Source organism: Lycorma delicatula, chromosome 9, assembly GCF_047948215.1.
Source record: "Lycorma delicatula isolate Av1 chromosome 9, ASM4794821v1, whole genome shotgun sequence".
In the NCBI taxonomy this organism is placed as follows: Eukaryota; Metazoa; Arthropoda; class Insecta; order Hemiptera; family Fulgoridae; genus Lycorma; species Lycorma delicatula.
Genome location: NC_134463.1, coordinates 100155506 through 100227594, shown reverse-complemented (window position 1 = coordinate 100227594; position 72089 = coordinate 100155506). Strand labels below are relative to the sequence as shown.

At 29.0% G+C, this 72089-nt stretch overlaps 1 long non-coding RNA gene across 1 annotated transcript; it reads left to right on the top strand.

The window, feature by feature from the left end:
• Positions 1-46163: 46163 nt before the first annotated feature.
• Positions 46164-68319, top strand: LOC142330287 (uncharacterized). The gene is made up of 2 exons (XR_012757751.1): positions 46164-46279; positions 67772-68319. It is a non-coding gene; the product is annotated as an uncharacterized LOC142330287 (long non-coding RNA).
• The last annotated feature ends 3770 nt before the right edge of the window (positions 68320-72089 follow it).

The following is a 72089-nucleotide window of genomic DNA, read 5'->3' as shown; positions in this document are numbered from 1 at the left end:
CAACGAGTGACAGTTTTACGAATGTTTTGTAGGTTTGCAATACCTGAAAGTCTGTTTGGAAAGTTTTTAAACGGGTTCAATGTCATGAAAGCAGCATGAAAGGGTCAGTTACTTACTGTATTTTGTGCAACGAACAGTTAGTTGAAAGCAGTGAAAGTATCAGAAAATGGACTAATCTTTTTTTGTTATATTACGAGTATGTCACAAACCAGACTTCAAAAAAAAAATTAATTTAATAAAGGGTACAGTGAAAAAATTAACCTTTGTTACTTTATTAAAAGATATTTGATTAATTTATAAGACTAACTTTAAAAAAAAAAAAAAAAAACTAACTTAACCTTCTTAAGTAAATACCGAGTATTTAATTAATAGTTGCGTATCATTAAAATTAAATTTTTAATAAATGTAAAAAAATTAGTTTATGTGATGAACATGTAGAAGTTAAAACAGATCTTTTATAAATTTAAAACAGGAAATGTATTCTCAGAATATTCAAATCCATCAATGAAAATTTCTCCAGTTGATTACCAATGCCCTGCAGTACGTAACGAACATCAAACTCCATTGGGTATATAGTCTTTACATTCCAGTATTCCAGTTCTACACAGAAACTTTCATAAAAAATTAATATATTACATAAGTCATTCATCAAATTTTCAATCGACTAGCTCGGGAACGCCATCTGCAATAAATTTTCAGTGTTTAAAGCCCTCTTTAATCTTCTATTTTATCGTTTAATTCTATATCGGTAAATATCAATATTTTAATTTAAATAGAGTGTTTATTTTTATTTTGAATATTAATTACCAGTTAACTTCTTGTAAAAATTTGTTCAAGTTATAATTTCTTTTTATTAAATAGTATGGCATTGATAGACGCAGATGATTAGCGCTAGCCTTTCGAAGCGGTCGGTTGATAATTCGAAGTCGGACCAAAAACTTACTCTTTAATTGCAACAGATTCAGAAGATATACGAAATTATAAAACTTAAATATACAGATTTATATAAATACGGATAAAACTTTAATTGCACCTGAAGTTATTTTGTTCTAAATAAAGTTCCATCTAACTTTAGTTTCTCCTATTTCTTTTAGTTTTAAAAGAAATTCCTAAACTAATTTTTTATGATTATTTTTGGAGTAACTTTCCATATCTTTCGTTTTCAGCAGCCTTTTCAAACCCTTTTTAATTTAACATTAAAGGATTGTTCAACAAAATAATTTTGTTTACTTTTCTCATAACCAAACATTTTTCTAAAGAGAATTTCACGCGTTGTTTCAGAAATGATAGTGATTTTGTGAACTAAATCCGGAAATTATAAGGAAACACCTTTTTAATTAATTAATCTAGACGAATACAAAAGTTACTAATTTTCCATAATAAGCACCCATCAATGATTTTCAAAAATTCTAACTTAATTTTTCAATAATGTTTCACGATTCTGGCAAAAAAAAGAAAAAAGAATTTGAATAGTACATTTATTTATACGTAAAATAATATACTTACGCACACATTCTTAGCATCTGCAAGTAATTTTCACAAACCTATTGGATATTCAAAAATTCAAACTTAATTTTTCAATAATGTTTCACGATTCTGGCAAAAAAAAAGAAAAAAGAATTTGAATAGTACATTTATTTTTATACGTAAAATAATATACTTACCATCTGCAAGTAATTTTCACAAACCTATTGAAAAATAATTTTTTTACGTTAAATAAAAAAAATAATTTTAAAAACTGAATTCTTTAGCAACGTTGAATTGTGTTCCTTAGTAACGTAAAATTAAACAAAGGTTTTTTTTTTTCAATAATGTTGTGATGTTCTTACAATAAAGATTTATAAAAAAAGTAAATATTTGCGATCGATCAAAAGAATTTACATAATCAACGGGTAGTTAAGTACGCGTCAAAATTTAGACACGGTTGACGCAAAGGGTGAAGATCGAATGCTAGACTTGCGACTAGATCAACCAACCTCCGACTTCTTACCGTGATACATTTTCCCCTGTATTATCGGCGCGAAAACTACTTCACTCACCTGTGGTAGAAGTAACTATTGCGCATCAATGTGCTTACCTTTTCCACTTTCTGACGAGTAATACAGTTACTAACTGACAACTGGAGGCATAAAAAAGAGATTAAGACGAGAATCTTAACGACATAGGAAGCCTTTTTTAGAAAGATAAACCTTTTTACGTTTTTTCATTACTATATCCCCTTCCCTTAGTCGGACCCACAGTTAAGTATAACGCAGCCCAGGGGAGTGTCCTTTAACCCTCCGGGTTAGTTTAGTGGTGAACATGTCTTCCCAAATCAGCTGATTTGGAAGTCAATTGTTCCAGCGTACAAGTCCTAGTAAAGTCAGTTGTTTTTACACAGATTCGAATGCTAGATCGTGGATACCGGTATTCTTTGGTGGTCGGGTTTCAATTAACCACACATATCAGGATCGGTCGAACTGAGACTGTACAAGACTACACTTCATTTACACTCACACATATCATCCTCATTCATCCTCTGAAGTATTATCTGAACGGTAATTACCGGAGGCTAAATAGGAAAAAGAAAGGAAGGGGAGTGTCCTTTAACTTTTTTCTTTCATTTTAGAAAGAAAAACCTACTCTAGGGCAGCAACATGGATCTATGCCTGAGGAAGAAAATGATAAAATGCTATATTTGGGGTGTCCTTTTATACGGCAGTGAAATATGCCCACCGGGGAAAAGGGAAAAAACATAAGATTGGGGCTTTTGAGATGCGAGTTGGGGATGATGGAGAGGATAAAGTGGGCCGACAGAGTAAGTAACGTGAAAGTATTAAGAGGAATAAACAAAGATAGAACAATATTAGCGACTATTAGGAGGGGGAAAGGAATTTAAGTCGGGTATATAATTTAGGTAAAAAGAATAATAAATACAAGTACGCTCCGATGAAGTTGGAAAAAAAGAGGAAGGAAGAGGCTGAAATTAATAAATGACATAAAGGAAATGAAGGTGATGAGACGAAAAGAAAAGTATAGAATAGAAATAGACGGAGAAAACAGTAGTGCCGGGGACCTGCTTAGAAATAGATGGAGACAACAGTGGTTCCGGGGACCTGCCAACAAGCAGGTTCCCGGCACCACTGTTGTCTCCATCTATTTTTAAATGAAACTTTGTATTTCTTTGTATACATCATCATCTATTAGTTACTGATGATGAATACAAAGAAATGGAACTCAAGGGTTGTTACGGATCGCCCAACAATTTTTTTAAATAGATCATTTAAGAGAATATTTCCTTGTTAGTACTTAAAAAAAAAAAGAAATTTATATGTTATTAATAAGTTAAATCTTAGAAGAGAGTTTTCAACCCACAAATGGTTTGCATACCCCATAATCGACGAATTCTTGAAATTAAAATTTTATAATAAAAGATGATTGGTAATTAAATGTTTAGATTACAATATTCTTACTTGGTTCCGCATTCTTCGATAATTGAATCTCAGAACTCTTCAATATAAATAAATAGATTTGTTTTGTCCTTACGTCACTTTTGCTATTAATTTTCAAGGCAAATGTAGTTAAAATGCTATAAATAATTCAAGCTGATAGTGTCAAAGCCTAATTTAATATATCAACTATTTAATTACGTCGTTAATAAATAGTTTAGCATTAAATTGCATTATAGCAGCACAGTATGATCATGCATACTGCATGATCTTTACTATCATACATGCAAAAAAAAGTTTTTATTTATGGATTGGTTATTATTATTATTTCTCGTTTTTGCCTTCGTTGAGCGCTTCCGTAGAGGTGTTAGCTTCGTCGGAAAATATGAGTACGGAAATTTCGGATTAAAAACACATTTATACATATATATATATATATACATACAGCTTTTATAGCTGTCTATATATTTTTTAAATATGTCTTTAATACTAATTCGATATTTATACATTATGATAAAATAGAGGTATCTGCCAAGATCAGTCAAAAAAGAGAAAAAAAATTTCCAAATTATTAAAAACTTGCTTTATATTTTTACTCATACTTTAATCAAATTATTAATCATAACTGTATCAGCTTAAGAAGGTGTTTAATTTTTATTTCAAAAGATAACATCATTTATTGAAATTTCCAATATATTTATAAAATATCGAACAAATTTTAAATCAGACATTTACTACATTTACTTAATTAAATTATTAATTAAGAAGCTGTGTCACAACATACTGCCCGCCAAAACTCACGTGTATATATATATATATATGTGGGATTACGAAATGTCAAATTCGGAACCAAAAAAACTCCCGAACCAAGTTTTTGTCATTTTTTTTATGTCAAACGGCTATCGGATTTGTCATCTCCGATCCCAAAACGCATACCCGTTTTGCAGATTTTGCAATTTTTACACCCGTACCCTTAATTTACCCACGTATGGGAGGATGTTTTCAAAAGTAATAGCGGAATATTGTACTGTCACCCGATCTTAGTAGCTGTGCAAAATTTCATAAATTGGCAATGTCAAGATATATATTAAATTAAGGATGCAAGATTTGAGAACAAACATGAAATAAACATTGTGATTTGAAGAAAAGCAAGTAAAATGATAATTATAAGCGAAAAGTACAGATTATTTATTTATTTTTTTTTATTTTTATAAAGAATTAATTATTCCACACCTGAGGGTAGAACAATTAACTATCATACTACGTTTGATTACCATCTTGAGCCGTGAATTATCTCTTTTGACCTAACCGCAACTCTATTGAAATCATCAAACATTAATGAATAAAGTGGTACCAAGTCTATACTTGCAATCCGCACAGACAAACATCATTTGATACAATATATTTTTTCTAATATGAATGGTGTTTATTATACGTTTCTAATATAAGATTAATAACTCAATCGATGGATGACGTATATGGCAAGACATAATCTATGACGTGTGATAAAATTCTAGAAAAGAAGTTAACTAGAATCAGTAGTACGCCAACAAATACACAAATACTTCTCTATTTGATTAATGATTCTTTTTTCTATTTTGGTTGACAATAGACTAAGTTACTAGTTATAATTTATATTCAAGTTTTCCTGCAGCTTGCTAATGGTTTTGCGACGTAACACGCTATTTTTACCATTTGTGGTTTTCTTTCATTATTATTGTAAATATCATATGACTCAGAAATAGTTAGGTCGAGATCAGAATATTAAATACATATGCATTTATATCAATAGAAAAAAAATACATGTTTATAATGGAGAAATAGAGAGCAAGCCCTGGAATACATGCCAGCTGATAAAGAGATTTTGGAGAGGGAATTTAATGGATATTTTCCGTGTGGTTCTCTTAGATTTGCAGACCAACCCCCGAGTGGGGTTGACGTATACACGATGAGGGTGAAAATGCAAAAGCACGCGTTCCAAAATTCTTTGTTATACACAAACACACACGCACACACCAACAAAACTTATATTTAGTGTGAAGATGTGTGTATAGTATACGGGCTGAACTTGTCACGGGGAAGTAGTCATAAGCTCTATGATTATGTAAGAAACCCTCGTGCAAACCCCAAATACGTAAGACCACAAACAATAATATCGATTTGTTAAAACAATTTTTATTATATTTCGTTTATAATAAATAAGTAAATGGCGCTTATTTTATATTAAATTAAAAAACGAGTATTTTTAAGACGAACTGAAGCAATATTTTATCATTTACATAAAAGGGTTTTCACGCTACGTTAAACAACTTTTATCATTTAAAAACCTATTGTTTTCGTTATTAAAAAACATCTGATGTAGACACTACATGACTCCCCTGTACATCTATTAAATTACATGTACAGATTTTTTAAAGCAAATAAAATGTTGTTTCACTAATAACTTCAGATTTGTTTTTCATTATTATGGAATTATTACTTATTGTATTTATTTTTACAAACAGAGAGCAATAATTATTAATAAATCAATATATTTAAATTAAAAAAAAACAAAAAAAAAATTGAAAAAAGAAAATGAAAAAAGGGAGAAAATGATGCAAACCACAAAAAAATAAACATGAAGAAAATGTTGCTAAGAAAGAAAGAATAAAATGATTAAGAGAACAAGTCGTTGTCAGATAAAACTTTAAAAATAAACCTATCAGGTGAAAGGTTTTAATAATATAAAAGAAATATAAATTAACACAATTAGAAACTAAATATTTACTACCTTTTCCGCTTTTAAAAGAGAATAAACAAACTAAAAAAAAAAATCTTAACTATTCAGAAAAAAAAGTTGTGGGAGGAATTTGAAGAGGAAGAAAAAATAAAAATAAATAATTAAAAATAAGTAAAATAACATTATAAGAAATAGAAAATTACGTAATTATATCAATGGAAAACTTATAACTTATAAGGAAGGAAAAAATGGAAGAAAATCACGTTTATTAAAATCACATGACAAATTATAACTAATATTAATTAATATTTATTGACTGGTTGCTTCTTCTTCTTTTATTTGTTAATAGGTATAGAAAATTGTTCTCATCCTGTTATAAGTTCTTTTAGTGAAAAAAGCAAGTTTTATGTTGAAACAATCAGAGGTTATAAACACATTTAAAAATGGGAACTTAATTTTAAAATAAAAATCAGTGGTGTTAATTACTACCACTCTTTTTTCTTACACAAAAAAAAAATTCTTACTTATAGTCAAAATTTTCAACCCCTTCACGATGTACCATCAACTTAAAAATAACGAATAACGAATAACCATCAAATTAAAAAAAAAAAATTAATAGAATTTATCATTTTAATTCATAAGTTTAACGATTTTAAGTTCCTCAAATATAAATCCAAAGGAATTCAATGTATAGATAAAAAATTATTTATCTCTCATTTAAGCATTTTTGTATTTGACGAACTCAAGACTTAAGACATCCATTTTTTGACCAATAAAAATAGTTCCCTTCTCCATAATATACGCTAATAATAGGGGCAAAACAAAGAAGTAGAAAAGTAGACTAAAAATACACAAAACGAGTTGTGCTGAACGGTTATTAAATTGAAAAACAAGATTACTCTGTAAAAATGTTTATAAGTAAACTTACTATAAAACTAAACTTAAACAACTCGTTTCTACTGTTAAACAGTCAACTTCAGAAAACACCACCGAAAAAGTATATACAGATAAACTATTAAAAGCTTAAATTAGAAAAAAATAAATAAATAAAAACTACCCCAAAAAGAAAATTAAAACAGAATATAGAAATCTTAAATCGGTATCTAGTTTCAAATATCTAAAGAAAACAATAAAATACTACGGTACAGATAGAGTGGCAATAGAAGACAGAATAAGCAAACGGATAAATTTCGTTTTCTAACCAAAATATCAATATAAAGAACCTCACGAAAAGGGACAAACATAGACATTATGCCACATGATGAAAGCAGTGGTACTATACGGAAGTGAAACATTACGCCTTACCGACTGGAACCGTTAAAGAAAACAAAGAGAAGAACACCGAGAACAATTCTAGACCCCGTGAAAATAGCAGAAGGATACAGTCTGAAATACAACCAAGAACGGAATGGAACGCAAGAGTGGCGGGAGTATCACCATTCCTCCCTACGAATCGCAGAGCCTGGATAATGTCCCTTACTGCTGTATGATTCTGTAATCGGGCGTGTTTCAAGGGTTTTTTAATGTCGGTTATAGGTTTTAAGTTTTATTTATGGACGGATTTGGTGATTTGCGTTCTCATCCGTTTGGACAAGCGTTTTCAATTGATTACTGGTCTGACCGTGGGAGATTAAGCATTTTGAGCCTGATGCTCCCGGCCTTTTTCCCCTTCATACCGTCTGCTGAGTTCTTTCGGTACTAGCACCTTATGGGCTAGCAGGAATACGCCAAAACGGGGCCCTATTTGTTTGGAGGGAGCAATGTGCCCCCTTCTCCGGAGGGAGTCGCATGCGCTGATTGAATTAAATTGTAAGTTGTAGGGATTGTGGATAAAAGGGTTGCAGATCTTCATATACGTCTTCTTTGGCTGCCCTCCACGTTGCTACTCTGATGTTCTCTTCTACTAGACACCAATCCGTTACGGCGGGTCACGTCGTGGGTCTTCTTTCTTCTTTTAATGACCTTTTAATTCTTCTTTGGCCGACAACCAAGAACTGTACGAAGAAGTAGTTGGTATCCAAAAAGCGATTAAAAGAAGACGATATAAATTCTTGGACCGTATATACAGAATGGATGAACAGAGCTTCATCCATTCTTTATATATAGTCATTCAGTTCTAGTAAATGAACAAATATTCAGAAAGCTGTACCTGTACGAAAAATGTAGAGACAATTTCAAAACCTAGGGATACAACAACAGGAAATGAAAGATAAAAAAGCTATTCAAACAAACAAATACACGAAGTTGTGTTTAAACGGTGAGGAAGAAAAATATTTACACCAGAGTTAAACAGTCTGAAGAAAGAAAGACCAAATACGCCAAAAAATGAAACAATATTGGGAAAAAGGAAACCAGAAGTGACATTTCCGTAGTCCATAGTCGATATAATCGCAAAAAAAAAATAAACAACATTAATTGATAAACAAACAATAAGAGATACTATGAAACGATTATTTTTAGCTCGGATTTTAGAATAAAAATACTTGTCATTCTAGGGAATCCCAATAGAAGCGTAAATTTTCCTTAAAAATCTCCTTTATTATTTAATCCTTCTTCGATATACATTTAATAAAATTCACAGATCAAGTGGTATGCGTTTTGTTCTGTAAACCAACCATTGTATTACAAACAACCATTTTATGTTGTATAGGATAAAAAAACCGTTAGTAATAGATTTATTTATCTATAATATATATTTTTTATCCATATAAGTAGTATATATGGATCCACTTATCCATACATCCGTTCATAAAAATCGTTAACAAATAAAAAATAGTTTCCTTTATTGTATATAAACCTGTTAACCTTATTGAATCTCTTATTTTACAAGAAGCTATAAACTGAGCGATCAACAAATAAATTAAAATAATAATTTTATCCTGGATTAAGAATACAGTTTCAAAATGTAGCAGTAAAATTTAAGTTCGCTACAATTTAGGTGATCATACATATACCATAGTGCAGAGTAAAATAAAAATACGATAATATATTTATGCAGAGCTGAATTACAAAAAATAAAAAATAAAATAAAATAAAAAAATTCTGTCCTACCAACTGAAGGAATCGTATAAAATTCGTTTTATATCTTAAAGAGGTGTGTATTAATCTGTTGTATTTCACTACTGTTCCACTCTTTCTTATGTGTATGACGCATGAAAGGCAGTTGAGGTATAGGAGAAACCACATTTTCTTTCTTTCTTTGAAAGTTCGCGATGCACCCAGTCCTTGTGTCTTGATCAGAAGGAAGATATTACATGTAAGGATGTATATCACCTGCATTTCGGTTGGCATGGCTTGCTGATAAGTAACCTTATATACGGTGGAAGACAACGGGAAATCACTTCACTCCGTACTTTCGTTGGTAAGCTAGATACGGATCTCGCTATTCTTTAAAATGACTGTCATTTTCGGGAGTGACTTGTGATTCATATCAAATCGCCTATAACCATTACCACCCGTACGTTACAATTTCAGTATACGGAATTAAAATTCCATCGAGGTGGACCCGTGGGCAATCTTCTCTACTCATTTCGAATGTAGCATGTCACGACTTAGCTTGATTAACCCTTAAGTTCCATGTACCCAGCCACCTACTTATTAGATTTAATTTAGATTATAGGTCAGTTGAGCGCACAGTTGGGTTGTCATTAACAGCCAGAATAGCCGGAGTTCTGCAAAAGAAGCGATGTTGACTCCGTTCTCAACCGAAAGGTCTGCGGTGAAGATACAGTATAAGACAGATCCCAAAACTGAACCTTGCAGAAACCCCGAATTAGTTTTAAAGAATGCAGATAATGCTTGATTATATCTTACACGAGAGAAACGCCCACCCAGTTAGCTATGAAGAACAAGGTAATTAGTTTGAGTAAGGTTCTTTTTCAAATTGTATGAAAGTCCAGGCAGCCAGACCTTGTCAAGGGGCTGCTGAACATCTTAGAAAACTGTCGAACACTATCTCTCTTCCTCTAAGCTCCTTACTTACTTGCTTTTTCCTGTTTAACCTCCAGTAACTACCGTTTAGATAATACCGTTTAGATAATACCGTTTAGATAATAATAGGATGAATGAGGATGATATGTATGAGTGTAAATGAAGTGTAGTCTTGTACATTCTCAGTTCGACCAATCCTGAGGTGTGTGGTTAATTGAAACCCAACCACCAAAGAACACCGGTATCCACGATCTAGCATTCAAATCCATGTAAAAATAACTGGCTTTACTAGGACTTGAACACTGGAACTCTTGACGCGTTAACCTCTAAGCTCCTGAAAGAAAAAAACATAACGATTATTATTTCTCTTCTTTATAATCAGACTAATTAAAAAAAAAACTGCTTGTAGTAACTTACTTTATACATATATATTAATCAATGGTAATAACTGATATTTACCTCGACTTTGTATTCATGTATGTTTATTTTGCTAATCCAATACAGCCTACTTGATTAATTGTTTTTAAAATATTATCGAAAAATCAACTGCTCTACGCGAAATCATCTGAAAAAGAAAAACCGCATTATAAAATAAGTACTAAATATATTAAAGAGAAATTTATGCATAACTTAAAATGAATAGAAAACATTTTTTTTGGGGGTTTTTTTTGTACCTTGAAGCACACTTGACAACGTTTTATAAAGTTTGCGCTACGAAAATAATCGCAATTCTTTAATATTTCTACTATTTTGTTGATTTTTTTAAGTTACACAATCAGATTTTATTTTAATTAAGCGAATATTGAAAAGAAAAAACATCTTAAATATCTAATATTAAATAATACAATAACAGGAAAAATATTTTCACACAGTAGCTCATATTTTAAAGTATGAATAATACCGTAAAAAGCGATTTTATTCTTTTGTCTTATTTTTCACTGACGGTAAAGTAAAGGATGATCAGTGCTAAAAATTGAACTACGTAATAACAGTAATTATCTAAAATTTAAGTAATTGATTTAATTAATTTAAGCAAAGTAACTATAGTTTACTAGGGAGCTGTCCCCCATGGCCTCTTCGCGGCCAGCATTTCAGCATTTTTCTTACCATGTTATTATATAGGGTTCAATATTCGCTCATTTCTTGACTCAGAGTTGAAGAAAGGTTTTGGGTAAGCCCTCATTAGGTGTGACCTTCTCCGAGTGTTTTAAGCTATTACCCATCCGATTAAATCAATTAGCACTCTAGTTATTGCAATTTTCTTGTTTTCAGCATTTTTCTTACCATTTTATAATATTGGGAGGATTTCGTTAAAAAAATTGTTAAATTTGGGACTAAAAACAAGTATTTTCCAAAACGTATTCAACAAGGTGAGAAAATATAGAAACGAGAAATATTTTATGGAATATTATTTTATTATTTATTTTTAAAAAAGCTACTGAAAAAAATAACTTTTCTGAACGTTCAACGTTCTTTTCTAGCAAGAAGATTATCATAATGGGCATTAATAATTGCTCATTAATAGATAATTCAAACATCCGGAAGTTTTTTTTTAGACTGTGAAATCTACCCACCGGGTTGGTCTAGTGGTGAACGCATCTTCCCAAATCACCAAATCAATCGAGAGTTCCAGCGTTCAAATCCTAGTAAAGTCAGTTATTTTTATACGGATTTGAATACTAGATCGTGGATACCGGTGTTCTTTGGTGGTAGGGTTTCAATTAATCACACATCTCATGAATGGTCGAACTGAGACTACACTTAACTTACACTCATACATATAATCCTCATTCATCCTCTGAAGTAATATCTGAACCGTAATTCCCGGAGGCTAAACAGGGAAAAGAAAGAAGGTTGTGAAATCTATTAAATTTGAATATACCAATGACTTCTTTTATACCTACATTTAGATTATACCTACTTTTAGATATTGAACCAGTATACGTGAGTTAACCATTAATTCTAGGATTGTTTTTTTTTTTTTATAGTTTTACATTACAATTAGGTTAGTAGATCAATAAAATTTTATTTGATTGATAAAAGGATATTTTAAAAATTAATTGTTAGTAGGAATTTTTTGTAATCTAAATAAAAAAATAACGAAATGCAACAATTAAAAATACGAAATCACATTCTGAAATTTCTAAGAATTTATAAAAACTTAAATTTAACCTAGATTCAAATAACAAAGTCTAAATTTATTGTTACAACGTTTTCTTAATAACAAATTTATTCATTTTTTTTTTTAAGTTAAGAAAAAATTAAATAAAAAATGTTATAATTCAATCCTAAATAATTAAAATAAAGAAAATACTTTTAGAACATTTACTTTTATAAGATGAAGGTTTATTACTACTTAAATCTCTTATAAGATTTGAAAACCTCTCCATTTCACACAAGGTTTGATTTAAAAAAAAAAACAGAATTGAAGATGTAAAGCATAAATTAAAAAATTTATTTCGTTTAATACCTCATTAAAATCAGCCGTTTTTTTTTTTCTTTAATAAACTTCGAAATTCTTAGATTTGTATTTAGTTTCTGTTGACTTTATATTCATACGATTTTACTGTAAATCAAATTTTTTACAAGTTTTATTTTACTCATTTAAGAGAGTTATTTTACTCCAAACATAAAACAGTGTGTTTTTCGACCCCAATATTTTATTTTTTATCCTAGATGTGTTATAAACTACTAAAATTACGGTTCGAGGAGCTACTTTTTTTTACAAATTTTCAGTCCAAATTTTAAACACAAACTCTCAAAGTACCCCTTAATTTGGTCCCAACAATTCACTCTGGCTTAAGTTTATCGAAAGAGCCGAAATAAGGGAATAATCTTTTGCCAGCCGATACTCGTTAACGAAGCGTTTCCAAACCTATGTCCGTATGAACTTTCTTTTTTTTTATTGAAATACTGTTATATTCTTCGTGAATCCCCCGTACAAATATAAATAAACATATATATATGAATCAGTATACATAAAGTCAGCTTTGTAAAACTGACTTTAGTATTTTATAACTTGAGGGATCTCAAAAAGTTAAAAACAAATTAATACATATATTCTTTTGGGTCAATTAATGCAACAGTAATACTTTCCCTCTGATTCGTGAAATTATCAAAGTTTAATCAACGATACAGTGAAAGAAGGTCGGTAATTCTAAATAATTAAATAAGATAAAATATACGTCTTGCATTCTCATCATAAGAATTAGTTAATGTGTGAAATCATTAAGGCTTTCACTATGACATAGTGATTTGTTGCAAAGGCTATTTCCAAATACGGCTCTCTCATTTCTCATAAAATCTCATCAATTTACCACATAACAAAAGAAATATTATTACTGTTAATATTATAGAGACGTTACCGTGCACACGTATCGGCCTATTTATATTAAAATAATAATAATAACAGCAATTTAATTAAAAATTGATTACATTTATTGTCATTAAAACTAAAAAAAGTTTATTTTACGTTACGACCGTAATGAATCCACTTCGTAACATCTCAGAATAAATTTTATCTTTGCAATCTCTTTTCAATTGCTAAAGATAAATTAATATCGAAAAGAACGATTTTAAAAATAAACGAATAACTTATTGATGACGACTCGATTTCTTAAAATTAAAAAGTAATAATAAAGGATATATGTGGAATCGGTAGAATAAATATATATATTTCCTATCTATCATTTTTATAACGAGTCAATTGTCTCAATGTAAATAAAGTATAGAAGATAAATTTTAAAACGAAAGAAGTTTAAGCAATGACAGAATACACGTCATTCGTATTTTTTATATAATTTAATTATTCTGCTAAATAACTAAAAATTACAACTTTTTTTAAAAATTTATCTACTATTGCGATAACGATTGAATTTCTCTAAGCAAAAAAAAAAAGAAGAAAAAGAAAAAAATGTTATAATTAATTACACCTAAACTGTGGAATGATGTTTGTGCCATATTACAGCAATCCGGAAAACCGGTTACAAAACTGTGGATCGTTAACAACTGACGTGGAGAAAAACATAGTAGGTTAAACGTTTGAATTAATACGCAAATGAACATTTTTATTAAATAAAAATAAAAATTTACTTTTAGAATTTTCATAATTATCCAACCTAGAAAAGAATTATTTAACAACTTACCGGTGTAAGCGAGCGTTTTTTCAATTTGTTTTTATTAAATAATAGAATTTTTCGATTAAAATCACTACGTACACTGTATCCAATAAAAAATATGGAGAGAATTAAAGACAATCAAATTGTTACACGTTTACGAATTGAAGATTACATCTTTTATTTAACCTACTCACCGGGCTGGTCTAATGATAGATTCGTCATCGCGAAATCAGTTGCTTAACAACCGATTTTGGAAGACGAGGGCTGGAATACTAATAAGGTTTATTCCTTTTATACGGAATTAAATAATACGCAGAGGAAACAGATGTAATATGGTGGTTGGGGTTCAATTAACCATACATCTCAGGAACGGTCGGCCTGAAGCTATACAAAACTACACCGTATTTACAAATCGTACATATCATCCTAATCTCATTGGACCAAGGAGTGTTTGCTCATTGTTCATAGTTGAAAAGATTTCAACGCATATATTAAGAATAAATAAATATTTAACCTAGAACTTATGAGTGTAGGAAACAATACTGCCAATTATTAGGAGGCATGAATTTCAAAAATAACACATTTCATTACACGTTTTCATCTTCTACCATTTTCTCTGAAAATAAAATAATTGTATTATAAAAATGGAATAATAATTTTAAACTGTCTTGATATTTAAAAATAGATATTTTTTTAATCGAGTGACGAAATGCTTATTATTTAATAATAAAATAAACGGATTGTGGGTTTTTTTGAAGGTGGTATAGAATGTAACACGAGACGTAACAAATGAGGTTGTAATTTATTGCTTCATAGTTTTAAAACCGTGTTATAACTTTCACCCTTCTGTTTACCGAAGACTATAAAAGATAGAACGAGAATAAATTTCACAGTTAAGTTAAGCAAAACGTAATCGATTAAATTGTTAGTTATTTATTTAAGTGCGTGTAGTATAGGCCTATCAGTAGTACGAATAGTAAAAGGAAATAAAGAGTGAAAAATACTATAAAGAGGGATAGAGAACGTCGCGTTAGGACCACGTATCGGTTGAGTTGAGTCGGGGAGATTTTAACAGCAGTGTTGCTGTACGGAAGGGTGTCGTTCTTTCTGTTCACCATGCGATAGGGGGATGGCAGATGGACAATGCGAAACCACCCCCGATCCCCTCCTATTCCTCATACTATTGAGTCAAAACGAAGCCGGGTCAGTTGAAAGCCGTGCTAAGGGTTTTTGAATGGAAGACCGCCCCCTCCAAACAACCCTGCAGGGGGTACGGGTGACATGGCTCAGTCAAACGGGGTGACACAGCTACAGTAGAGTATAGTAAAAGTAGTGGGGGGAGATTTTATAGACATTTTTCTGCGATAGATACACAAATCATTTTCTCACCGCGTAGTGGCCTAGTAACTATGTGATTGTGATATCGTGTGTTTATATTGACATTTAAAAGCGTTTCGATTTGAAAAGTGTGTTTATATGTACGCGTTTTAATTTTATTTCATCATCACGTCAATTCGACTTCATCCCTTCTGTAAGATAAATAATTACCAATTTATGCGGTATATAAACCGGTCTTACAAGATGTCATCCTAAACCGATTAATGACTGTCTTCAGTATTATTATAATATACATCGTTGCCAAATTTAACGTAACATAGCAACTTGTGTTATTTTCTTTAGTTATCTATCAATTAATTACGGCGTATTTTTCAATAAAATTGTGTGTAGTTATAAAATTAATCTTAATTAATAATTAGAAAATATTAAGAACTAAACGGATTCTAAATATAATTCAAAGTATTTTGTTTATTTATTATTAACGATTATATTTTGATTAAATCTCATTAACCGTATGAAAAGATACGCTTATTTAGAGTTTGAATTAAACATTTTTTTATTAATTTATTATTATTGTATTTTTACGCTATAAACGTACTTTAATAAAAATAATTATTTACATTTTAAATAACATTGCCAACGATAAAATATTTCATTTTCAAAACTTATTAAAGATAAATCTTTATAAAATTTAGGTTATATTTTATCTATAAATAATTACTTTATTAGTGTTTAATTAGCAAAAAGTGTATTATTTTCACGTACATTGAGGTAATAATCAAATTAGAAGAATTATTTTTACAATTTTAAAGCAAATAGATTAATTAATTATTACGATTATATCCTGTTATAAATACAAACAAAACAATATAAACAACAAATGACAATCTTTTTTTTTTGTGATCGATAAACGATTTGAACAATAATTAGAATGTGAATTATTTATTTAATTAACTATACGTAGACTATACACAAATAAGTGAACCTTTGTTTTAATAAATAAATATGACAAGTTCAACACATATTCGAGACTATTTTAATCCAAGTACGAATCAAATGAATTTTAATAGTAATAACAATCCATCGACAACAAATGCTTACTGGAATAATCATATTTACGATGAATTATCGTCACAATTTCAGTATAATCAACAACATCAAGATAATACTTATCAAAATATAATAAAACCAACTTCACCGTCTTCTTCGTTATGTAATACATCACATAATTTGATTGATAACAAACAATTACGCGACGATTACAATAATATAATTACGCAAAATAATTACGTACATAATGCGACCTTATTACAACACTATTTAATTAATAAAGCAGATAATTATAATTTTTCTTATAGAAATTTTACCGTGAATAATTTTCATAACAATCACAGTCATAATATTGAAAATAAAATTGACGAAATAAAAAGAGAAGAAGGTGAAGAAGATGAATATAAAATACCGTTACCGATAAAAAAATTATCAAAAGAAAACAACGATAAAGATAACGATGAAAAAGAGGAAAAATTAAAATTATGTTATCCGAATAAAAAATTTCATTTCAAAACCAATAACAATGAAGACGATAATAAAAACGATTATTATCAACAATATATAAATAATTACAACGCTACAACGAATACGAATATTAATAATTCAGATAAAATTACATCACCGTCTAATATACCGTTGAATAATTTACAAACAAGAAAAAGAATTTACGAACAGACACAAGAAACCAGTAATTACATAAATTCAGAATATCAAAATCATCTGTTAATTAATAATAATAATAACGATAACAGTAATAATTTCGTATCAAATTCACCTCATACACCGATTAAAAATAGTTCTTGTCAGTACCAAACCAATTATACAGAGGAAAAAAATAATGATATGCCTACGAGTGATAATTCACAAGATTTATTAGATAGGAAATCGTGTGCTATATCAAATACCAGTGTTAAACGACCAAAATTAGATAGTATAACTACAAATGCTGTAAAACAAGAAGAAAATATCAATTTTTATCCTTGGATGAAGTCAACATTTACTGGTAAGTAATCAATAATAATAATAATAATAATATATATATTTTATTTATTTATTTATTTGTTTTCATAAGTTCTATAATATTGAGTCCCGCTAAGATATATCTTGTCAACAGGTTTCAGCATTAACAAAATTTGAATACAAGATAGCCAAAGGTGCAATCGTAAATTTTCCAGTACCGAAACATTTGTTTCTGTATTATCGCAGATCGCAAGAATATGGTCCACAACCACTGGCGGCAAGCTAAATGACAATGTTATGAAACATACACATCCATTTTTGCGTTTACATTGATAAGAAACAAAACAACTTTTTCTTGTCAAATGTTTTTTTCTTTCGTGAATTAGATTTTTATTTAGTTATTTGGATATCCGTTTGCCTAGGGATATGTAAAAGGAAGAACCATTTTTTTGAGGTTTGATTTTTATAATTTAATTTATATTTTTTATCGGTTCAAAATTTGTTAATAAGAAAACAATAAAAATAGAATTAAAGTGAGGATTAGGCATCAAACGAGACAATTTTTTACTCCCACAAAAACATTTAATACATAGTAGAAGATGGATAGAGAACATCATAAATATTCGTCAACACCATTTAAGGAAGTGATAATATCTTTCATTAGAAAATATGATAACACTGAATACTTAAATTTAAAATAAAACCTAGGTCAGACTTTATGTTAAAGTAGATTTTATGTGAAAATACAATTTTTTATTTCTCCCAAATGTATCACCGAACCATTGACATTCCAGCAGCAGTGCACTTTTGAAGTCAGCCAAAAACTTCAGTACAAAAAATGCAGTGAAAGATAGACTTACACTCTAGGTAATACTAAAAATTTGATCAAATACTTAATTAAGCTGGCGTCAAAAAGTAAGGGAGAAGTAAATACATATTAATATAAAAAGTTAAATTATTCCAGTAAACGATTAGAATAAATGTAAATAAAGGTAATTTTTAATAAATGCATGCATCTAAATTAGGCTGCACTTGCATATTACGAATTACAAAATGCATATAATATACAAAATACAAATAATAATTAATAAATAATACATTTTACAATAAAGGAAAATAATGATTAAAAAATTCCCGCTAGTAAATATTTAAAAACTTCTTTATAAAGGATTTTCTTTTTATCTATTTCTAAATTATTTGAAGGCAATTTAATAAAAATGTTTGCAATTTTCGTTTTAGAAGTCTTCTCTTACCACACAAATTAAAATAATTTAGTACCGTGTAAATTTTCTTCTGTCGTAAATAAAGAGGTAAATTCCGTTTTAATGGGTATTTATTTCTTTGGAGGTGATATTGATTACTTTTCCTAGGAGGGCAACATATTACGATACTTATAAAGAATTAAATTTGGATCGTTTGACGAAGAGCCTGAAACCAATTTAGTAGTTCTTTTTTGAAATTTAGTTTTAATTTTTAAATACGAATCAGCTGGTGAACCCTATACTTACGTAATAAATCTTATTAAAGACTTCGATGTAAAGGAATTTTATGTTGGAGAACATTCTTCAGGTAATAAAATCTATTCAAACAAAGACTTAAATTTCATGAGAGGTTTTTTAAGTTGCAATCCATTTTAATTTATTGTCAACTGTGACAACCAGGTATTTAATCTCGTAGGTTACAATCAGTCGATTACAAGTACACGGGACATTATCGATACTATTGGCACTAATTGATTCTATTGATACCAATATAGACAAATTATTGATATCAAATTGATACTGAGTCTGAAGAGACAATTACAATTTTGAGCGCTTAATATCGGCAAGGAATCAGATTTTGTACGACCGGTTTTGTAATGTACTAGCATAGTTTTGTTTTTGATTATAAGGAGTTGGTTACTGTGAGATTATAAAAAAAATATATCTAAGCCGACCAACAATATGGTTTAAACTTACGTAAACCGACTATACCTCAGTATATTTTCACAAGCGTTTTCGAATTAATCCGTGATTATCAACAGCTCATGAAATAATTATTGTAAAGAAAAATAATAAATAAATAAATAATAGATAAAATGATTTTTATTGATGTATTAAAAATTGTAGTATTTATTTTACAAATAATTCTTTTCTAAATAATATATTTGGTATTTAATTTTCCAAATAGTCGCGTTATACTTTGCCGATTGTTTTTTTATGAAAGTTTTCATAAACATTAGTTGCAATGTCCTGAAATAATTATCAATTTTTTTTAATCTTTTAAAATTACTCCATCCGCTGTATAAAAATTATTTCACAGTCTGCTACAAAAATAATATTTTCCGCTAGTTTATGAGAAAGTAATTACTTTGGAAACTGATCGTTTAAAAAAGACGTAATAAAAATAAAAACTATAACGAAATAGAATTTTCTTGAAATCTAATACAAATATTACTTAAAAATGTTTTTCCCCGTCGACTCAAAAAAACTGGAAAATTTTATTAGTTAAAAATTTAGACATTTTACTTTTAATATTTATTGTTAAAAGACCCAACACCGATTCAATCTTTAAATATAAAGACATACACAAGACTATATTTTAACATGACCGCATAATTAGCTCCATAGAGCGGTGTTAAAAATCGATACGGACGAGATAGCATCCTTTAAAGGACCCCGTGGAGTTAACATCTACAAACCATAAAAATACCTTAAGTTTAACAAAAATGAGAGAGTTTTTGTCGTTCGTTGACACAAAGGTTTATGAGCGTTAGGGCTGTAAAAGAATTGTTTGCGCGTCCCTTCTTTCAACAATATAAAAAGCGTTATCCCCCACACTAAAAACACCCTCTAGCTCCTGTCCTTCTTAGAGAACTATGTACAAAATATATTCCAGATATTATTCCTCAATTACAAAAATATATATATATATATATATATATATATATATTTTTTTTTTTTTTTATACACAATTTTAAGTATAATAGAAGGTATAATCATTTTTGTATGTATTTTGGAGTAGATAGATCAATCTTGTTTTACGATACCTTGTAAAATGCATGAACACATTATGGCAGTTAGTAAAAAAAAAAAATTATTTGTTAAAAGAAGATAGCATGATAAATTAAGTATTCATGTATAAATGTCAATTATTAGCGGGCGCAAAAGCTCATCTGATTTCTATTAAAATTATGTAAAATCCGAGAAGTTAGAAATAGATAAATCTCAAGTCTAGAGTTGTTTTATATGATCTTTCTAGTTCCCTCATCAAAACCTAATATGCTATACAAAATAAATAAAAAAAGAACAATGATTCTGTGCTATTATGAAAAAATGAGAAAACCCGACTACCCTCATTAAGGATGTCAGTCCTCGGTTCAGCATTCTGCACAGTCACCAAATGTGAAACGAGTCTCATATAGTCTATTCGCAGAGCTGTCCCCATCAATCCACAAAAACACACGGACACAACGATTCAAAGGGATCACAAATTATTAATTCGGATCCAAGTGTCATCTACTAGCAAAACCCCACAGAAAAATACCAGGGGAGGAAAGGATTAGTAATACGGACGATGAATGGATGACGGTAAAGGAGATACAAGCCACTGCCAGAGGAAAAAAACTTCATATGCCAGCCTCCTTTAAAATAATAGACACCTAATTCGTTTACAACTTTTTACTGTGGAACATTTTACCATTAAAGTATCTTTTGGTTAAAAAAATCCCGTGCTTTAAGATCAGCACTGACCAACGACTCTGTGTAAAAAGGTGTGTAGAAGTTTAAAGTTATCTAGTAAAAACTTTTTCCTCAAGGTAGCTACTGAAGAAGAACCACCTAGAAGATAGTGAGAAAACCTTAGATATTTCCAAAACTAAGTGCCTCATTTTCATATAACCGTTCAAGCACACGATTGACAATAGAGTATCAATGAGTTGTTACTCTATTACATCAGTATCATAATAATATCAATTTAGTTATCGGAGGATACTAGACTTTTACGAAATTAATATGTTTCTTCTTCTTTCTAGTCGGGATAAAATGCTTTATTTCATTACAAGAAAGAAAAATTTTGATCTTTTTCTTTAAATTCTATATCGCAATGGTTGTAATTGTGACAAAACTTTTATAGTATAAGAAGCATTCAAAGAAAAAACAATCTAGTGCTTTAAATGAGAGTAATGATGTTTATCCAGCAGTGAATACAAAATAATGGGTGCGTTTTGCAATATGAGTTCTATCTGTCTTTTTGATGAAACGAAAAATTGAGTCCTTAATCTTCCAAGTACATTGGGCATCGGATACTTGTTCTTCCTGAACTCCTGATAATAGATAGCTTATATGTTTGGTTATAATATTAATAGTTAAACAGCTGTGCAAGTAAACGATGTTACTGTAACCTTGTATCATTCACTGTCCTTACACTCTCCATATAAAGAAGAAAACAATGTTTCGATAATCAATGAGTTGAATTTTGAAATCCTTTAACGTAAATAGCTGCAGAAACTTCAAAAAACTGTATCATTTTTTTATTGAAACCAAAAATTCATGGATTACAAAAAAAAAAAATATATTTATATAACATCAGACGGTTAAAAATATTGCTGTCCGTTATATTTTTTTTCTTTCCATAAGTAAGTAATAACCTTCTTGAGAAAAATTACGGGTCTTTAAGGTTAGTAAACAAGAAATTATATTTACACTATATCTTACTACTACATAAAGAGAAAATGTCTTTGTGTTTGTTCATGATATCCGCGAAAACTACTAAACCAGACATTAGGAAATTGTTTACTGTAGCTTTATTTAAAATCTCGGAATGTTTACTACAGTTCAAACCTCACCAAACTTACTATTACTATTACATAATAAACACCAAACTTATTATTATATAAATCATAAATAAGAAAAACTTATTCAAGAACTTCTAGACCTTTTTACGTTCTTTCGTCTAACATATTTTGCGAAGGTTGTACTCGATTTTCAGAAAAGCGAGTACCTTTATCTTTAAGTCTTTGACAACGTTCTAGCGTAAATTTGTCTGCTATCGTAAATCGTAGTAATCCTAGAAGTTCTTATTCCGATCTGTGATCTCGGTGACTTAGGTATTAAGAAAATATTAATATCAAATTAATAGTTGAATCTACGGTACTTAAATGTATGGCTTGCTCTGATGCAACTTCTTAGTTCAGGATACAAAAATTTACATAGTTCTATTTTACTCGCGTGAGAATGACTTCTCGTGAACTAAAGCTTAAACTTAAATTTCTAGAACTTTAAGTTCTTGAACTTCTTTAAATAAATTTAATGTCCTTGTGTAGATCGATTTCATTGTCTACATCGATCGTTGACGATGAAATATCAATTTCTTCAGTCGATTATAATGTGATTTACTGAAGTTAATGTCATTGTTTTTACAACATAAATTGGTATTATTATCATAATATACATAAAAACAGATTAGTTTAATAAAAAATTAAAGGGAAATATTACTAAATATTTAACAAAGTTTCGACGGTTTATGTTCTATTGAATTTCAATATCGATTTCTTCAGGAAGTTATTACGTGTTTTATTAAATTTAATGTCATTTCTAATCTGGCAGCGATCCACTAGAACTCATCCTCATGCGAATAAAGTTACGCTCTATAGATTTATATATTCCGAACTAAGAAGTTCCATTAGGGTAACCCATATACATAATTGTCATAGATTTGTCTTTCAATTTGGTATTGATATTTTCATGCCGATTAGGTCGGCGAGATCACAGTTAGGAAGTAGGACTTCTATGATTACTACGATTTACGATCGTAGTCAATGTGAATCTACGTTAGAAAGATACTCGCTTGGCTCAAAATCGAGTTCAATCTGCAAAAAGTATGTTAGGTCTCAAATCAGCGTTTGATTATCATTCTGAAATAAACTATCTGAATTTGAAAGATATCAAATCGGTATCCTGATTAAAACATGAAGGCATTATATATGCAAAAAATGGAATGATGATACCCTGGACTTTGATGTATAGGGAACAAAGTAGTTTATAAAAAATTTTAATATCATCCTGATTTCATTAAAAATTCTTTTTTGGGAATTTGTCTTTTATCTAAACGTTCTATTTAATATTGTAAGTTGTGAATAGAGAGCAACAGTCCACACATTATTTCTAAAAAACTCTTTACAATTTTTGAAGTTCTATACGCATGTAGAGCGGGTGAAACCGCGTTTTTTTAAAGCGTAATTAAAATAATTTGATCGAACGCGTTTCCATTCAATCTCGAACTTGCTACAATTTTTAAGATTATTCTTTAAGGTTTGCCCTGATTTAGTCCATGCGTTGGACATACGTTAAATTTTTTTAATTAGATTATTTACGAATAATTAAACATCAAAATTTTCGTTTATTAATTTTTATTTTGTTGATTTTTTATTACTTGAATTTTTTACACAAATATTCAAAAGATTATTTGACAGGATATGAATTTATCTTTTAAGTGAAGAAAATATTTATTTTATTTACTAAGAACAGTTACATCATAACAGTTATTAAACAATTAAGAATATAAAAAACATCAATCTTTTATTACGTAACATAGACTAAACTATTATTATAAAATAATTAAAACAGATTATCATGTAAAATAATCAATTTTAAATTTAAAACGAAATGGATTATTTTTGTTATTTAAAATGTAATAAAACAATTTCCTACTATTAAACATAACAATAAATTAATTACGTATGATGTTAATTTACAAAAATTTGAAGAAACTATTAACACATTCTCAGTATACTTCAAATAATTCGTTTTTTCCACATAATGTAATGTGAGGGTTGGTGGGCGCGAATGGTTGTATAAGCTTCTTAATTTTAATTTATCTGATAGCAAAATACTTATTATTGAAGTAACGACATTGTCTAGGGACTGGGCTTTCCCGGAATTTGCAGACAGCTTAAAATTTAACCCTTTACTTTGTAATGAGATACTAATAATGAGTAATATTATGACTAGAGACCGGATTATATGCATTTGCATATTAAGCCCATTCTCACCGATTATTGCATATTTTACTTAAAATCTAATAATGATGCATATTTTCGCTATTTACATTATTTTTCGGTAGGGTACCTAGTTAATAAATGAAATCTTACGTTGTAAACGGCCAAACCTATTAGCCGCACGGCTCTTAGAGTGCACTTACCAGCGGTGCGTCTATGGTTTTGGTAGGATAATATTATGAACCCAAATAAAACACAGACTCACGCGAGACAGACGGACGATACCGTTCTCCGTCGCGCACGTCTACTCCAGCTCTCCTCCCACTAGGCAATTAAATTACGCAAGTTATTGTTGACGCGCTTACTGCATTAGTTTAGTTTTTTATTTATTTGAGTAAAGTTAAATATGTACTATGCTTCCCGAAAAAAGTGCCTCTTCGTAGATAGTTGACTATCTTGGAACATTTACATACGACGGAAATATTTTATATTGTTGAGTTTGCGAAAAAAATATTCGTGTTCGAAAAAGTTTCAAATAGACCAACATGTCAAGAAAGTCTTCATATCCCATGATTGCAAAAGAAAGGCCCACGAGAATAACTTATTACAGCGGCAAAAAAATTACAAGTAATATTTTTTTTGACAAACTTACAAATCCTACCTTCAAAGATTTTCTGCAAAAATATTGCTTGAATCAAAATACACCAGGACGCCAAATTTGGAAAGCTTAAAGTTTAAAGCTTTCAGAAAAAAAACTTTAATCAGTGCACGAATTTCTAGTTTTATCATTTTTCAAAAAACGCCCTAATTCTTCACTTTGCCGGACTGTAAATATTATACCAAGTGACGCAGCGATTTGAAAAACTTATTGTAAACTAATAAAGAATGGTCTCGTGCAACGGCTTACTAAAGTATCATTTCTATGTGAGGCCAAGATCTTTTCACTTAATTATTGTATAATTACAGTAATAATTGACAGCAGTATCCGGGGCTCAAATATAAACTATAAATAAAAAAAAATAATGAAATTAAAAAATACATATACGAGGGGTATTTTTTTTCAAGGTCCGATCGGTCAAGAAATTAAAACCACAGTGAAAATAAAAAAATTTTTATTTGTAACAAGTACTTACATAATTATGCTATTTCTCTACATAGTCGTCATTCCGATGTAGACATTTGCCGTAGCTTGGTACCAACTATCCAATACCCTCGTCATAGAACGGAGCCCCCTGTGTTTACAGCCATGTTTCTACGCTGGTTGGCAACTCCTATGTTTGTGACAAAAAGTTTTCCTCATAGCCTGCAATTTCATGTGATCAAAGAGGTGAAAATCGGATGGAGTCGGATTTGTCACAGACATCGGAGTTGCAGACCAGCGTAGAAACATGGCTGAAAGCGCAGGCGGCTCCGTTCTATGACGAGGGTATTGCAAAGTTGGTACCACGCTACGGCAAATGTCTGCATCGGAATGGCGACTATGTAGAGAAATAGCGTAACTATGTAAGTACATGTTACAAATAAAAAATTTATTATTTTCACTGTGGTTTTAATTTCGTGACCGATCGGACCTTGAAAAAAATAACCCTTGTACTCTCACCTTATGATTGGTTAAAAAACAAAGTATTCTATTGGTTGAAATTTCGGGCCAGATAATGATAAGAATTACTCTCACCTTATGATTGGTTAAAAACAAAGAATAGAATTGGTTGGAATTTTGTGCCCGATAATGATAAGAATTATGAGGGTTATTTTTTTTAAGGTCCGATCGGCCACGAAATTAAAACCACAGGGAAAATAAAAAGTTTTTTATTTGTAACAAGTACTTACATAGTTACGCTATTTCTCAACATAGTTGCCAATCCGGTTTAGACATTTGTCGTAGCGTGGTACCAACTTTGCAATACCCTCGTCATAGAACGGAGCCGCCTGTGTTTTCAGCGATGTTTGTACGCTATTCTGCAGCTCCATGTCTGTGCCAAGATGTTGTCCTCCTAGCCAGCGTTTCATGTGAGTTAAGAGGTGAAAATCGGATGGAGCCAATTCCGGGCTGTGTGGTAGTGAATAAGAATAGGAGGAGAGGAATGTAGTCATCAGGCATTATCTTTCTCCATGACAATCGTCGGCCGCACACTCAACTGCAACAAAGAAGCTCCTGCAGCGTTTTCGTTGGTAAGTGTTTGATCACCCACCATACAGCCGGGACTTGGCTCCATCCGATTTTCTCCTCTTTAATCACATGAAATACAGGCTACGAGGACAACATTTTGTCACAGACATCAAGTTGCAGACCAGCGTAGAAACATGCTGAAAACACAGGCGGCTCCGTTCTATGACGAGGGTATTGGAAAGTTGGTACCACGCTAAGACAAAAGTCTAAATTGGAGTGGCGACTATGTAGAGGAAGTGTAACTTAAGTACTTGTTACAAATAAAATTTTTTTATTTTCACTGTGTTTTTAATTTCGTGATCTTGAAAAAAAATAACGCTCTTATCTTGTCCGATTCAATTAAATAAAAGTTGAAATTATTAAAATAAGATATTTACAAAACGGCCAATATATTTTAACTTCTGCTCATTATCTAGAGTTATGGTGTTTTTATAGAATTGCTTTAATGATAAAAGGAAAATTAAATTATTTTAATATTAACTATAGTGATTTACATCATTGAAAATTTAGTTCTCTGTTAATCCTTCCTCTCAGAATTATCAGTAGACTTGAAAAAAATAATGAAAAAACAAAAAATTAGAACTCCCAATTTTTTAAATATTTTTTCCTTACATGCTCGATTGTATTTACTAAAAAAAAACGTCATTTACCGATTAACATTTAATATAATCTTTCTGGGAAGGTTTTTTTTATTCTATTTCAAAATAAATTGAGAGTTACACTTTTTTTTTGACAAAATTGCTTTCTATGATTTAACTGCTGACAATTCACTTATGCGAAAAATGTCCAACAATGAGAATTAAATAAAATAGAAATTTGCACTATTTTCGAAAATAACTTTTTCTCCATCCTGCGGGAAACGTTATTTGTTATATTTTGTTGGTATATTTTATCGTAAACGATTTCTGGGGCAAGGGTAGAAATAATTTGAAGAGAGTTTTCTTATGGAAGGTTTTTTTTATTTAAGGATTTCTTTTTATGTTATAGATAATACAAGATATTAGAAGGACACCGGGATTTTTATTAATTAGATTAATGAATTAAGAACCGTAAGAGAATAACCTATAAATTATGTTAAGCTTTAGTTACTTTGATTTTAATTAATTTATATGATATTAAACGACCAAAAATTATAACTAAATTTAAATTTTAGATACATTTGGAAATTTAAAACAAAAAAAAAAAATAATTTGTACATAAACTGATTATCACTGATTTTTTTTTTAACTCATATATTTCGAATTAATATTAAATTTTTCCCTTTATTTTTTTTTTTTATTTTTCTCAGATTCAACGTCAACTGGAGGAAGCAAAAGAACAAGACAAACATATTCAAGATATCAGACGCTTGAACTGGAAAAAGAATTCCACTTTAATAAATATCTATCGAGAAAAAGAAGAATTGAAATAGCTCATGCGTTATGTTTAACCGAAAGACAAATTAAAATATGGTTTCAAAACAGAAGGATGAAATTAAAAAAGGAAATAATAAAACCTATCGATATTCATAATAATATCGATAATCAAATAAATGTAACAAGTACTACAGCACCGTTACCTGTCACCATTAAATCTATTGATCCTTGGATCGATAACAAAAGTAATTCTTCGATATCAACTGGTGTATAATCTTTAAGAAAAATTATTATTTATTCTTACCGATGAAAGAAGGTAAATATATTTAATTATTTAGTTAAATTAATGAAAATTTCACATTTATATCCTAAGTTGGTAGAGAATTTATGAAATAACTCATTACCTTCTACCGATAATGTTTGAAAAAATAAAAATATTTTTTTTTTAATTTAAAAGAAAAAGGGGAAGGGTTAATCTTTATCTTCATTTTAGAAAGAATTTTTGAATTGTAATTTAATTCGCAGAAACTTTTACGATTTCGAAAATAACAACAATCAATTTTATAAGATTTGTATAATTATCAGCTCGAAAGTTGTTTGACTGCCTAAAGGTACATCATAAGATATATAAACCCAAGACAACGTGGAACAGGTGTTTTTGGCCAATATTTATAAAGCAGTGACCACCTCCTTTCCCGCTCAAAAACATATGTTCCAAGTAGTAATCATTATTCACCTAGGATTACAATTGGAAAGAGATCTCATATTATATAATTGCTCATTTTATAGAAGAAATATACAAAAATAATTATAACAAAATTTTTTTTTGGTTATGAATGAAATTAAAAAAATGTCAGGTAACAAATTATGGATAGAATTTATAGTTAAAAATTTAGTATTTACCATTAAAATTTAATTGATCAAATTAAGTAAATTGTAAAATACGTCACATAAAGCATGATTTTTTTAGTTGTGCAATACAAAAGAGCCTATTCAAGTTAACTGTAGTACTTGAATAGGGCCATCCTACCTCGAGTTATGATCTAATAACATTGAAACGAAATTCTAGTAAATTTATTCACGGGTAAAAATGGATTTTAAATTAAAATAAACGATCCATACCAATTTTCTGTATAAATTTATGTAAAAAATTACAAAAATAAACAAAAACTTGTGTTTTTAGTTAATTATCGCTACACATGCAGTGTATCGAGGTATTGTTTGACACTTTGTCGGTACTAGAAGATCGGACCTATATCCACACATACAAAAAAGGAGAGGAGGAATCACGGAAAGAGAAAATGGCCAATCGTTTGAATCGACGATCTACCTACCAGTGGAAGAAACACAATGAGACAATCAAGGTCACTTTGAAGATATCTCAAGGTCGTCTCCTAGTAGGTGCCTTTTTCTTCTACAATCCTTCGTGTGTGTTCAGAACGGTTTTTCATTGATCGGTCCAGCATATGACTTATCAGTGATTTTGCATTATCCAGCAGCATATATATATATATATATATATATATATATATGAGAGAGAGAGAGAGAGAGAGAGAGAGAAGTAATAACCTAATCCTAAAGAAAAATCACACATCCTCGCTGAGCTGATGTGAGCCGTTAAATTTAAATAAACTACACATGCTTATTTTCATCTCCTTAGAAATTCTAGTTTTTCAAACCCAGGGTAAAATAATAAACTATTACTTTACAAATACAGATTAAAAGTACCTAAGGAACTCGAAAAAAAAAGTTGAATAACCTATTCCGGACACTTTAATATTATAATAGATTTCACTCGGTAACAGTACAAAGATAACCAAGTGTAAAATTAAAAATCGATGCAAACTCCGAAGGGTGACACATTATATAGTTCATATTATAACACTAACCGATCGGTCCATCCGCATAATTATAGAAACTTTAATTTGAACTCAAGCGGACCTGAGTTTGATTTCATTAAATAACCTGATATTTTTTTCATCGTTTCATCTTCATCATCAAAAAAAAAAAATTATAATTATGTGTAAGACTATTCTTGAAAGTATTTATAACAAATGTTGTAATGCATTTAATAATATAATATTTAATTATGTACGAGTCATTGCGCATAGCATATGTATATATATATATATAGTGTGTGTGTGTGTGTGTGTGTGTGTGTGTGTGTGTGTGTGTGTGTGTGTGTGTGTGTGTGTGTGTGTGTGTGTGTGTGTGTATGTGTGTGTTAAAAACTAAATTGATGTCTTTTGTATCTCATAGCTTAATAAAAAAAACAAACAAATTATAATCAAAATGTATAGAAGAGTTTGTTTTAAGATATATTTATTTTGTTTTACATGTTTATTTATCATTTAATATAATATATTAATTATTAAAATGTATATTATTATTTGCTTAGATTATAACTTTAAAATAGATTTATTAATTTACATTTATTTAGAAGCAACAATAAATACAATGTAAATTAAATGATTAGTGATGTAAGCAGACAGATTATTATTATAAATCCATTAGCCATGATTTGAATGCGAACGCCTGCCTAAATTTTTATTATTAGCATGTATATACACTATTTAAAAAAAAATCAAAGCTGTATCTTTTAATATCAATTCATATGATGTAGAAAAAACTTATCTTTTATACTTGTGCAGAATATTAAAATTAAACATTTTTTTAAGCAATTACAGAAAAATGTAATTTGACGTTTTATGATATAAAACGTCAAATTACTTCCTGAAAAATTTCTTCAAATTACTTTCCTCGTAATTACTTTCCTGGCTTTGTATATGACAGATTTTTATTTCAAATAACCCAAAGGGTTTTTAAATATAAATAAATAAATAATTTAATATTTAGAATACAATTTCAAATAATATCAAAATGATCAATAAAAGAATTTGGACTCAATCTGTCCTCATTGATGAAATGTCAATTTCATTTTAGTAATTATGCAGTATTAAAAGTATAATTTAGAAAAAAAGCAAAATTCTTAGTAAAAAAGTAGGATCCCAGTTGACCTTCCTTAATCCAAAAATGCCGTTTTATCGTCAAAACTACACTGTATTTAGATACGAAATTATTTAGATAAAAAAACAACCGTAACTAGAAAAACAGATAAAGGTACAATAAATTGTAAACATTGAAAAAGTTTTTTTGAATTCTTAAGTTGGGTCTAATAGTGTCGTGAGTGGTTGCGTCTCGACCTTTCATCCGGAGGTCCCGGGTTCGAATCCCGATCTGACACGACATTTTCACACGCTACAAAAAATTGTCATTCATCTCATCCTCTGAAGCAATACCTAACGTTGGTCGCGGAGATAAAAAAAAAATCGGGTCCCATAGGATCCCTTTTTTGATAGACAAGTTTCCATATTGTCTACCTCAATACCTAATGTTTAGAAAAATTAAATTTTCACGTTCGAGTCCCATTCGGCACCCTTATTTATTTGAGATTTAAAATTTATTTATTGTATTAATTATTTACTCACAACTACGTATACATAACTGTAAATAAATGAACCAAATTTAAAATATTTTCGTCAAAAATATCTCCTTATCTAAATCCGATCGATTGACTTTGGAATTTTAAATAAGTTATTAAGCACGTTCATTACATTAAAGTTCTTTTTTTACGACCTCTACAAAATGTGAAAAATAAAAAAATATCTAAAAGCTAACCTTCACTTTTTTTAATTTGGCCTAAAATTCAGTGCTATTAATGCCCAGTGTATAGCGATTCATTGAGTCATTTTCGAAGCATCTATGATGAACCGGTACAAAGATATTAATAAATACGGGCAACACTCTTCCTATGTACATACACCATTCAGAAATTTCGATAACTTTTTTTTTTCACTAGAGGAACCTTGAAACTATGGCATTTTCAATAAAACCTCAATAGGCAAATTTTTGGTTCATTCTTACACTTTCTCTCTACAGCTTTGTAGCTTCTTCCCTTCATAGCCTGGTTCTACAGGTCTATTGGTAATACATCAGCAACAGAGCGATAGCTGGGAAAATTAAAATATATTTTTGGTTCTACCTCGTTCACCAATCGTTATTTAAAAAAAAAAAAAAAAAACAAATATGATTGAAAGGCTTTTACATAGATTAAATTTTATTTTACTACCAAAAATCCTACATATATAAATATATACATATATATTCTTTTTTCTCTTAAATATTTGTTACTACGATTGATTGCAAATAATAATAACTTATCGCAGATGGAAAATTTATTTGTGAAAATTCCACATTGTTGTAAAATAAATTATTCTCAAAATATTCCGTTTTGTAATTCCAACGTTCTGTAGCCAATATTTATAATAATGTATAACATAATACTCTTCTTACTGACAATGATCACGCCAAAAAAGCGGTAGAATTTATCTATCATTTGTACTCGCTTAAGTTCAAGTCATTTATATTACATTAACCGTATTTGATACCTCCCTTTTTTACGACATGCATAGAAATCAGACAATAATAAAACCTTTAATTGATTTTACTGCAGATAACTAATAAATTGAAATAATAATAGCAGAATTAACTTTAAATCGGTACGATTCAAGTAAAAAATTTGACCGTGTTTTCAAGTAAAAATTTGAATATAATTGGAAGCGTTTTAGATCGTTCAAAAAAATAAAAAATCCAAAATAATTTTAGAAAAGAGATAAAAAAGTACTATTAAATAATTTCCTTTAAAAACCTTTTTACAGTCAAGTACTTGAATAACTTGTTATATGATATCGTTAAATAGTGAAATCAGTTATTTTATTAAACTACAGAAACAGTTTCAGAAAGTTAAATATGTTCGTTTTTTAGCTTGGTTGAATATACATTAGTGAAAACGTAACTGAGTTTGCTGATGAATAGATTTTAAAGAAATTATTTCAGGCTATAAAGAATACGATTACTTACTTTAGGGAATGCTTGCTTTATTCTATGAAATAATAGAATATACATTTTAAGAGTAGTTGATAAGTTAAGTATAAGTAAAACATTAATATTAGTATTTAGACTTGATTAGATTTTTCTGTATTTACTTATAATAACTGTCTAGCGGTATTAATTTTTATTAAAATATTTTGATTTTATAGTTAAGTATTTAGTTACGTAAATAAATACTTTCTTTTTGTTGTACATAAAAAGAAATATTACATATTATAAGCGAATAGTATGATTTTTAATTTATTAATAAAACAAGTTGCAAAAAACAAAGTTACAATTAAAAATAAAGTCTAATATCTTTATAAAGTTTGAAACTTTATAAGAGTCGTTTACAAACATTCCAATACCAAAATAAAGAATTAATTTTCAATGTCATTGACGTAATGTAAACTACTTATATCTTATAATAATCATAATTAAAACATATGTATGAAAACAGCTGTTAAAAATTTTTTTAACGTTAAAGTTTAATGCTAATGATACCCTACAAACAATTTGGTATCATATTAATAGAATTATTAAAAAGAATTACTCTAAAATTTATAAATATTTTTTTCTAAAATCAGACTTATGTCACATGGGACGAAATTAATTAAAATAAACGATTTGAATACATTTTTTCAATTTTTTTAATAAAAAGAATACTTTTTATTCTTTAGATCAATTTCTTAGATTTTTTTTGTCTTCAGTCATTTGACTGGTTTGATGCAGCTCTCCAAGATTCCCTATCTAGTGCTAGTCGTTTCATTTCAGTATACCCTCTACATCCTACATCCCTAACAATTTGTTCTACATATTCCAAACGTGGCCTGCCTACACAATGTTTTCCTTCTACCTGTCCTTCCAATATTAAAGCGACTATTCCAGGATGTCTTAGTATGTGGCATATAAGTCTGTCTCTTCTTTTAACTATATTTTTCCAAATGCTTCTTTCTTCATCTATTTGCCGCCATACCTCTTCATTTGTCACTTAGATACAATTTCTTAGATACAATAATAAATAATAAATAATTTCTTAGAATAATTTATTAAAATTATTTTCTTAGAATAATGAATAATTTCTTTTATGCTTCAATAAGAAATCACTTGATTCTACCTTAAAAGAAAATACGTTTTTCGTTTGACTTCTAATTTAACTTATCGCTTTAAAAAGCAAAAACACTTTTTCCTTTTATCTCTGGTCTAGGCGTTAGGCTTCATTCTGTATTTATTAGTTGTGATATGGACCAAACTGATAACAATTAACTGACCAAACTATAGACAATTAAAGACAATCTTCAAAATTTTCAAAATAATAATGATTTTTCAGAATATAAAAAAAAATATATGACTGTTTTACTTTACCTGTTAAGATTAAATGACTGGACAAAGACAGTTTTCGGTAAAGGTTCATCGGTCATTCTAGCACCTACTAGAACTGCTAAGCTTAGCGTTGCAAACATTATTACCGTATGTCAGGTCGATATAAAAAAATGTGCAACTTTCTCACTGTTAAAACAAACATGTAGTCCTAGTTTTATGAACTATTCATACTTTCATACCGTCATGGCAGGTCTTCATATTCGTAATTTTTAAACTGTAATCTTTCTATTATCTTTGATTTTCATTTACATGTTTTTTTTTTTTTTATACGAGCAGCGATTTAGAACCTCTCTATACTTTAATTAAAACCAAAATTAGTAAAATATAGGATTTCAAAAACGTAAGTGACAATAAATATTAAAGACGATAAATATTAAAGACGTTTTCAATACACCTTTAAATCTTGACTTTTTAAAGTCAGCACGAAGTTTAGTGTTAGGAAGTTATTAGTAGTAACTTTATTTTACGCTGACTTTAAAAGGTCAAAATATAGAAAAGATATAAGAAAATATAATTAATTTACAAAATAATAAATGTGGTACTTTTTCAACAAAAAAAAACCACCAAAAAAATCCACAGTAAACGAGTGACAAGAACATTCATTTCTTTCGCCACGGGTAAGCAAAATTTATTATTTAATCATTTTTAGGGTTGCCATCAAATGTATATTGTTATTATTTGTAAACGACTCTTACTTAAAAAATTATCGGTAGCCATTCCTAAGGTACAAGTAAAAAATTGACTGAAAATTTATCAGTATTAAATGAAAATGTTTTCTTGATCTCATATATAAGATTAGAAATTTAAATCGTATATAAAATTAGAAAATATATTTATCACTGAATTTTACATGGTGAAAATTAAATTTTATATATATTTTATTGTAATTTTTTAATATATAAATAAATATGTAAGAAAAGTAAACAGATTTTTTTTTTTATTAAACCAAATCTACTTAATTTTTTTTGCACTAAAATTAATTATTTTTTGTAAATATAGTTATATAGTAATAATATTCATCGACAAAAATATTAAAGTATAAAATAACCAAAGAAAAATGTTAACAAAAATTTAGTAATATTTTCAAAACATGGCAAAAATTAACAAGGAATGTGATTTATAATACTCTAAGAATGAAAGTGAGAATAAATAACAATATTTACTCAAGGATGTCCGACACTATTTATAGTTAAAAGTATTATATTGAACGAAGGGGTTTATGCCTGGATGAGTTTTTGACGTCGGAATGGTTTATAACCTATTTGTCATCCACACTTTCTACACATACATTTTATATATTCGATAGGTCTGTTTTGTTGTGACAACCAAGTCATATTTACTGAATTTACTTCTTCATTTCAGGTATATGTTTTTTCACTTGAAAATGAAAGCAGTACATGGTTCGAGAGAACTTTTTACACCTACTTAAAGAAAAAAGGAAATGTTTGAAAAATATATACAGTTATTTTTTATATTTATGAAAAAATAAACAACCGTCTTTTGCTAAAATTCTTTCATAATCGAAAGGGCTACGTAATAACATTTAAACACGTGCAAACGTAAAATTACAATTACCACGAAAGTACAAAAATCTCTAGTTCATACAACAAAGAAAAATCTTTTAAATTATGATTTTCTCAATAAAATGGAAGAATTATACGATGCTAATATCAAAAAAGTTTAATTTTTAATTTGTACAATTTATAGGAACACATAAAGTAGGTCGTAATAAGATTATTTGTTCTAAGACAGTCCATTGTACTATGCGTCTTCATTATTTACAGCTATATTTCTGAGATTTTTATAGCTCCGGTTTCCATTTGATCGTCTATAAAATTTAAATATTCCATCATCCCTTCTTTGGACTGTCTAGCACTGTTTTAATCAATCCTTATCTTCATACGTCAAAGCCATTAACTTTGTTATTCTGAATTGTTATAATTAAATTTCTATTTCGTTTTATTCTCCTCGCTACTTCACTTCTTTATAATTCAATATTGCCTGTCATTTTAACTTCCTCCAATCCATGCCGGCATATCACATACCTCCAGTCTTAAAAAATGTTTAGACCTCCAAAATTAAAAAAATTCTGTAATTAGGTGAATTAATTTGAATATGATACACACTCGTTTCCCTTTGCGGCAATTTATTGTAAAATCATCAATAATTACACATTTTTACAGTATGGTACTAGATCTTGCATCCCAGTCATGATTTGATGCTGGCTTCCAGTTAACAACATATCTTGCATAGGTGAATCTGGGATGTAACACAATAACAAAAATTCTATCGCTTCATGTTGACAGAACATGTATACAATCAAGTTCCTAATAAATTAATTTGTACCAGATATAATGAAGTAACTGGAAAATTAATTTTTTCATTTGATACTTCTGTTAACTATTAACCGATTTAGATTTTCTCTGGTTATTTTAGCAGAATGTAAAGACAGTATTTCTATCAGTAAAAAAAACAATTTTTACTTCTTTGTGCCAACTAAAAGAAGTATTGTGATCGCAAAAAAATTTCGGTTTTCAGATTTCAACGGAAATATCCATTTTGACCATCTCTGAATTCATTTTGACTAGTTTCGGCGTGATGTCTGTACGTATGTATGTATCTCCCATAACTCAAAAAGGATTAGCCGTAGGATGTTGAAATTTTGGATTTAGAACTGTTGTTGTAACATCTAGTTTTGCACCTTCCCTTTTGATTGCAATCGATTGGACCCCAAAAGTGTTCAAAAGAGCCCAAAATCAAAAAACAAAAATTGGATTTTGGACTTTTTCTTAACTGCAGTAATAATCTCTCATTGAGATCTTTTCAACGTAATATCATAAGTGTTACTTATTGAGTACTTCTAGAGTTAGAGCCAAATAAAATTTTAATAAATGATATATTTGAATCTTACAAGGGGAAGGCACAGCGGTTCGAATCAGACTTCAACTCCTTTTTTATTTTTGTTTTTTTAATTTAGATATATTGATTTATTAATAATTTTTAACCTCTGATTGTAAAAAAAACTTTTACAATAAACAATAATTCAATAATAATAAAAAAAAATGAAAAAATATCAGCAGCTATTAATGAAATAAAAGTTTATGTACTTTTCATTTGAAAAATAAATGTGTATATGTAATTTAATAGGCATACAAGGAAATCCACATCAGATTTAAAAAAAAATATAAAATATTAATTATTTTATAAACCCCCAATCAAAAATTCTAAAATCTGGTTAAAAAATTGTGTGACTGCGTGTTCTAGCCATTTAGAATTTAAAGTTATACCGGTTAAATACAAAATTGTTTTATTTTGTGTGGTAGTTTGAGTGTTAGGGATTTAAATATAGAGGTAAAAATAATGAAGTGGTTCTTCATTTTGTAACACCAGAACTTGATAAAAATTTTACTGGTATTTCTTTTTTTATTTAAAAAAAATTTCGGAATACAATTAAAAGTAATACTATTGAAGAATAATTCATAAATGTACCAACTTTAATATTTATCAATGTTACAGAATCTTACAGGTTCTGTCGAAGTACGCCTCCTCACTCTATTAGCATTTTTAAACCACTTCATACTTATCAGGTAGAATTTCTACGCATTAAATGCATACCTTCCAAACTTTACCGAGTAATAATTTGTTTTTCTGTTTAACTTATCGAATTATTAGGTAGAGACCAGTTTTAAAATCTGTTTAGGGTTAATAAACCCCGTTTTAATTGTCATTAAAATTGTTTTAAATGTTGAATTTATATAAATTTTCAAATTTTAGTACTTCAATATTTTTTTTGTTGTTGTGGAATTCGTTTATTTAAATCAGTTTCCATATTAAGCTAGTCGTATAACAGACTATCACTTTGACTATTTCCTATTTAATAGGATCATCCAATGATATTATTCGATAAATACAAAAATAATTAATATGAATAAATACAAGAAAAGTACGAAATAATTTGATAGTATCTGAGGGCTCCAGCAGAGTTTTACACGCGCACAGACACTATTCATCGTAGGATTCACCTTTCAAAACAGAATTAATACATCTCGCCACACCAGACTACAGGAATATTAATAAAAATCTGATACGCGAGTAGAATAATATAAAATGACAATGATACATGCATTAGAAGTTAATTATCGATAATATATAGTTAAGAGCAGAATTAAAACACATTTTCACACCGTTAATCAAGTCTTAAATGATACATCAACTTTAAGATAACCGTGGATAAATAATAAACATAAGCAACCGTAAATTTGAATAACCGAAAATCAAATAAAAACAATTATAAGAAGTGGTATCTCCAACAAACCCGATCATCGTTAGGGTCCGTCAAGTACATGGAGCACACGCTTTAAGTAAATTCAAAGCTAGATGATTAATATGATTTTCTAACCTGGAAACATATCTTGAAACTAGGAGTTCAACTTCTTCTCGAACGTATGCAATTCATATTGAATCGTGAATCTCAGTATTCTTCGCGAACCATGGTCTTTTTTTTATGTCCCGTAGTACTTTATTCTGGAATCGTTGAGTGATCACATTGTTGTTACTGGTTGTGCCCCGGAGTTCGATCCCGTAAGTCCATACCGGCTTCAAATACCCTTGTAAAACAAAACCTTGTTAGAAAAAGAAATTTGAAATTCCTTACAAAATATACAGTACATCTTTTTAAATTTAACGTCAAGCAACTTCCTTTTCTCCCTTACATGATCTCTGCAAGTTAAACAGCGGTGAAAGTATAAGCCTAGATACCTTATCTTACTGGGATAAGGTATTCTGACTCCGTTGAAATGAACTTCAGAGCGATCTTCTCTTCTCATCGTGAACTTTTCGTAGCTAGACTTTGCAGGATTTACCTGTATTCTCCATTTAGGCAAACGCTGATGACCTCCAGTACAGATTATAATTTCTCCGAGGCTATCGTCAACCGCGAAGAGATTGGAGTGTCATCTGCATTTGACGTTATAACAATTTGGATTATATAGGTCAGCAGTGTAGACCAGGAATGTAACCGGCCCCGTGGCACTACTGAGTTGTCGAAAAACTTAGACATTTCTTCATTGTTAGTAGTTAACTCGTGAGAAGTGATCATCCAGGTAGCTGCGTTAGATTAAATAATCAGATTGTGGCAGGTACGATTTTAATTTGAAATGAAGACCAGACCGATACTTTTTCAAATGCTTTTACATCCAAAGAACCATTTAATACTTTTTTTCATTTAAATAACTGACGATAACGCTAGTAACTTTATGTGTTTTTCCACTGTTAGTCGGTTATCACGTATACTTCAATCTAAAGAAAAAAGGTTTCGATGAATATTCTTTATTTTTCTAAACGAAGGTGGAAATTGTTTTTATTATTTTATAGGTGAAGAATAGATTATAATTTGGTGATTTTTTTATAATAAGGTAACGAATAAAAGTTTTAGATTTTGAACATATTTGTAAATAATTTATTAAATTATTATAGAATTATTTTGTTATCTATTTTCAAAACAATCAAGCGAAATAAAATAAACGTACCGACGTAAAAGGTAATTCCCAACTTCATCAAGGGAAGAAGGTTTGAATTTTAAGCTCTCTAAATTTCTGATAAGTTTTCAATGTAATGATAAGTATTTTTAGATGATTATTTTGTTTCCATTTAAAAGAAAACATAATCTGTAGTAATATACACAAAGATTCTTGAATAATACAAATATAACCTGATAAAAACAATCGTACTCAAAGATATAAAATAATAATAACATTACAAATCAGTTGATTAAAAAAAATGTTACCTATTCTATGATTAGTGTTTTATTTTAAAATCTGAACGCCTAACAGTATAAAAACTGAGCCGCTAACAAATAGGTTCCGCTAAATAGACATAAAAATCAGGTCACTGTTACACAGAAAAGCAAGATACCTAAATAGAAAGTTTTTAAAAACGGTAGGTATAAGGCCGAAATCAAAGAAAGAGAAGGAAATAGACCGATACAATAAGTGAGAATGTGAGAAACATAAGATGGATGATACACAAAAGAAAGCAGAGTGAGGGTAAACGTATAAGGGAACCGGGGTTGAAACAGAGTGGTGCACCCCAGTTTGAAAACTACACAGGTATTCAACGCAGCGCACACCGTAGGTAAGTCGTTCATTCTCCATTTTATTTAAATATTCATGTACATTTTTTTAATTTTATAATTTACTTGAAAATTAAAAAAAATTTTAAATTTATATTCGGATAATAAATTAAGATAATTATAAGTCATAATTTTTCAACAAAAGGATTTGTGTTGTAGAACACAAATGATCAATTTCAAGATAGAATCATATCTACACAGTAATAACGGCAGGACTTATTAGAATTTATGATTATTTTATATTTTCTTTTCAGTATATTGTAGCCTCGCAACAAAGAAACTATTTAATATTTTCTATATTTAACAAAAATATATGTATACGTGAAAATATAACCGCATCACTATGATCTGTCTATAATTTAATATTATAGACTAAACAAGTCTCAAACAATTTGAAAATAGATTTTATTTAAATCAAACTGGTCGTTTATTAATATTTATTTCGTCAGTAAAAATAACAAGTAATATTTAAAATTATGTGTCTAATAGGAAATAAGGGTTAGAATAGCAATGTAGTAGTTTGAATTTAACGGATAACGGATGAAATTGGTTAATTAATTAATGATTTCTCAGTTAATATAGTTCAATTAGGAAAAATAAATCATTAGTGAGGTACATAACATCCTTGTTTACCGTTAACTACAAAAGTAAGAAACTTCCTGAGCATTCCTATTCATTGGTCATAAATACAAATGAATATCAAGAAATACAAGTCAGAATTGATTAAATCTCCAAAAGTACAAATAATCATGTTTTTTTTTGTATTTGTGTTTATAATTTCTTTTTATTTTATTCTGTTCATAAAACTAAAGAATTGTAATAAACTAAAGTAGTGGGAGGGTAGCTAAAATTGGTTATTAACCTGTAACTGTTTGACTAAAAAATAAATAAATACATAAATAACATGATTTATAATTTTTCATGAAAAAAAAATTGTTATAATTTATTTTAAAAGGAAGTAAACTTTAGCTTTGTAATCGTTAGGTAATAGTGTAAATTCTACTAGATTCTTTTTTCTTTCCTACTTGTTTACGTATGACAGAAGAAAGTGTTGCAATTTATAAAAAAATGACCCCTCCCAAATACACGCCTACACAAACATACAACACACACACATACACGCACACACACACACAGAGAGAGAGAGAGAGAGAGAGAGAGAGAGAGATTAGAAATTTTTGCTTAAAAATATTCCATGTATGGATCTCGTTTATGTATTATTTTTTATTTTAAAATTCAGGAACGGCTTAATCTAAAATGATTTGATTTAGAAAATAAACTATTATAGATTTTGAAAAAATCAAATGAAAAAGTGGAGAAATACTGAGTGCTAGACGAGAGGGATGGATTTAAGAGAAATGACACAGAAAGTAATTCCATTAAATTTTTATTTTTAATATAAGCATCCCAAAGCCCAAAAAAATTAAGTTTAACTATTATTTTTCAATCATCACAATACTGTTATATCATATCACTCCACCCTCTTTCACGGCGGAGTTAAAGTATTTTTACTTTTCAATTGAAAACCATTGGTTCGAATATTCATCGGACTCGTAACAAAAAGTAGAGTGAATGTACTTGGACGAAATTAACAAATGCTTCCAACTCGAAACGAGCAATTTTTCAGTATGAGAACACCGGACCCGAAATATAAATAGGGAACTACTTAGACATTATACATTAAAGGGTAAGGTACACATAATATTAAAGGACATTGAAAATCAAACATAAAAAAAATCAAAAATCAATCGATCATACAAATTTGACACAAAAAACTTCAGACTACGACAATTCTAACAAAGATAATGGTCATTTAACAATTTTTGCAGTTACTTGAAAATGTAGTCTACTGTTTAATAATTACCACCTTGACTTTTTTCAGTACGAGTAAACTACGCGGGGTAAAATAAATAACCACTATTTTGGTTAGAGCTGTCGTTCCCCGATATTTTTACGTCAAAATTATTTTTTTAAGCCCCTTTAAAATGTTTTGCAACTCTATCTTTCCGTTTAAAATTTTGGATTGCCCCGTGACTGTTTACGATGCCATGATGTCATTCCGAAAAATAGATGGTATTGAGATACGAACATCTGCTAAAATTTCATTTTTCTTTAACTGTTAAAAAGTTATTTAAGGGTCGTCCCATACTTTGTTAAAACTCTGTGTACATTGATACGTATGGCTATTTCCTCCTTGCCGAGTTTACGTTGTGTTTACGAACGTACTGTTTCACAGTAAAAAGAGAAAGTAGAAAACAACATTTATACGAGTATGTTGTTTTATTTTATCTGGCCCAATCCTTCTAATGATTTTAACCGTATAAATTACCTGAGATATAAAGATTAATAAAAACTGCTTTTTCTAAGAGTAATGATTTTTTATTGTAAAATCTCTACGATGAACAATGAAGTTTAAACTTGAGCTTAATTTCACCCGTATTAAATTTGGCTAGACTTGCTGGTGTGTAGAACCGGTATAGAATGCAATGGGGAAAACCAGTTCATTCCTGACGTTTTCAAATAAACCTGGCACGGGATGCAATTATTTGTGTTGAAAATTGCCGTGTTATTTTCAACAGTAACTTATGACTAGGAATTCATTTTGATATACATATGAATTTGTTTAACATCATAAATACAAAAATAAACAAAACATTCATAATCGTATTATTCCATTTAAACAGGAATGATGAAAACAAAAACCACGATCGGATTGCGTGTGCAATTCAGTGGAACAGTAGCAAAATTAATTAAATAAAACAGCAACATAAACGATTACGAAAGTTTTACTTATGAATGGTGAGGCTGAAATAATATTTGCAGTGTATTTTGCTCCGTTTTCCTTTATCTCAATACAATTAATAATCTAAAAACGATACTTATTTTTTAAATCTGCAATTATTAGAGTTACGTAATATTTTAACAGTAGTTAATACCTTGCCACTTTAAATTGTGATATATAGCATAATAGTACTGGTTTAGCCTATAAACAGGTTTTAAAATCTGTTATTTCTTTTGGCATTATGAACTTTAATAGATCCGGTAGTTATGTAGACCCTGCATGTTTTACTGCGTGCAGTAGTCTACAATTTAAATCTTCATTATGTTAACGAGGTAATATACATGAAAGCTTATAACGCCTCGAGAAAAGATTTACTAAGTTGAAAATTAAAAAAAACAAATAATTTGAAAAAATAAAAGCAAAAGTAGGTTCCTTTAAAAACTACAGTATTGTGTAGCTATTATTCATAATTTGCAGTATATTTATAAGAGTGTGTAGGTATACAAATGCACACGATAGATGCAGATGTCAAAATAAAAGAAAAACAACTTGGAAAGTGCCCGAGTTGAATACGTTCCTCACGAACCTGTTTGTTTCATACCTAAGCTGTGTACGAGTATAGCATGGTTAATATAATCGCACAATAACTCAAGACAACATCGTCTTCTATGTTTAACTATCTATTAAGCTTCCACAAACAACAAAAGGCGCTACACGCTCATAGGTACTTTAAGGTATGAATCGTTTCATCTATAATTAAGAGATAACTAACATCACTTAAATGTATAATAAGAAACTTTTTTCACAAGAAAATTTCAGAATAAAATTGTTAATTAAAATTCTTAATTTAATAAAATTCTATTTGTATTACCTTTAATTCTTTTCAGATACAGACTTTTACAAACATGTATTCAAAATCAATAAAGCATAAATAAATAAACGGAGGATATTATTATTTGAAAACTATCTAAAAATTATAGTTAATTATAGTTATATTTTCGACACCGATTACTGCAGGTTCACGTACAACGGTTAACTTCTGGCTAATTTTTCAGCTCTCCAATACTTCGTTCATTCACTGTGCCGCTTCCACCTTTCTTCCGTCCAGTTTAGGTTAACTCATTCTTTCTTCTCCTTTTGGATCCCTTTGAATCTAAGACATTTTTCCTAAGCACTCTGACTTTTAAATCCGTCGGGTTTATGTTTGCTGCCCTTAGATATTCTTTAATTTGGTTGAATCGTTCGTCTTGTTTCTTCCATGATTCTATCTAATTCTTAGGATTTCCCTTAACATTCGTCTCTCAGCAAGTTCCAGTTTTTCTATTTTCCTTCGGTTCAGAGCTACGCTTCTGCTGCGTATAAAACGCCTGGTCGGATTACCGTCGTAAAGCGCCTAAGCTTGCCCATCATCGAGATCAGTTTCTTATTGTATACGTCCTTCGTTTGGTCGTAGGATTTAAAAATATTATTAATATTATTCCTTGTTCGCTCTATTTGGATGGATAACTTCATCCAAGCACCTAAATCATGCTCGTCTTCTTAATTCTTCCGAGCTCTGTCAGTAACAATTTTTGTTTTAAGTATTATTACCTAAAACTAAATAAAATTTATTTATTTATCTGGTTGAGAGTAGGTAGCATCTCGGCTTTTCGTGCGGATTTTCCGGGTTCGAATTCCGATCATACACGGCATCTTTTCGTACGTTACCGATCTCCACCGGGCTATCGACCGTAGCTGTTGATGCCCGCTCTTTCATAAAAAATAATAATAAATAAATATATAAAATAAGTTTTAGTCTCAAGAATAAGAAGTATACTAATTAAAAGATAGCGGAAAATATTATGATACAATTATTTTCTCGTGTCAACTACACCAGCTGAAGGTTCTGAGATTCAAATCCTAGTAAAAGTTAGTTAATTTAATACGGATATGAATACTAGACAGCGAATAAAGGTGTACTTTGGTAGTTGGGGTTCAATTAACCCACACGTCTCAGGAACGGTCGGCCTGAGTCTGTACAAAACCACATGTCATATCTTCATATATATACATGTATTATTTACGTGATGTACATATCATACTTATCTCATTGAGCCGTAGAGAGGGGTTGCTTGTTGTTCATTAGCTGAACAAATTGCTAATAAACAGATCGAAAATAAAATAAATAAGTACACCAAAAATACGTCATATTCAGTCTCACAAATCGTATCGCACTGTTTATTACGGAAAATGGCTGCACAATCAAAATTATTTTTTTCAAAGAAAGGAATTAACAAACGAAATGAAACAAGCTATTGTGTCGTTTTAGTGTATGAAACAAAAGATTTACTTAATACAGGGCAAAAACGTTTTACCGAAAAAAAATTATAATAATACTTTACGGAAGGAAAATATTATTTATGTTAAAAATGATTTAAAAATTAAAATACTTATAAATTTAAAAACTATTTTAACATCTGTACCCGATGCTAAATGAATTATTTTACATTATACTTTAATTCCATACATGAAAAAAATTAATTTACATGTTCTTATTTAGGTTATAAAGATCTACAAATAAAATTAATCTTAGGTCTAAAACAATTTGAATATTAAGCCCATTAAAAAATAAATTTATCTTTCTGCAAAATTATATTTTTTTAATAATTATAATTGTACTAATTGCAATATAATTATTTTTGTTTAGCCTAATGTATTACAATATTAAATATCTTAATCATTGTACATTTATTCATTAAGCTATTTAGATAAAACAAATAATTACGTAAATAATACAATTAACTAAAAATGAAAATTTATTTTATTATATAATAGAAAAATCATGAAGAAGAGGCTGCTATTCAAAGAATAAAGATGGAAGTTTTATAGGGGTGGCAACACTGTTTTGTTATATGAAGGGTGGATGCTAGAAAACGAAATGGAACGCAGGAACAACATCAAAGATGGCTGCTGTAACACAGATGAAATGGCTAACCTTCTTTCTTCATTTTTAAATACTTTAAATATCGGTAAGTAAATGTATATTTTATAAGGTAATTAATATGTAATTATAATATTTATAAAACGGTTAAGAAATTTGTATAAGTTAAGGTGTTTTTATAGCAGAAAGATAATTAGGATTGCAATATTTTATTGAATGAATGGCGCGAGTTCATATACGCTTAACCTATACATTTAATAACATAATAGTTAAATTAACTTAAATTGAAACATCCGTAACAAAATTTTAATTAACGACGTAAATACGTACGTTATTTTAATTGTATTTTATATAACCTATTTTAATATAAAATTTAAACATTTTACCACCACATTAATGCAAGCATGAAAACTAACCTCAAATGTAAAATTCAAGTAATTTGATAAATTCTTTAATAATTTATGAAACAAGAATTATTTAAATCGGATTTTAAATTCTTTAATCTTTCAATAGATCTGTTTAGCTTAGAGCTGATTTCTTTTGTAACAATAAACACAGCACAACATTTAATTCAATTGATTATGAATTGCATTCGGCATATAATTTTATGTAGGGAAAAAAATATTTTTATTTAATTAAAAGTAAACATTTTTAATTTTTACATTTATTTACTAATCCTTTCTCAGCAAGCAGAATTATTTTGTTTAAATTTATTATATAAAAAGTTCAATTTAAATAAAAAGACTTAATATAAATATAAAAAAAAAAATTAATATAAAATAATCAATTACAACTAAGAAATGTTAAAAAAGAAATGTATTTATTATTGTTATAACTAATAATTTTATAGTTAACTCAAACCTGTAATCTTAGAATTTTTTAATTAGAAATAATTTATTATTTACATATTAAACAGGTAACCTTTAACAATATAAACATTTTCTCTTCCAAAATATTTTAACATGCCAGAACTAAGATACAGAACTCTAATTATCAAAATTATAATCCAGCAATAAAATTAATAATTTGAAAATTTCTATTTTTAATAATAATATAAGTTATCTTTAATTCTCTTAATAAAAGTAACAATTATTATACGTTGCAATAATAACGAGGAAAGTTATCTAATTACAATTTAATTGTGCATGATTAATTCACCATGTAAGCTTGACATTTGTGAGGGGAAACATGGGATGAAAATTTTGTATAATATGAAAAGTTGGTGGCTGATCGGATTCAAACCTGGGATCTATTAGATCAAAGCCTGTGACGTCACTCCGCCACGCTATCAGAGGTCCTCTTTAACGATTTTCATAGTTTATCTTTAATTTTTCATAAGAAAGTATATATTTGTTCATACTTTTAACTCAAAAGATTACCGAAAAATATTTATGTTAAATAAAAATGCTAATTTCAAATTCTAACTTCATAGGATTTAAATATTTTATAAATAATGAAATATTAAATATTTCACAGGAATGTGTGCGTGTGTGTGTGTGTGTGTGTGTGTGTGTGTGTGTGTGTGTGTGTGTGTGTTTGTACATTTTAAAATACGTATTAAATACAGATTATTGCATCAAAAAATTACTTATTTTAATTTCAAGCGTTTTATATTGTTAGTTGCAGTTTTTTTTTAAAATTATTAACCACGGAATATTCAAATTTATGAGATGTTACGTTTTTACCACCATAATTAAAAAGAAAAAAATAAATAATTAAATGAGAATCGGTTGTCCAAAAATATTACCAAACAGTTATATCTCCGTGCAATAACCCAAGCGAGATTCCGGATCAGCTGAATTTACTATATATTGTACGTTATCCAACTATTTTTATACTTACAGTAAATTATCATGCTGAATTACATACTTCAGTCGGGGTTTTTAAGCCATTCCCAAGTTTTGTAAATAAATAATGGATCTATTGAAGAGACGTAATATCCATTAAAATAGACTACTTTTAAATCAACTGTGTATTACATAATAATACGTAAATATATACGTCAGAAATCAACCGTTATTTTTTTGGATAACTGATAACCAAAAAATAGTATTTTTTGGCCAAAAAGCACTATATTTGGTTCAAGATATAATAAAAATAACAATAATTTTTTTTCAGGTTAAACAAGCTTTCACGCTTTTTAAAATTATAAAATCAATTAATAAATTATATAGTATAGTATGAAAAAAATGAGTAATGCAGTACATTTGAATAGAATGCAGATTTGGTCTGAGATTCATATCTAATGTTCTTAATTGTTCTAATTTCTTAACGGAATCATTACGAAATAAAAATTTCGCGGCAACAAAACCGGTTAATATAATTTAAATTATATCTAATCCCGATGAAAAAACGGAAAATATTTTATGTACTTAATATTTTATGTCCATCCCTTGCTTATGAATTTAAATATGCCGGTTTTTGTTTGTATATAATTTTTAATAATTTACATTTAGAAATATTTATGATTTTCAAATAATCTACTGTTTAATTTAATTTTTTTATGTTTTAACATGTAACGACTGTAAAAAGAATGAATTATTTAAGAAAAAAGAATTATTTTCACGTAATCTCCCGAAAAATTTAATCTTTATGACATAGCAGGAAACTAAAGAAATAAATAATAAACTCTCGGCTTCCAATCAGATGAATTTAAATTAAATACTATTCGATACGATTTTACGTGACATCCATCCAAGGAAGTAAAAACGTAAAATTTTATCGGCAACCAAATTCAAACGATTAAGTTTGAATTAATGGTAGTTAGAAGTAATTATAGCGAATTAAATTGATATATCATTTTGGGTTGTAATCTTTAAAGTCCTCATGACGTTCGTAGCTCAGAAATTTGGTTAATTACTTATAATAAATATATAAAGTAAAAACAGACTGATAGTGAATTACGTTCAAATTCAGTATCTCCCTTTCATCCACTTGATAGTTGAAATTCACCTATTATATCTTTTCAGGGATAATAATGATAAATATTTTTAAATAATTATTAGAACAAAAACAATGTTATTATTTTGGGGTTATCATCATCCTTCTCAAACCCTCATAAAGGTTGAAAATCAGAATAATTTATGCTTTGTTTCCCTATTAAGATTTTTAAAAATTAATGTTCCAGATTTCACCCGGTTAAGTATTCAGAAAGTGAATCAGGATTTTTGCAAAACGCATACATACATATGTATATATATATATATATATATATATATATATATATATATATATATATATATATACCTAATACATTTTTACTGCTGATTGTTATTAGATGAATTAACATAAAATACAACACGTTTAATTTCAAAACTTACTTAATTTTCAATTTTTTTTTATTAAAAATTATATTTCATTATTATAATACCGTACACGTGTGTAGTTAAATTGCAATACAAAACGGAGGTTCTCTTTAAGAACTCTCTATCAACTTACTTCCCTTATTCTCAACAGCATTTATTAATAATAAAAGTATATAAATTAATAGGCTTTATATAAATAAAATGTGATTGTTAAAAATTTCTTTATCGTTTCCTAGGAAATGAAAAAAAACTTTTTACAACTATACATTCATTAAACACCACACCAACCTAGAGAAGAGATATTGAAATAGTTTAAAATTTCAACTTATAAAAAATATTAATAGCAACCAACAGTTTGTAATTAAATATTTAGAAATTTATTAAATATTAATATTATCAAATAAACGCGATCTACATGGAACAAAGTTTAAAAGATGGATATTATACTTATCAGAGAGAATGATCTAAATATCAAATTTTACAAAAAATATTAAATGGACGAAATACAATGTTAAAACAGGTTTTGAACATTCAAATATTGGTAGTATATTTGGATGTTTGTAACTTGTGTCTACTTATTGTCCTAGTTAACAATTTAAAAAAAAAATTATATCTATAAATACAAGTGCTAAACACCATGTTAAACAGGTTTTGAACATTCAAATATCGGTAGTATATTTGGATGTTTGTAACCTGTGTCTACTTATTGTCCTAGTTAACAAATTTCAAAAAATGTTTTAATTGCATCTATAAAATGCATATATATATATATATATATATATATATATATATATATATATAATATTAAAGTGCTAAACACGATTTTAAACAGGTTTTGAACATTCAAATATCGGTGCTATATTTGGTTGTTTGTAACCTGTGTCTCCTTATTATCCAAGTTAACAAACTTAAAAAAATCCTTAATTGCATCTATATAACTTTAATATATATATATATATATATATATATATTTTAAAGTGCTGAACACGATGTAAAACAAAACATTTTTGAACATTCAAATATCAAAAATTAACTAAATTTAAAAATGTTTATATTATTAAATAAATCCGATGTACTCATTATGTTTGTCAGAAAGAATGATTTAAATATAAAATTTTTACAAATATTATTCGGCCCAAACAAATTTTGTAAATTTTGGTTAAATGTATCTATAAAATACATTTACGTATATAAGATTAAACAAAACAGGTTTTGAATATTCAAATATAGGTTCTATGTTTGGATGTTTGTAACCTGTCTTCAGTTATTTAGTTACTCCTAATTAACGAAGAATTTAAGGTAAATTTTTACTACTGATTGTTATTAGATGAATTAACATAAAATACAACATGCTTAATTTCAAAAGTTACTTAATTTTCAAATATTTTTTTTATTAAAAATTATATTTCATTATTTTAATGTCCCTACACGTAAAACCGAGGTCCTCTTAAAGAAACCTCTATCAACTTACTTCCCTTTATATCAATAGCATTTATTATTAATAAAACTATATAAATTAATAGGCTTTAAATAAATAAAATGGTGATTGTTGTTAATTCATTTATCGTTTCCTAGGAAATGAAAAAAAGTCTTTTTACATTTTCAAAAACATAATTTAGAGAATTATACACTCATTAAACACCACTCCAAACTATAGAAAAAATATTCAAATAGTTGGAAATTTTAATGTTTAAATAATATTAATAGCAACCAACAGTTTATAATTAAATATTTAGAAATAAATTTCTAAATAAATATTAATATTATTAAATAAACGCGATTTATATGGAACAAAAATTAAAAAATGGATATTATACTTGTCAAAGGGAATGATCTAAACATCAAATTTTACAAAAAATATTAAATGGACCAAACATGATGTTAAACAAAACAGGTTTTGAACATTCAAATATCGGTAGTATATTTGAATGTTTGTAACCTGTGTCTACTTATATCCAAGTTTACAAATTTAAAAAAAAATTTTTTAATTTCATCTATAAAATGCATAAATACATATATTATATATAAATTACATATAAATACATATATTAAAGTGCTAACCACTATGTTAAACAGGTTTTGAACATTCAAATATCGGTAGTATATTTGGATGTTTGTAACCTGTGTCCCGTTATTATTTCTAGTAAATTACGAATTAATTTTTCTTTTACGTGATATAAATATTGATAAGAACAATGTAATCCAGTTTCAGTAGACAACTTTTAATTAGAAAACTATGAAAACCTACATAAAATTACAAAAAAAATTTAACATAGGGAAAAAAGAGATGTAGATTTCATAATCTATAGTAGGCGAAATGTTGTTATACCTATAGTTTTTTTAGCTACCTACTGTTTGATTGGTGCCAGAATTTAATGAAATTTTGAAAAAAATTATTTTTTAGTTTACATTTTTAAATGTCTTTATGAAATATTCATTAACTTACAAAGAATTTAATATATTAAAATCTGGTCGCAAAATGTTCAAACACGATACATCTGCATCTTAATAAAAATAAGAAAATTGATGCCGAGAAACAACGTAAACAGATTACTAACAAGTGTGAGCTATGATTATACGGAATAAAGGAATATATATCTTTTATCATAAGTTTTTGAATATTTTTTCTTGAATTTTTATGGGAAAAAACATTGAATTTTTAATAACTACTTGAGGATGTTGAATAATTGGAAAATTACTTTCAATTCTTGTATGTAACCAATATGGGGATGGAATTGAGAAGCTTTTTATTTAATTGATTTTAGTTTATTGCTAAGAAACAGGACAGCAGAATAAAAAGAACAATTTTCTGATAAAAGCCATGTCAAATGATTTTCCTTTTAAAATATCCATTTTTCAATATGTAGATAGATAACTTCAATTTTATTTAAATAAATATCAACATAACTTTTTGATGATAAAATATACAACAGAAAAGAATCTGTGGAATAAGAACGTAAAATATTAAAAAACGTAAAGTGATTGTATTGTACTTTACATTAAAATAAAATTTTAAAACTAAAAAAGCTGCATATATTTTCCTAACTTTATATGAAATAATAGAAATTTAAAATATTAATATATAAAAAAGAACTATAAAAATTTAAAAAAAATTCACACAATAAGAATCTGAGTTTATTTATTATTCAGTGGATAATAGTTTATGTTAAGTTAATGTTATGAATAACCTTGTATCTTTTATATATTTATATATATATATATATCAGTTCATTATGAGTTTTTGTTATTTATTTAATATGTAAAAAATATTTCTTGCTCACCATTATTTCACTTAATATGACTTAATTCGGTGATATTCAGGCATGATACGTTATAATTACAAAATTTGGTGATATTGTAGGGGAAAAAGAATAAGAAAGGCTGTCAAAACAAGAAGGGATTTATAGATAATAGGGAAATGTAATAGAAGAAAGAGAGAGGATGAGAGGGCAATCGAAATAAAATGAAAAATGGTTATTTGCGCATGCGCGTTGATTAAGGGAAGCTCAGAACAAGTAAACGAGTGAGTCACCGACAGCTGGCTTCACTCCCTATTACAACTACGTATACCGTATATATATTGGGGTAGGTTGGGAATATGATTGGACCGATTTAGGCGGGAGAAGACTTATCTTAAAAACATACCCGACACTGATAAGAACTGTAGGATTACGGACGGATTCCTTTGTTCTCCACCCCCGTAAACTCCAAAAAATCTACCGTGTACCCCCCTTCTCTTAAAAGTACGGCCCCAAAAGTAGGGGTGATATTGTTATATTATTTCCTTTCTTTCATTCTTTTTCTGTTATAATATTGGGTTTTAATCAATCATTCTGACGCTCCATAAACCGCAAATAGGTTGAGTTAATGATATTAAGCCATATTGTATGTATGATCTCTATAATGGTGAAGCTTTAATAAAATTCATAAAGCATTATCCACAACTTGTAGCATTTTTGCCATAAATGTATCGTGCGGATATCGATAAAAAAAAATCTTATCCTTTGTTATCTGTATATCAAAATGATAAAAGTGTTTGTATGTTTGTTATGGAGTTAGCTTAAATAATTTAATTTTAATGAAAGTAGTATGTTTATCGCGTCTTGTGATTTAATATTACGTTCATTAGCCTAATCTTTTTTTTAAAATCATACTATATGACACCTCTTCATAAATTAATTTTTTCTGCCATTTTTTCAGTTAAATATGATTTTAATGAAAATATAACAATATTTTATCTTCTTAGAATTTTTAATAACGTTTTGTCTAAAATGTTTTTGTTAATGTTATACATACATACTCTCTTTTTGTTTCTCTTTTTCTGTTTAACCTCCGGAACCACCGTAAGATATAACTTTAGAGGATGATATGTATGAATGTAAATGAAGTGCAGTCTTGTTCAGTCTCAGGTAGACCGTTGCTGAAATGTGTGATTAATCGAAAACCCAACCGACAAAAAACACCGGTATCCAAGGATCTACATAGAAGTAAACTTATAATCTATGATACATCACGGTTATTATCTATATTCAGATCATATCAGTAAACGAGATATCTATGGAAAAAGTGGAAATATTCATTATATTCATTTATTAAGAGATACGAAGCATAGAGCCATACGATTTTAAACAGCAGGAAATTTTTAGACCGGTTTGGCAAACGAGGATTATCAAATAGTCCTGATAATTTTGAAAGAATTTTCCATTACTTTTTTAAAATAACTTTCGTTTGTACATCCTAAAATATTTTTTTAACAAAATGCTATGGCATAATACGATAAAACTATACAATTTCAATTTGTGTAAATATTTATAACGTTTTACATGTTTAACAGATATTATTTGTAACAATTATTTTTTAAAAAATAGGTACTCTCATAATATTTTTTTTTCATTAATTTAAAACTGTTCTAAATGAATAATATTAAGGCGTAATTATTTATAATTAATGTCCATCTCGAATTAAAATCACAAGAAGTATTTTTTAAATATATCTCTTTATCTGGGAACAAATTACTATCTAGACGAGTGGTTACCAAATTTATAATTCATAATAGATACGTAAAGTCAGTTTGTATATTCAAATATTATTTATGGGCTTTTATATTCTTCTAAACAATATAAATTAATAATTTTTGGTCAGTTTTCCTCTTCTTACTGTCCTAAAAAAAATACTGAATTGATTTTGATAAAAGTTTTTGTCTGTGGATACATTTATCTAATTAAAATAAAGGGCTAAGATTATCATTCTATTTTCATGTTTTCAGGATTCTTTTCATCATTAAAAAAAGAAAACAAAGATTTAATTTAACAATAAGATTTTAGATAGCAATTTTACTATAGAAAGGTACTCTGAACCTCGAAAAAAAAAACGTTAGCTGGATAGATTTATTTTTTGAGATTTTAAGTACGTGCGTTAAAATTTTGACATTTGAAAAATATCTTGTGTTTTTACTCACCTGAACGATTTTAAAAAAGATTATGACAATATTTTAGACGAATAAAGTTTACAATCAATTTTAAGGAAGAATTAAAAAGTTTATGAGCCGAGCGCTTTACTCCCCGCATAGTGAACATTGTTTTATATATTTTACTAAAAAGCATAAAAGAAGGAAGGTAAATAACTATAAAACCTTATTGGGTTAAATTATCAAATAAAAAAAAATATTCAAATTTTAAACGGCCTTTTTTCACCTATCAGAAGGATTTCCTTTTCGATTGGTATAAAGATGAATAAGAAAGCCAAATTAATCGTAAAAGATAAAAAAAAAGCTGACAACACAGTTATAGGGCTTTCCCATCACGCGGCTTTCTTCTAATGCACGGCTTACACACAACTTCATTTAGAATATTTATCATTTTATTTAAATATAATAATTTTTGTTTATTTAATTCAATGATTCTAAGTATTTTAACTGGTTCTAACTTTATTTAATTCTACCGCTAACCTGTGACGTCACAATATATCAGACGACAAGAGCAGCTGTACTTCAGTGCTACACTAGCGCTCCTTGCGGTGAAAAGGGGTACTTTTGTCGTAGTATACCCACTTAGCCGCCAGTTTATAGACCATTTTTTGGGGTGGGGATGCGACTTTACAAAAAAAATGTTTTGGAAATATTATTTTTTAATCGTTAACATATGTACCTAAGAAAAATATCATCTTAATTAGGAGATCTTGCGATACTGAGGGTGGCCTTGCTCTACAGCTTCACCCCCTTGACCATTTAAGTTCAAAATTGAATGGCATCAATGAACCATATATAGAAGTAATCTGACCAACCCACCGGGTTGGTCTAGTGGTGAACGCGTCTTCCCAAATCATCCGATTTGGAAGCCGAGAGTTCCAGCGTTCAAGTCCTAGTAAAGTCAGTTATTTTTACACGGATTTGAATACTAGATCGTGGATACCGGTGTTCTTTGGTGGTTGGATTTCAGTTGTACACACATCTCAGGAATAGTCGAACTGAGACTCACTTCATTTACACTTATACATATCATCCTCATTCATCCTCTAAAGTATTATCTGAACGTTAATTACCGGTTACTAAATAGGAAAAAGAAAAGAAAAAAGTAATCTGACCAAGTTTGGTGAAAATCGGTCGAGTAATTGTGGAGATGTAAGGTGGTTTAGAGGTTGATACCGAAAATACACAAGTATATACGAACATTAACTTCCGGAATATTTCCATCCGTGTTTTTGGCGTTTCTTAGGTGTCAAAAAGTCACGAACCGGTGAAAACCGCATATGCCCAAATTGGAGCGATTACTATACTTTTCCTTCTAAAGCTGTAGCTCTGCTATAGAGCTAGGCGGAAAGGTAAAATGAGATTAGGTCGTTGCTGCCCGTGAACATTCCAACAAACTCCTTCTACTTCCTAACTTTCTATAAACCAATACTAAAGGCCTCTGCATGTCACTAAAATAACATTTTATGAATTCATATTCTAAAAAATATTTTATCGTTTAAGAAGTAACTTTCTCTTTCAAAATAGATTTAGTACATTACAAAAGTGTTTTTATTCAGTCATAAATTTCTGAGTTCTAATATTTAGACCTTCTCTGCGGATGTGAAAAATAGACATAAAGAAAAAGAGAAAAAGAAGACTGCAAATACTTTAACTATGGGATGGAGAAAACTTAAAAAAATGACGAGAATAATATAAAATATGAAGTAACGAAATAGAATAAACGCATAATCACCAAGATTCAGAATAAGAACTGGTCGGTTCATATCATGAGAGAAGAAGGATTGATTAAGATAAAACTAGAAGAACCGGTAAAAATACTAAAAAGAGATGATGAAAAAGGGTAAAAAGGCTGTCTAAAAGAAAACAATAACTATCAGAACCTAAATGTTTAGTTGGGAATGGAGGACAATGGAAACGGAAACTGTGCAAGGGACCTGCCTAAAGGTAAATAACCATATAATTATAACAAATGTAGATTTAACGAGCAATATTTAAACGGAAACCAAGTACAACTAAAGAGAAATAAGTTTCACAATTTCTAAAATATTTCTTTAAATTAAAAAAAAATTATTCAATTCTTTTGTTAACTGTTTTCATTCGCTTTTTATTTTTTTAAGTTTAAAATTACTTAAAAGATTAAGTTATAACAAGTTTTGTAAAAATCTAAGGATCATGTGTTTTAAACTTATGATACAGTTACATAAAATATTATTTGTAGGAGAATTATTCCAATTATTTAAGAAGATCCTAATTGTGTAAAAGGAATCAAAGCTCGATTGATGCATTTTGCCACAAATGGTTAAAAAAATATATATATATCAATTATCAAAATTTTCAGTTTTTTTTAACAGAATAATAATAATTTACATTCATGCTAGAAGATAGACAACTTTTAGATAAAAAAATTTCATGGGTATATAGAGATAAAAAAATTATTCATTACACCATTACTACAATCCCTCTATAAAACATTATATCTTCCTCAATGCCCTTAACACAACTTAGTTCTATTTTAACCCAAGGAACAATACTAAGGACTCTGGATTCGTATGATATCGTAGAAAAAAAAAATTAAAAAATTCACGGCCAAAAAATGAAAATAATATATTAATTAACACCAAAAATAACAGAATTAATGTGACAATTTTATAAGAATGCGATAAGGCAATCACATTACACATATCTGTCAAGTCTACGCATTAGAATACATAGCTTCGGTCAAATTTATCTGCTACTCTAATACCGGGGCTAATTCAGGGCTTTATCTAATTCAGTCTAAGATATTTGCCTTCAGATTTAATTTTCATTAAAATTGATTAGGATATTTCTTATATTTTATAAAAATAAGGTTAAAAAAAGCTGACAACAAAGTTGTAGAATTTTCCTGTCACGTGGCTTAAGCCGCATTCCGGGAAAGCTCTACAACTGAGGGTTGTTTCTGATACGCGGCTTACACACACGTACACATAAAACTTAATTAAAAATACTTATCATTTTATTTAAATATTATATTTTTCGTTTTTTAATTCACGCGTGTGTGGGTACTAGCGGTCAGCACTAGCTAAAATAATTTATTTTCATAAATTACATAGAACAAATTTCGCTTGTACGATCGGCAGCTGGTGTAGCCGCGAGGCTTAACGCATCAGGTTCTGAATCGACCAAACGATCGAGTTTGAGACGCTGAGAGACCGAGTTACATGTTTACACTTTAGGTATTATTCACCTAAGTAACCGGGTTGGTCTAGTGGTGAACGCGTCTTCCCAAATCAGCTGATTTGGAAGTCGAGAGTTCCAGCGTTCAAGTCCTAGTAAAGCCAGCTATTTTTACACGGATTTGAATACTAGATCGTGGATACCGGTGTTCTTTGGTGGTTGGGTTTCAATTAACCACACATCTCAGGTATGGTCGAACTGAGAATGTACAAGACTACACTTCATTCACACTCATACATATCATCCTCATTCATCCTCTGAAGTATTATCTAAACGGTAGTTACCGGAGGCTAAACAGGAAAAAGAAAGAAAGGTATTATTGACTTATTTAATTCTACCGCTCACCTTGACGTCACAACATAGCGAACGACTACAACATTTTTTGGGGTGAAGATGCAATTTTGCAAAATAGTTTTTTTTTTGCAAATATTGTTATTTTTTTATCGTTACCAAATGTGTCTAAAAAAATATGACCTTAATTAGGTGAAATCTTGAGATTCTGAGGGTGACCTTAACCTACAGATTCATCCCCTGCACCTTTTAAGTTGAAAAGGTAGCGGCATCAATGCCTCATATATAATAGTAATCTGACCAAGTTTGGTCGAAATCGGTTCAGTAACTCTGGAGATATTGATAGCATCGTAACAGTAGTTCTGGTAAGACGCCATCACCGAGTACATACGAACATTAACATCCGGGAAATTTCCTTCCGGTTTTATGAGTTCCTTAGGTGTCAAAAGGTCAAGATCCGGTGAAAATCACATATGCCCAAATAGGATCTATTACAATACTTTAACTTCTAGAGCTGTATCTCTGATATAGCGCTATCTAGAGAGGAAAGTAAAAATATGAACGTAATTTTGCAACTTTTTATTTATTGGTTTACGACAATTCCCAAACGTTACAATTTAATTTTATTTTAATTTTAGTCTATTATTACAGCCCTTACGTTTTATTTTTACAGCTTACTACACTATAAAAGAGAAAATATTTTAACGGGTTAAAATTCTGAGTATTCGATTTTTGTATATCTTTAATTTTATAGACCCTGAGTTCAAGAATGAAAACACCACGCATCAATTCTATACACAGAGTAACATAGGTTCGGAAACGCTTCGTTAGCGATTCCCAACTGGCGAAAAATTCATCCTATTCTTCGCCGTCCGTATAATTAAGCCAAACTGTAAATCTGAAAACCCAAATTAAAACGAATTATGCAACAACGTTTTGGGAACCAGATAGATTTATTTTTCTTAGCTTATTGAATTTGTTACGATGGTTATATTCTCTGATTATATAGAAGTGGATAATAACAAAGAAAATCAGTCTTCTTTTACTTACTTGTATGCAGTAAAGGAAGTTTTGTGATCGCGAAAAATTTCGGTTTTCAGATTTCAACGTAAATATCCATTTTGACCATCCCTGAATCCATTTTGACTAGTTTCGGCAAGACATCTGTACGTACGAACCTCGCATAACTGATAAACAATTAGCCGTAGGATGTTGAAATTTTGGATTTAGGACTGTTGTAACATCTAGTTGTGCACCTCCAATTTTGATTGCAATCAACTGAACTAAAAGTGTCTAAAAAATCCCAAAATCCCAAAAAATTTGGATTCTGGACTTTTTCTTAACTGCAGGAATAAGCCCTCATTGAGGGCTTTTCAACGATATATCATAAATGGTACTTATTTTCATTGGTTACAGAGTTAAAGCCAAATGAAATTTTAATTAATGAAATATTTGGATCTTACAAGGGAAGGTACATCGGTTCGAATCAGACTTCATCTGCTTTTTTTAACTTTGTTTTTTAACTTATATATATTGTTTTATTAATAATTATTAACCCGTGATTGTAAATAATTTTTGCAATTAATAATAATTATTCAATAATAATAATAAATGAAAAATATCATAAGTTACTAATGAAATAGAATTTTATGAACTTCTAAAAACGAGTATATGTAGTTTAATAGGAATTATTACATATGTGTATATGTAATAGAGTTGGTGAAACATCTGATTAATATTAATTGAAAATTATAATTTACAATCGTATTATTTTTGGATTTTCTAGTTTAATTTCTGTTTAATTTTATTTAATTATTCTGGAATTTCTGTTTAATTTTATCTACATTAAAGTTTACTATAGAGTGACTGAAAAATATATCGTCACAAGAACATATACACTAAGGTATATGTTCTTGTTATACACGCCCGATCTTTAATAAATTGCAAAAAATTCTTATCTTTTAGTTAATTACTCCTCTGATAATTTCGGACAATATTCTACCTAATTCGGAGTTGATCATTTGGTTTTTTTTTTTTTGCCAATCATTTAATCGCTCTTTGGTTTGTTACAATTCTTGTGATCTTAATTTGCGTACACGTTCTCTAGTTTTCAAATTCTCCCTCTATATTAATCATCTAATCTTAATCGTTTTATTCTTTCGTAGGTCTTAACGTTTTCTTCCTCTTTATATTTATCATCTTCTCTTAATGTTTTTATTCTATCTTTGCAATATTTTGTTCCTGTTTTTTTATTGTTCGCAACATTTTCCTTTTTGTTCTTTCTTTGGTTTCAACATTTTCTTCTTTATATTTATCATCTTCTCTTAATTTTTTTATTCTTCCCTTGTTCTTAACATTTTCTTCCTCTTCATATTCGTCTTCATGTTGTTTTTTTTTGAGATATATTTCTTCACGTTATCTTTGTTTTTCTTGTATGATTGTTTCTTTTTCATTTTTGATTATTCACCAAACAATCAATAACAAAAATTGAATATTTTACACCGTAAGGTCGACATTGACATTTGTAACCAGTATACAGGAGTTCACTAAACGGAATAGTCAAATTATTATTAACTTTTATTTATACGAGACATCAGAAATCTGAAACATTTGTTAATCAGCAACTCACGAAGATACGAATAATACTGATCTAGTAATATGATTAATAAAGGGACTTTTACTCTATCGTAAAATTTCATTTAAAATTGTTGAATTAATAATTGTATAAATATTAGATATTAATAAAAACTAATATTTCAGTAATTGTGTAACTCTCCACTTAATTAAACAATTGTAGGATCGTATCTCACGTTCAAATGAGTGCAGCAAAGAATGTGTATATATAATTTAATAGGTGTACACGGAAGTCATGTGATGTCCACATCAGATTTTTTCATATAAATATAAACATATAAATTGCTTACCTTCATTTTTATTTTTACAATGAGTAGAGAGGTCAATAAAGAGTAGAAATCTTAGTATTAACATTAATTATTCGGTTACATAATGTATTTCTCTCCACGATAGCTATAATACATGTATATTATTAATTCCTAGATATACGGAAAAAATAGGATTAACCGGCCAGTTAACTAATTTAATTTATAGTTTTGAGATTACTTTCAATGAAAATAGGCAGTAATTACTGCCTATTTTCTGTGTATCTTTTTGTGTAAGAAGCTAAACGCTTCTTACGCAGAAAGAACTTCTTACCACTCTTGAGTGGAGATATTGAGTATTTATTTCTTTTACATTAAAGGGGGTATTAATTTGTCGCTAAACACAATCTATTGCAACTTTTCTTGTGACTGTAAAATATCTGAGTTACATTAGCGACTACAACAGTTGCTTTCTCTGAGAGCATTATTATTTATTAAATATTCCAATTCGTGTGATGTATATAGTGAAGGTGCCCTTCCATATTGAATTCAAATATTACCTTTTATTATTATATATATATATATTTTTTTTTTTTCGGTGAACTTGGCACCGAAAAATCTTGGTGAATCGTACATCATATTCAGCTCAGTAAAGAAACCGGTTTCCTTTTACCATTTCACTCCTAATTTTTTTTTTTTTTTGTTGAATGCTTGTTATTCTTGGAAATGGTAAAATTCTTGTTATTCAATCCGTTGGTAAATTTACCGTTTAATGTACCGAATAGATATACTAAGTATATACATATATATATTAACTTATATAAGCTTAAGTGTAATATATACTTATATATTTTCTTATAGAGATAAACTTCAATTTCATTATTAAATGAACTCCACGGACGAAATAAAAAAAAAAAGGCTACACGGGTCTTCAAATTCCCGTATAAATAATTTTAGGCCAACCTTTAATTGGATTCAAACTACTGTAAATTATCATCAAAGAAAAAGTACTATACATTAGTACAATTACTGTTTTACTTATGTATTCATAATCAGGAAAACAATTTATAAAAAAGAAGAAATTAAAGATTTATAATAACGAAAGATGATCTAATACAAATAAAAAAAAAAGATCATAAATCAAATTGATAGTACAAAAATGACAGATCTTTGAGTAGAAATAGAAAAAGAGGTTGTTTCATTTGGTAATGATTCATTCTTTGAAGGGTTTCATTATTTTTAATTGATTTAGATAGGTTAGCACCGAAGTGCTTTCGTTTTATTGTTATTATCACAGTAATTGAATTGTGGGCAATACAATTGAAAGAGAATTAGTAAAAAAGATCGTTGAACGAAGTAATGGGAAAAGTGCAAGAGAGAAAGTGAAAGAGCGAGCGAGCGAGCACGTGTTAGTAAAATCTTGTATGAGGAATAAAAGGGAATAAGGGCGAAGGGAAATAGTACTAAGTATGAAATAGAATAGGGTATACAGTATATATACAGCATTTATATATATATATATATATATATGTAGCAATGTATATACATGTATATTCACAAATACTCCCTACTCCCTCCTATTCGCTATGGTGTAGGTACTCTTCACTCTCATGACGCGTTTGCTGTTGCACCAGAGGGAAAAAATTCAAAATGGTAGTCGGTAGAACAGGACATCCATCTTTGCATTTGACAGCTCCCGTACTTGTGAATTGAGTCGAACTAAGTCATTAGTCAATATCCATCACTGTGTGTTCAAATGAAAAGACGGGCTAGGGCGTACCGTACCCATATTGCAGTGTGTATTGCAAACCCGGACCAACGACGAGTCTGCCTGGTTACTTGCTTTTAACGTAACCCTTCAGAATTTACTCTTTCTAAATGTTTTTCTTAACGTTAAATCTTTTCTCTTTATAATTTAATAACTGTTTTTCTAGAAAAAAAGACACCGTCGTTTCTTATATTACCGTTCTCAACTATTATTTCTTAAAATATTAATAGTAATTAAGTGTTATTTTTCTCAATACTATTTAACCGCAGTTAACTTAGACCAGATTTTTGTATAAAATTAATTTTAAAAAATACTCTTTTTATTCAAGAACGAGGAATATTTCAGTATAAAATTTTATAAAAAGGTTGTAAAAGAAAAAAATTATACAAAATATAACTAAACACTATTTTGCCAACCACCTTCACATATGTATAGCTTATTTCACTTACCCCTCGGTAAGAGATACAACACTAATTTGAACGGAGTAAATGATAAATTTATATTCCTTTCTCCGTAATTTCAGATTGATACAGCAATCACGATATTCTAACCGTTAAGCGTTTTACTAGAAATATTGTTGTACTTTATGTTAAATAAATACGTAAAAAAGAAAATTATTCAATAGGCTACATAGCTGTAAAATTTTAATTTTTTAAAACGATAATACGGCTTTCATCTGGTTTCATAATATTCTCAATTCCTGAAACTATAATAAAATGTTACATAGCTCTTTCAAAAGTTAAAAATTCAAAAGAATTAAACAAAAATTTCTTTAAACAATTTATTTTAAATTTAATAAATTTTATCGTTATCCATACTTTTTTTTAAAGTTTCAAATGGAGATCTGGATAAACGGTTTACGTAGTGCGATCGGGTATTTTCATGTGCTACATAAGAGATAGCACGGTAGGGAACATTAATGTTAAAGTTCAACAAGCAAAACATGCGATTTGATACTAACATTAAATAATTAAGTACATATTCCGTGTTTTTTTTAAATAATCGATTTAAAAATTATCCGTGTATTATGCCATGCAATATTTACAACAAAAAAAAAATAATAATAATAAATAAATATACATAATCTATATTAATTTAAAAACAAAAGAAAATCATAAAAAACTGTGCACGTTATCTGATATCGGAACATTGATCTTATCCAGATGGTGGAATAAATAAATAAAACCCTGACTTTTAATAAAAATTACTAATTGCAGTAATTCTACATTATATATTATGTTAAGTACTTAATATTTATTAGTAGGAACAGCCTTACCACAACATTCCATCGCATGTTTCTCGGTAAAAATAGATATATTAATTTGTAAAATTTAATTTAATATAATAAAAATAATATAATTTAATTTATATTTAATTTAATTTAATTTTTTTATAAAATTTGTCCCAGTTCTTATATTTGTGACATTAGTAAAGCATATAAATTTGTACAGGAATTTATGAATTTGCTTTTTCTGAGAATAGTGATGTTATTTACACATGTAACCTCTGTGGGAAAATGGAGTAAAAGAGTTTATTAAAATTTTACGGGTTTAAAGATCATCTACGCTTCAATGGACCTGGAGTGGTGACATGTACAAATATGGCATATATGTACAAATTGGCCTTGTAAATTACAAAGCCAATTAGATATTATTCACAAATGTTTAAAACTTCGCTTAACGAGTTATAAAAATTCTGTTTGCCCTCCATATACTGCACGGATTATACTAAAATGATAACCGAATTCTTCCGCAACGCGTCGCACATAGTCTTCTCTTACAAAAGTTACCGAGCAGGATAGTGGTTTTCGGCTTATTCATAATCAGCAGATAATGGTGAAACATATACACTTTGCTTCAAATTCCCCCACGATAGAAAATAACAAGGAGTAATATCTGAGAACCTTAGCGGCCAAGAGTATAGTGCCAAGGCTTGGGCTCCCGTAAGCCCAATCCTGCGCTGAGGCAATGTTTCATTAGAAACTAATGAACTTGATTGAGCCGATGTAGGATCGGTGAAATCCTGTCAGAAATCAAACTCGCATAACTGTGATGCGTTATCAAGTTAGGAGGGTCTAAAAGAAAACCGCTGGTAAACGTCATGACTAGAAACGGAGGGGTTGATGCGGCGACCGGGATCTTCACAAGGCGGGTGGTGTCTACTCGTTTGGGGGTCAGGATGTACGTATGCGGCGGGGTCCCATCTTGCTAAAAAATGAATTCTTTAGTCTGCATTTAGTTGTGGAAAATGCCATTCCTGCGGCATCTCAAGAATCCCTGTTTCTGTGATTTTTTCAAAAAAGAAAGAGCCGAACATTTTTGTTTATGAAACTGCACAAAAACCATTCATTTTTCCTGAAGCAGTTCATGTTGTGCGATTCCTCTGGATTCTCATCCCCATATGAGAACATTGTGACGTGAAACTTTACCCCTTAAAAAAAAATTGCCTCATCGCTCTAAATTAACTAAAGTAAGAATCTATCGTTTTCAATAATAACTAAGAGAATATCACAAAACTCATTACACTTTCTTTTGTCGCTTACACGAAAAACTTGCAACAATTGTAATCGGTATGGCTGGAAATCCAAAAGCATCGTCTTATAATACGCCAAACATTCATAAGAGGGATCGCAAGTTCCCGGCTAGCGCGACAAATGGACTTTTTCGGACTTCGCTGGAAAGTCTCTTGAATTCGTTGTACATTTTCCTTTGAAGTGCGTGGTCATCCTGCACTCTTAGCCTTGTATAAACACCCTGATTCTCGAAATTGTTTATACTAGCGACAAATGTTCTCAGCCGATGGTGGGACAATCCGGAAATACTATTGAAACGCAACCTGAAACGTTATTACGGACTCTGTTTTGCTAACCTGTAGAACACAAAACGCCTTCTGTGTATAGGCGCCATGTTGTTTACAACTGAATTTACCGTACGTTTGAGCGCTAGTATTACAATCTGGCGGCCGGTATTTGAAACTCTAGGATGCGCAAAATTTCAAACAGGGTAAATTTCATTTGACGTAATTGCACAGGTATATGTTTTTAAAATCGGGTCATCCTTTTTGGTGCATTGTGTATTCAAATCAGAGTTGAAGATAATCAATTCAAAACCACTTCTATTCAATTTCACAAATAGCTCTGATATTTATTTTAAACTGTTTTGTCGGTTTCAGTAGTGGCTGGTGCACCCGTCAGATCCCTGTTATAAGGTTACAACATCTAAAGTGATGCCAATTTAAAAAAAGAAATGAAATAATTTTAAAAATAAATAATGTGGCGAATTTAAGACAATTTTACTCGCTTAATCCAAGATTCAAATCTTGAATATAACTGATAATATTCATCTCTTTGACTTTTTCAAGAGTCAAAGATGTTAGGCATTCCTATTTATATTTTTTATTATTATACTTTTTTACAGTTACTATTGCCTAAAGTTTTTTTAAATACCAAGATTATAGCAAGATTTCTCTTGTGCAATTAGTATTAAATTGCACAATGTATTTTAACTCTTTTTAAAACTATAATATTGCATCTTCAATTAGACTTATTGTTTTTTATTTTAGTTTTTTTTACACTTTCCCTCTGCTTGGTTTCGTATTTCAAAATAAAACAGATTTCTGGAAATTTGAAGAATTTGTTTTTAACTCCTGATCGCATAAACTAATACAAAGATAGTAAACTAATACAAAGATAGTCGTATTTTGTGCACGTTTTGTTCTTTTTCTCCTTATTTTTTTTTTCATTTAATATCTTTCAAAACTACTTTTAGTATTCTATTTCATTCATTCTGTATAATTTTATTTCTTAAATATTTAAATTTTTCATATTTTGTATATTATGTTTTCCAATTTTAAATCGCTTTCCTCATTACTATTTTTTTCTCTCATATTTCATTGCTTTTTTAAATTCTTATTTATTTTTAAACCGAATGACTTTTGTAACAATGGCTCCATATTACTTATATTTCTTCTTAATCGACTTCAATTTCCATGAAAGTTAATCGCTCTTTTATTTAATATAAAAATATAAATTTTCATCTTATATGCTTTGTTGGCTTTAAAAAATTATTCAGTAAAATTACTATAGTTCTGTACATTATAGGATGACTGAAAATTGAGCATCATCATGATTACAGAAAACGTTTTGAGGAGAGGTATCTCTCGCATCTCATTTAATTAAAACCCGTCGTTGGTATAACGAAGATTGCGACAGAAATTTAAAAATGGCCTTTCTCAATGTTGGATTTCAATGAATAAACATTCAATTTTTTTTTGATTTTTTGGGGGCGACTGTGTAGAAAATAAATTGAGAACTTATTACTTTTAATTCCTGTTTTGTTTTGTATTAATATAAATTTAAGAAATTTTTCATGTAATTATTTAGTAACATAAACAATTAAATATGTCATTAAAAAGTCATTTAACTAATACGGAAAACATTTTAGAAAAAATTTTTTTTTTCGGAATTATAGATATATATGTCATCGACATATTATGTAATTTTAAAGAAAAAAGTTTTTACATCAAAAAAACCTTTCCTGTATGGCGAACATAAATATATAGGTTACCAATCCATTAGGAATTGCCTCTACTTAGAAATATTAAACTTTTTAAACTAACAAACTTTATTATTTTTTTTTTCTTTCTGTTACAGGAAATTTCAGCCTACATTAATTCGATGGAGATCTTGAAAACTATTTGTAGTAAGTAAAAAAGGATTAGCTGAATCACTGTTGAACAGTTACAAAGTACTCTTTTTCATACGATACAAAGGAGATACTGTTTATATCTTGACTAAGACAGAAACTCTACCGATTTACTTAATAAAACACGTACATATTAGGTTCTTTCCACTACTGTCCAAAGAAACAAAAGAAAAAATTGGCTTCTGCTGTTTAAAAAATATTAATTAGAAAAAGAATTATTATAGAAAAAACATATTACAACGTATTGATAGATTAAACACATACAAATCGATTTTTTCATCAGTTGTTCAATGAATGGAAATCAAGAAATGTGTTTTTTATTATTGCTATAATAAATAGGTGATGCAAAGATTTTGACAAGAAAATTCTAAAAAACCAGTAGTTTTTTTTTGGAAAAAATATTTTAACTTTACTAACTCTTAAAAGAGAAATTTGCGAAAAAAGTATTTATACAGATAAACAAAATTTATACAAATAAAAATTACTTTTAATAGTCCATTGTGTTTACTTATTATTTCGGTGAGACACCAACAACTCTTTTTCTTATACATTAATAAAGTAATAAGATAAGTTATTTTCACTGATATAACGAACAATATAGTTAAGGTTTTTTTTAATACCGAATCTTTTGATTTTTCATCGTTGATTTACTTTCTTATTCCTGTACGAGCGTGAATGATTGAACTGGATTTTTTAAAGAAAACGTTACATGAAAAGAATTATTTTAAGGAAACTTAGTTTCACGATAGGCTTGTTACGTACTAAAAATATATGTTTAATTTTATACATTGATTTACTTTAAATTAAATTTTTAATTACCAGTTCTTATTTCGCCAAATGAAGTTCTTATTTTTAATAACTTAACTTTTAATTACTGACCCTCATCTGTAAATGTAACATTTTTAAAATGTAAATATATTGTTTTTTTTAAATTATGATAGAATTAAACTAAATTTTCGACATTATACTACTTAAAAGAATTAAAAGTATCTAATTAGATTACATCACTGAGAAAAGCCCCAAATCTGTTTTCTGATATAATGAGGGAAAAATGGTACTTATTGCATATACGAGTCACGTATGTAAGCTGTCAGTTGTGTATTTTTACTTTACAATCACCAATTTTTCTTAAATTTGTTTAATTAAATAAATTATCCCTTTTCCTTTGCCTTCACTGATAATAATTTACATTTTTTTTATATAAGGTAAATTGAAAGCTTCATTCAATGTCATCACACCTTTTGTACCGTTAACTGTGAATGAAATTAATTCGGATCACTATCAGAAACGTTTTACTATTTTATTTTTCTGTATAGAAATTACTTAAGAATATATACTGCATAATTTTTACAGAAAAGGTTGCAAAATATTTTCCACCAAAATATCAGCTCACCGGGCTGGTCTGTGGTAAGCATCAGTTGTTTAACAGCTGATTTTCGAATTCAAAGGTTCTGAGGTCCAAATCCTAGTAAAATTTTAGTTATTTTTATACGAGTTTGAATACTAGACAGTAGATACCGATGTCCTTTTGTTGTTGGGGTTCAGTTGGGCTACACGTCTCAGGAATGGTCGGCCTGAGTCTGTAGAAGACGACACCTCATTTACATGTCATATCTATCATCCTCATCTCATCGGGCCATGGTGGGTGGTTGCTTATTGTTTTCTAGTTGAACAAATTGCAACGTACACGTTAGGAATAATAAATACTTTCCACTGCTTATTTATATAAGTATTTTATTTGCAAATTATTTTAACTATAATAAAAAAATACAGGTGTCCTTTAAGGTGAGGCCAAACTTTAGGAAGTAATTCTACTTAACATACTGAAGAAAAGATGTCTATTGAACATAGGTCCAAAACGCATATTTTTGTCTGTCCATTATTTTGTGTTTTTTTAAGAAGAATTATTTTACAAGAACGTTTGAAGATAACGCGAGAAAATTTTGTTCTTTATTTTAAACTAACATTTTTTTAATAGAAAAAAAATAACGATTATCTTCGTTGATTATATTCAAAATGGCGGAAATTTCAATTTTTCAATCTTAAATGACTATGAATCTTATATGATAAGAACTATGAAGCATATTTTGTAAACAAAAGAACACCTTATTCGTAAAAATCCGACGATAAACAACAGAGTTATTGCAAAAAAATACCTAAACCAATATGGCAGCCATCTTGTTTTTTTATTATCATGGTATCTGATTAAAATTGCTAAAATTAGATTTAGTTATCAAGTGAGTCAGGATGCTAATCTTCCGCCTGCAGAAGAGACTGCAGAGACTCGCGATGGACGCGTGGCAGCTGGAATGGACACCACGAGTAAGGGAAGATCCCTGTACAAGTTTACACGGGATCTGGGCGGACGGTATGCCTCGAGTTCTTTTTTAAGGGCAACGGGTGCCCAGGTGCTCAGCAACCAAGTTAATTTGAATCAATAACTGTTTTGGTTCCACCTGGCAGCTGCGCGTTTGCGGGGAGGTCCAGTCAAATGAACACCTGATGTTTGACTGACCTGCTCTTGGTAGGGCCAGAAACCGGGCCACCCTAGAATTTAGTGGTGAAGGGGAAAATTGGCCACTCACAAGCGGCGAGTCAATGTAGCGAGAGCCACATTTTCGGACCGTGTGGGAGTTCCTTGATGCGGTTGCTATTTTCAACCGACATCAGTAGTTTACTTAAGGGAAAGACTTCTAGTGCACTGCTGTTGGAAACTAACCTAGAGATATATGGCTGACCACCAGCCAGTTAAAGCACCAAGCTCTTTAATATGGTGGACAGGTACTTGCTGGCATTCAGCGACCTAGGCGTGGCAGCGAATCGCTGTCTAGACGAAGTAAATTTTAATTTATGGATGTCTTATATATGTTTTTAGTAGTTGACGGGGCGCTGCTACCCATTTTAGTAAATATATGACAACTGAGCGGTTGGGACACATAATCCGGTGGTGTATGGCACCGTGCTTATTCCGCTCACGCTGTTAGGTAAGCTCTGGGAGCTATTTAGGACACTGGTCGCTAAACTGTTTGCAGGCTCAGTAGCCGTTTGTGGCATAGACACTCGGTCTTATGCTTTAGAGCCACCGAATGGGGAGGTCGCGGGAGAAATGCTAAGCAAACTATGTTCACTTGACATTATTTTTTCAGTACGTTAAATAGAATCACTTCCTAGAGTTTGGCTTCACCTTTTTAGTACACTCTATATATATTTCATCAATTACTTAATTACTGTACTTAATGTAAAGGATGAAGAATTGCGGTTGCAGCCGCAACCGCAATAAAAAAATCTTATAAAAAATAAAGTTCAAAATTACCATTAAAACACCCATAGATATACGTAGATGCATATATATGAACAATATATATATATATATATATATATATATATATATATGAATTGTAGCAGTATTATACACCCTAAACAGGGTAGAGTTTTTATTAGTAGATAAACATTACCTTCAATTATCAGTTGTAATCTACGTTAACGACTCACGATATTAATATGATGTACAGTTATTTCTATTAACAGATAACTATCTTATTGTTCCGTTTGATTTATCGTACAGTATAAAACATTCTCCTCTTCATAAATGACCTGCATGTGTTTTATGTAACTAAAAAATTTTAATTATAAAATTTATTTCGCTGTAAAAATAATTATAAGTATTATATTGCGTATTACTTATATTATTTCATCCTCCATTGGAAAAAAAATTTTTAATATTTTTTATTTTTAAAAATGTATGGTCTGACATAATTTGTATAATCAATCGACTTAAAAGAAATACGTATATAATATGAGTATTAGATTTTAACGTACGTAACGTTGATAAATTTTATAAACGTTTATGAGAAACTATATAAACTCTTAATGAGAAGTAACATACGATAATAATAAGTAAATAATTTCAATAAATATTTTGTAAATCATTGACATTAAAAGAGCATTTACGAAGGTGATAACAACATACTGGATACCATAATACAGACACTTCAGTGATACAAACAAAAGCTATTCTTTTTGCAAACACCCTTGTATTCGTTCTTTCACCGTCGAAATCGCACACTCTCCAGACATTCCCCTTCTTTGAGAAATCCTCTTAACTTCCCTAACCCTGTTTCCCTTATCCACTCACTCTCCTTCAGCCTTTGTGATCATCCCTAAATCATTAGAACATTATTAAGGATGTAATCACATCCTTACAGATTTATACATATACATTTCTATATATATATATAAAATTTCTTAAAACTACATTTGCTTTTC